Source organism: Hyalella azteca, unplaced genomic scaffold (genome assembly GCF_000764305.2).
Source record: "Hyalella azteca isolate HAZT.00-mixed unplaced genomic scaffold, Hazt_2.0.2 contig15264, whole genome shotgun sequence".
Classification (NCBI taxonomy): Eukaryota; Metazoa; Arthropoda; class Malacostraca; order Amphipoda; family Hyalellidae; genus Hyalella; species Hyalella azteca.
Window position 1 is genome coordinate 1 of NW_025945121.1, and position 55,084 is coordinate 55,084.

At 40.3% G+C, this 55,084-nt stretch overlaps 4 protein-coding genes across 5 annotated transcripts; 2 read left to right on the forward strand and 2 right to left on the reverse strand.

The window, feature by feature from the left end:
* The first annotated feature begins 8,637 nt into the window (after window positions 1–8,637).
* LOC108677056 (homocysteine-responsive endoplasmic reticulum-resident ubiquitin-like domain member 2 protein) lies at window positions 8,638–14,614 on the forward strand. The gene is made up of 6 exons (XM_018165208.2): window positions 8,638–8,961; window positions 9,442–9,691; window positions 10,003–10,153; window positions 10,257–10,423; window positions 11,664–11,823; window positions 12,119–14,614. The coding sequence occupies exons 1-6, from the start codon at window positions 8,731–8,733 to the stop codon at window positions 12,729–12,731; spliced, it is 1,572 nt and encodes a 523-aa protein (XP_018020697.1). The 5' UTR covers window positions 8,638–8,730; the 3' UTR covers window positions 12,732–14,614.
* Window positions 14,615–16,261: 1,647 nt separating this feature from the next.
* LOC108677065 lies at window positions 16,262–25,581 on the forward strand. The gene is made up of 4 exons (XM_018165216.2): window positions 16,262–18,424; window positions 18,688–18,855; window positions 19,100–19,170; window positions 19,330–25,581. Exons 1-4 carry the CDS (start codon window positions 16,605–16,607, stop codon window positions 21,834–21,836), a joined length of 4,566 nt encoding a protein of 1,521 aa, XP_018020705.1. The 5' UTR covers window positions 16,262–16,604; the 3' UTR covers window positions 21,837–25,581.
* A 2,260-nt stretch (window positions 25,582–27,841) lies between these two features.
* Window positions 27,842–37,049, reverse strand: LOC108677062 (ATP-dependent DNA helicase Q1). Of its 2 annotated transcripts, XM_047884351.1 has the most exons (15): window positions 36,904–37,049; window positions 36,627–36,688; window positions 35,600–35,708; window positions 34,628–34,807; window positions 34,063–34,193; window positions 33,017–33,191; window positions 32,517–32,641; window positions 32,362–32,403; window positions 31,496–31,648; window positions 31,148–31,225; window positions 30,934–31,035; window positions 30,249–30,403; window positions 29,657–29,835; window positions 29,028–29,210; window positions 27,842–28,732 (listed from the first exon to the last, which is right to left on the reverse strand). In XM_047884351.1, exons 1-15 carry the CDS (start codon window positions 36,950–36,952, stop codon window positions 28,059–28,061), a joined length of 2,397 nt encoding a protein of 798 aa, XP_047740307.1. In that variant the 5' UTR covers window positions 36,953–37,049; the 3' UTR covers window positions 27,842–28,058. The 2 variants fall into 2 exon arrangements, with proteins under 2 accessions (XP_047740307.1, XP_018020703.1); XM_018165214.1 differs by lacking the exon at window positions 32,362–32,403 and having other exon boundaries at window positions 32,475–32,641.
* A 2,089-nt stretch (window positions 37,050–39,138) lies between these two features.
* LOC108677064 (U3 small nucleolar ribonucleoprotein protein IMP4) lies at window positions 39,139–42,369 on the reverse strand. Its single transcript, XM_018165215.1, has 6 exons — window positions 42,291–42,369; window positions 41,169–41,392; window positions 40,629–40,750; window positions 40,036–40,201; window positions 39,736–39,907; window positions 39,139–39,339 (listed from the first exon to the last, which is right to left on the reverse strand). The coding sequence occupies exons 1-6, from the start codon at window positions 42,328–42,330 to the stop codon at window positions 39,167–39,169; spliced, it is 897 nt and encodes a 298-aa protein (XP_018020704.1). The 5' UTR covers window positions 42,331–42,369; the 3' UTR covers window positions 39,139–39,166.
* Window positions 42,370–55,084: the final 12,715 nt, after the last annotated feature.

Below are 55,084 nucleotides of genomic sequence, written 5' to 3' on the forward strand. Positions count from 1 at the left end.
TTATCACATTACTTTACTAGAAACTTCACCTCAGGTTCGTTGGACACTGGACCTATGGTTGAACAAGGTTGACCCACGGCGATGACGATTTTTTGCCGTTCTGCGCATCTCTAGAGTGACGTCACTGTGGGCACAAATTGTAAATAGTGTAGATCAAAACATTGTTTTTACGTCATCTTTGAGAGCATATAAAAAAATGACCTAATCAAAATGGCAAAATAAAATTTATTTACTGTATGCAACTAGTCTTATTTGTCACGTTCACTTGAACGTGAAAAGTATAATATGGGCGCTGAAGGTACTAAAGCACTGCAGAGCGTAAGCATCGGGCGCGCCACCACTGCAAGCTCACTGTTGCCGTGCACTGGTGGCGGACGGTTCTCCCATTAGGTGCTACTGCTTTTGTTTGCCTAGAATGTTCCTGTGTCTTTGATTATTATGTCATAAATTGTGTCACTAGGAGAGTGATTAGTGTCGAGTGAATGTATGAATGTGACAATGCTGTAGCACAACTTGTTAGAAATTAATTACGGATTTATTGGTTCTTGTCTAGAGTTAGAGACGCACTCTGCCGCCAGAGTGAGGGTGCCGTTTGGTGATTTGGTCTAAAGTCTAAGGCTGATTCAAGTAATATGTGATTATATTGTTTCTGCAATTGTAGCGTCATCAACGACGAGAGCTCGTGTTTTGTGTTGATGATGTGATGTATGATGGAAGTTTGCCCGAGAAGCGGTCGTTAAAATATTCTTTGTGACAGTGAATGTGCCCTGTCACTTTGACAATTGTTGTTTGCAAGGTATGGGAGTCTGTTGTGAGGGATCGAGTGATCCTGCACCGCTAACCTCTTGTCTACTCTGAACGAATGGACTCCCCTGCTGGACGATTGGGAGTCAGCAGATGCAGTGTACCTCGATTTTGCCAAGGCATTTGGCAGTGTCACACATGAGCGGCTGTTGCGTAAATTGTAGTCTTTGGGAATTGACAGCAATGTACTCAAATGAAGCAGAGATTTTCTAGTAGGGAGACGACAACGTGTCAGTATTAATGGGTCCGTATCAGACTGGGCTTCAGCGCAGCGGCGTGCCACAAGGAAACGTTCTAGGGCCTGTTTTATTCGTTGCGTTTATAAACGATCTGCCAGAAGCTGTGTCTAGCGTGTGCTCGATGAATGCTGACGACACAAAAATTTATAATACAGTGAAGAATACGTCGCAAAAAGTACGGTTGCAAGGTGATCTTGGCAGGTTGGTTGACTGAGCTGATAAGTGGCAGCTTCATTTTAACGCTGACAAATGTAAAGTAATCCACCTTGGGAAGAATAATGAACAGCAAAATTATAGAATGACATGACACGGTTGCAACGACAGAGTGATGATGTCGAAGTCGGCATTGGAAGAAGATTTTTGAGTTTATATCGACAATGAGTTGAAATTTTCTAAGCATATTGAAGGTCAAGGTAATAAAGCCAGTAAACGACTTGGACTGATCAGACGCCCTTTCGAGTTTCTAGATGCAGAAGCGATGAAGCAATTATTGTCGTGCGCCTGAACCTAGAGTTTTGAAACGTCGTGTAGTCACCAATACTTGAAAAGGACAAAAATTTAGTCGAGAGTGTTCAAAGGCGTGCAACAAGGATAATTCCAGGCTTGAAAGGCATGTCCTATGAGGTAAGATTAAAGATTAAGAAGTTTCCAAGCCTCAGTTATCGACGTCTGCGTGGTGACCTCATTGAATTATACAAGTATACTCATGGTTTGTACAAGGTCCCAGAAGGATTACTAAAATTTGAAACGAGAACCAACACCAGGGGCCACAGCTATAAACTAAAAAAACTGCGGTGCAACTTATCCACGCGACAACATTTCTTCTCGCTTGGAGTCACTGACATGTGGAACAGCCTTCCTGAAGATATTGTTGACTCCCCGAGTATGAACGCGTTCAAGAACAGACTAGACAAGGCCATGCATGAATATTATTTCTCAGGTATCGTAAATATGTACTGTTTTTAGTCGGGTTTGATTGTAGTGCACTTTGCTGAGTCGTCAAGAAAACGTGAGTAACCAGTACTACTATATCGAGGAATTTCAGGAAAGTTGTGATAGTGTAAACACAAATTACGCGGAGGCTTGTTTTTGGCGCAAGTCAGAGAGAGGCTGGTAATACCCGAGATTACTAGCTTAGTTACCTATCATATGTAGTTGATTTTTTGTGCTCTGAGATATATGCTCGAATTAGTTGGAATCGCTGCTTCGCTGGCAGTTGTGGATGTCATCGCCCTTCTATGTATACACTAGACGTCCGTGATATGCAAATATTTGCATTTTGAGCAGCTATGTGTAGCTTATGTTTTAGAAACAATGTGCGGGGATTTATTCAAACGTCCTCATTCCCGATTTCAAAACACAATTCATGAATCCTAAAATTAAACTAGTAGATTGCGAAATGCTCATCCTCCGAGCTCATTTTATATTCAAGCAGTTTTCAATTTTTTTTTATTTTATGCTTTTGTACATTCCGTATATTATGTTCTATGTAATTTATTAGTTAACATGCCCATTTAAACGCTTTTAGAATTACAAAATTTATGCAATATTCTACTTGAATTCTGAATGTGCAGGATTTCATCATTGGAAGGGACAGTAATTAATTAAAGCAAGATCGTCTTTTTTTGGTCCTTATCGTCTATTTTTTATCGCAACGCTACACTCGGCGAAGTCTAAGGATTTGATATACGTCAGAGGAGGGTGGCAGGTGATTGTTGCGCATCATCTTATGACCTTTAACATCCTATCATGTACTCTATATACCATGGAAGTATAAAGTCCTCAAATTGTTTCTAAGTTTCTTTAGCCATTAACTAAATTACTAATACTCTTCCCTAATTACCATTACCACAAGTACCTTAGCTCTTACCTAAATTGATCTTAACAAGTTATTACTTCACACACTTACTCCTTTTCGGTTTTTATTTGCCTTGCATCTGACATAGTATTATCCTTTGACAGCTGTGCTTATGCCTCAGATTTCGGAACCGCGTGTGGCGGACGGTTGGTGGAGTGCCACCACCGAGCGTCGAGCCGTTGTCCTAGCCATCCATTCTATTGACTTGTTTCTTTAATTTCATCCGTTTAATAGAACTCTTGAATTATAGAGTCGTACATCCACCACTCACCAAAATTTTCGAAAACTACCCAGAAGAGCCATGCATAACAGGAAGGACAGGCAGTACTAGGAGGATAATATGTTTGGGAAAAGTTAGAGGACGGGTGAAACCCAGAACCTTCATCTACCTATATTAGATGTGAAATATACGACCGAAGATAATTTAATCTATCCATTACATCCCATACGGAGGTATTACTCCAAAATTAAACTAAGGGCTCAGATACAACCTATACAGATAAATGAGATAATGCGTAATAAATAAATGTAAATTAATTGCTGCTAAGAATCATTTTCACATGAATAATAAAACGGTAGAATAATCGTCTTCGTAACGATTTATGAGCCTGTAGTTGTCGAAGATGCAGAGGTCGGGTATGGCGTGCTTCACTCTACACTGCCGAGCACGTGCCAGACACGGTCCAGTCCAATATTTGTTAATACATTGTTTTGGAAGCATTCATACCAGACGCGCAAGGCACCTGTCATGCCAGGCACGGGCAGCCACAATAACGGCAAAAGATATTTTGACCGGGGCGTGACTGAAGAATTGCCAACTATTACTTTGCCGAGGATACCAGATTGCCAGCTCAATATGCCAGATATATACCAGATAGCAATGCTCCATGACTTGCATGACACGTGAAACGAAAGAAACTGACTGGACTGAACACCTGAATGCACCTGGCGTATGGAGTGGTGTGAAGTTGTGAACCAAGCCTATCAGGTCATAGGGCTGATACTGCTGGATTGGTTACCGGTCCAAGTGTGATCATGGTAAATAGCGCGTCCTGGGGGCGCAGCCGTAGGCCACAAATTTTACTCATATATAAGCCCTGGAGCCAACGCCTAGCTTCACCATGCATTAACTTTACTCAGCCTCAGAACTACAAGCCGCAGACTAAGCTTGAACTCCGTAATCCAGACAAGCGACACACTGCCGAAAGATAATAGCACCGTAGGTCTTCAGCCAATGCTTAAGCATGCTCGCTCATAAGCAGGCAGTTCCCCATCCGGCTGTACCTCTTCTGGCCTAACCTATTCACGTTGTCCCGACTCACATCCTTCTTGCAGCCAATGACTGGCTCTACTCGCACACTTGGACCGCCTATCTAACTTCTTGCAGCCAATGAGGTTAGGTTAGGTCCGCTCAGGTTTGTTTTGGGTGGAGAAAGGTTGCAGCTCGTATAGGTTGGGCCTGAAGAGGTTAGGCCAGAGAAGGTTTGGCCAGATGCAGTATGGCCATGTTCACCTTTGGCAAGCTTATTTGTAGCTGTGGACATCAGGCGCTATGGCTTTGAGCACTTGACTTCAAAGGCCGTTATGCACTCTAGCGTTCTTACCTATGGAAAGGAATTTAAACGAAGTGTGAAGTATGGCAAAGCTGGCCTCCGGCATGCGCCCCCACACGTACCCTGACCCTGGCCAACCGAACCTAATTGGATCCAACTTAACTTCATTGGCTGCAGTAAGATGGAGAGACAAGGTGAGGTAAATGTGGAGTGGATGTAGGGCCATGCTGGGGTCGTAAATCCGTTAGGACAATACTTGACACGGATGTGGCTTGGTGGACAAAAAAACGACGGTTTGTTATTGCAGTTTTTATTTGCTATCGTTAGTGACTGAAGGTGGAAATAAGATTTAATATTATTTAATAGGTCGAGAAAGACAAAGACTCTCATTGTTCAGGCTTAATTAATAACTTTGTAGGCTTGTAGCTGAGCGTTATTAATTGGCTACTCAATGGCACATGATTACAGCTGGAATGACATGATGGTTTATGCCAGCATGGTTAATAGCGCAGTATTTCATTGGTTACTTACGCAAGGTGATTTTGGCAGGCAAGAAGGAGAGAAGCGAACTTTGATGATAACTAAATTTAACCAATTCAGCTTTAGGGAGAGTTAGACCACAAATACCTATTATTTTTCCTTGCTTATATTATTCCTTACTTATGCTTGCATTCGCCAACACTGGGTTGGGCTTCAATTACGATTATGATGCCAACGCTGAATTGGGCTTTGATTACGATTATAGTGCCATCGCGCTTGAAATATGATTACGATACCTGGAATCGTGAGATTAACGATTACGTTCAGAGGACAATATCTTAAAATTACCCAATATGTTTCAAATCAAAAGAGACGTAATGAAACACAAGTTGGCAGTAAGGCCGTGTAGAAGAGGAGGTAGGCGGAGGACAAAGTAGTATCCCGTAAAACTTTTCTCTATTACTGAGGTGAAGAAGACATGACGGCATCTTGGCTATGTCGCTGCATGGAAAATGAGGCAACTGACAAAAAATACCAAATCCATACATCTAGTTTTGCAACAAATTATTCCCTCTCAAACGAATTGTTGACTTACGGACATGGGACATCCGGCGTTATGGTCTTATGCACTTACCCCAGAGGTCCTAGCACGTGCTAATTCAGGTAAAAGAAAATAAATTAAAGTGCGAAAATGGGCAGTGCATCCTAATGATCCTATATATAAGGTATGCACCGTCTCCAAGATCATATATAATCTCAACCTAATTTTTTATACATCTATGTTTTGGCGGTTATTCCCTTTATCTTTAAACTGACCGACGAAAAGCATAATTATAAATGAAACTTTTTGCTAAATATCATTAGTCACAGTCCAATATGCGAAGATGATTCTCATAGACAAAGTTCTGTCTTTGAGATGAATCATCACACCAATATGCGAAGATGATTCATCTCAAAGACAGAACTTTGTCTTATATCTCACCAAAAGTTATAATTAGTTTATGTGTGAAAATACAATAAATTTTCAAATAGTGGTCAGCGACTTTGATGCATATACTGTTGAAGGTTTTCTACAACAATTTTTTACAAAATCTGTAACCAATCACAAGTCACAAAGGCATTTGCCGTGAGCCAATAGCAAGCAAGAAAATCACAAACTCAACCTATCAAGGAAAATTCTTAGACTTCCTTAAAAATTGTAGTTTCGCCATGTTAGAGATCGTCATGGGTAACAGTATTTTTTGAACTTCAAAGGCCTGTAGCAGAAAAATTTGATATATGATAACTGTAATTACGTCTTGAGACTGTGATTGGACTTAGCTATGAGTTTATGACTGTCGTACAGTCCTACCCAATCTCAGCTCATTTGAGAAATTGTTCCTGTCGAAGACGAACAAAACATCTCAGAAGTCTCAGTTTTTATATTGCAGTCAACTCGCCCATTATTATACGAAGGGAAATAATAGACTGCAGAAGATCAGTACATTATGTTGCAATACCTAGTTGCATATAGGTAGACCAGTCAGCCACAGATAGTGCCACAAGCCCACAACACAAGTGACATCAGATCAGGCTGCGGCTGGGTCTGTCGTCGCGGGACGCGGCTGGCGTCTTCAAAGAGCCTAGGAGGCTAGGAGCTGGAGCCTGGAGGGTGGGGTATAGTGGCAAAGCAGAGAGTTTTTTAGACTCTCCCTCAAGTTCATTTTTTAGTCCTATATGTAGACCAGTAAAGTATCCTGGATACCAGCATTATCATACATAAGAAATTGGTTTAAATCATGAGTAAATGAGGAAATTAAAAATGAACTGATTCTAAAAAATCTGTGGTTTGTCACTATGGGGTGGGGGCTACCGGCTAAGACTTGGAAGATGCTTCAGTTTTGAACTTCTGAATTTTAATACCACACTTCTTAAGTTCTTCTAACCAATTGTAAAACATAATGATTGATGACTGTAAATTTGGAAGCTTTGATGATACTGAATAAACACCACCTTGGCCATTCTTGAAGGCAAAAACTGCCCTACTTAGCCATCCATATACTGTTATTGCTAGTAGTAGGCTAATTGCAATATAAAAAATGACATTTCAAAAAGACAAAAAAGCTGAAAAAATCATGAAAAAAATAAAAAAAATAATTGATTTTTTTATTTTTTCTATATTTTTTTAAATGAAAAAATCACCAACCCTGGATTTTAGGCAACCTGAATTATGTGCCGTCAAACAGGGTAATAAGGGATGGGCAGGGTAATAAGGGACAGTCCTCCAAAGTTCAACATTTTTCCTATCTATGTAGCATAAAGCAAGTTACAAAAATTATACATATACTACCTCTAAAAATTCCTTGAAAAAATGTTTTAAAAGTGAGATTTTGGAAAAGTATATACCTCTGCTAAGGTCTAGCAAAAAAAATATTTGCCATATTAAAAAATTTTACTTGCATAAAAAGTTGCACACTGGTGTTGGCTTAAAAACGTGATTGACGGAATTTGTGTAGCTCATTCCAAAAAGAAATGGCAGCCATTTTTGCATGACGGGGCAATAAGGGACACCCCTAAAAATGCATTTTCTGTAAAACCTTGGTTTTCAAAGGCTCCAGTTAACAAAAAAATCAATTAATTACAAAAGATTTTGATTACATTTAACTTGCTCAGCAAAAAAAAATTTCACTTAACAAAATATTAGTGCATCATTGGTTATCACAAAATTGTGCATAGAATGTCATAGATAGAATTATGCACCATGCAACATAGAATGAAAAGTAATAACCATAAGTATTATTTATTTCTCCAAAAAATATTATGGTTGTCACTAAAATATTCCTTTCTGATTCAGCCTTCAGGTATGATTCTTATGATCTTTTTTTTTTTTTTGTTACAGTGAATGAATTCACTTGACTCTATTAAAATGGTGTGAAATTACAAGCCATCCTGTAAGCTTACAGATACAGAAGAAGTGATACATGGCTGCTGATATGAAGCTTGCAGTGTATAAGGTCGTTTTAAATGCACAATGGCAGGTCTTGGATATGGTAATATCATATCAATTACACGGTATTGAATGGATAAGGTAATATCATATCAATAAAAAAATGAGTAAAAATCACAGAAAATGTCATTTATTCTACATCTACATCATCTATAAAGGAAAAGGAGGAAAATTCAGAGTACTGTTAGTAATGGATGAGCACACTCTGCATACTTCAAATGTTTAAAAATTTTATTTTATTTAAAGTGTCTCTTATTACCCAATTCCAGTTGTTAATTGGAGGCCATTATTTTGCATCTGGCACCTTACGAATAGCATATGGAATTTTTTGGAGATGCCATACAATAGCCCTTGCAAAAACCTTCAAAATGTGCGCGAAACTTGTTTATGAAATGTTTTATGGTAAGAAGTTATTAATGAAAAACGCTCATAACTGTCCCTTATTAGTTATTACCCCATTTGACGGTACCACTACGTCCTGGAGAAATACATTTTGTGGTATGCATATGTACCACTTCGGAGTCACGTGTTAAAAAATTTCTCACAGGCAAGATATATTATATAGCAATAATATTCTGAAAAGGTTCTGAATTAGTATTTGTCATTGGTTTTGTATACAATTCAAAATATAAATTTTGTATATCTACATTTGCTCCTCAACATTTTAAATACAAGCTTATTTAGGAATTTCTATTTATGGATCTTTTTTTCTTTGCAGTATCTAACTCGGAAACTCCTTAAATTGCATATTTGGTAACTAAAATCAGTAGTTGTATTATGGAAGACATAAATCTAAATTGAGAACTAAGCATGTCAGATGCTACAACCCCAGTTGATAAGGTGACTGGAGAACCAAGCAAGAATGCTCTCTCTCCTGAAGCCACAGCACGAGCAGCTGAGGTGTCAGCAGTTCCTAGTGGGCTCTGCATTGTTGTTAAAGCAGCTAGTCAGAGCGTCCCTGACATGGTGGTGGACTGTTTGCCAGACTGGACTGTGAAAGACCTCAAGCATTTCCTCAGTGAGGAACATTCACTCAAGCCGGTAAGTAGGTAAATTATCTTAAAGGGTTTAGCAATTATTTCTTTACATCTATTGCAAGAAATTCTTTCAATATTTCATGTACTGAATGATTTCAGTTCATGCCTTAGTGACAAAATTTGAGGCTGTAATTATTTGGCTTCAATTTTCCAATTTGGTAATTTCATACACATCATTTTCATTTTGTAATTTAATTTGACATTTTTGCATTAGCATTCATATTTATGCAGTGCAAGTTCAGTATGTATTTATTTATGTAAATGTTCAAATTTAGTTGGATTTCAATTTATTTCAGTTCTCTCCAATTCTCTGTTTCTTGAACAAAATATCACAGTTCTCAGCTACAAAAGAGAAAAATAGCAATCTTATCTAATAGCAATTTCCAAGAAAGCCCTTAGAAAGCTGCCCTGAATTTTATAAACGTGCATGGATGAAGCCAGCCACAAATTATATTATTTTGTTGAAAAAATGTTTGTATTTCAGGCAGTGAAAGAGCAACGATTGATATACAGTGGACATCTTATGAACGATGACAGCTTATTGACAAGCTTGTTGAAGCACTCGAGCAGCACTGATGGTCGCTTTGTACTGCATCTTGTGTGCACGCCGTCCAGACAGCCTATGACCAGCAACACTCCAGGCACTTCCAATGTGGCTCACCCGCACACTTCTGCCAGCCAACCAAGTGGCTCCAGCAATACTAATAATAATTTTTATTCAACCGGAAATGCTGGTAATTCTACATTATTTATTTGTCTAATTCATTTTCTTGTCTGCGTTTGAAAAAGTTGAATTAGTTTGCCAAAAATTAACCCAAAATGAACAGGAAACTTCAATAATGAATGAATTTATGTTTAAATTTTTTTTTCCAATGATTTAGTGACACAAGAACCCAAACTTTGATGACTGACATCTAGAATCTCCTTTCAGTACTGGGATAAATTACACTTTTATTACGTATTGAATTAAATTCCAACAGAGAATTCATGGCTATATATAATAGATGTGCAAATGATGAAGTAAGATGTGTATCTGGCTGGTCAGGTGGTGTGCGCCAGCGCTTGAATGCTGGCCCGGCTGGTGATGACTGGATGCAGAATATGTTCAGTGCAAACCTGCCTGCTGACGACCTGAGGGCTCACGCTGACGCCTACAAGCAGTACTACGAGAACTACATGCGATCATATATGGCGTAGTAAGTTGGTCATTATAATATGAATGCAATGTTTATGTAGACAAAATATATATTTGTTTCTTTAGCCCCTTTAGCAGACAAGCACTAAACCTGAAACTAACAGTCTGCAGAGTGTCGGCAGTGCAGATGGCAGCAACGAGTCGGCCATACTTGCAGCTTGGCGGCAACAGCTGCTAGCCACACAGCAGCTTCCTGCCGCCACCAGCAATGACACTCCAGACCAGCAGCCGCCTGCTGAAGCCCAACCTTTGCAAGCCCCTCAGGCGATTGGTGAGATCTGCAAGCGTTTGATGTCTCGGTTATAAGATTATCATTACTAAGATTTGTTGGTTCAGAGCTGAGAAGAGAGTTGTGGCCTTGAGGTGTTAGAGCGCTGCCGACACAAAGTGCATGTGGTAGGTCCAACACCCGTTTGTTACGGGTGACAATTGAGGTGAAGAGAAACGTAGCTCTCATATGGATGTACTTGCAAGGCACTCTTTGAAAATAATATTAAAAGTGCCTGTAAAATAACTATTGAGTAATAAGTGCTGAGGAAACGGAACAGAATGCAGAGACGGGTAGTGAATAATTTGACTGGATCAGAGAGCTATCACAAATAATGTACAATTGATCCAAGACGTTAATTCCATAGTTCCTTAGCATTAACCATAAAGCAGCAGGGCATGAAAGCTTAGTTAAATACATAATTGAATGCAAGCATATCAATGACGGAAGAATGCATGACATTCAAGTACACCAAGCTGAACTAACACTGAACATGATCGCAGTCGTAGCATTAACATATATTTCATTGAATATGTGCAGAGATATAAACAACTAATATAATATTGAGATAATCCAAATAAAAATCGTTGAAATCATAGTGACTTTTAACGAAATGTAAGTTGTAACACATATATAAATAACAACCAATGATCGTGCAAGTTGTACTTCTCTGAATTAAAATTGAGCATTGCGTACAAGTGAAATGGTTGCAGGAAAAATTCACAAAATAAATGCAAGCCTAAACTCTACGGATAACATCACAGATGAAACATTAAAACATACATAGACCTAATATCTTAAGACTAACATATCCCAACAAGCGGAGAATGAATGAACACTAATGAACTTTCTCATGAAGAATTATAGATTGAAATTTCTTCTGTGCTTGAAAGTTAGGAGATCAATGTGTTATAGTGAATAAAAATTTATAAATTGAATCAATAAATAACAGAATGCAATGAAAATACTATAGATAACTTCTTGGCCACTGTAGAGAACAACGCTGTGCAAGATTATTACTTCTTTGTTATTTGAATTTAATTGAAATTGTAACATATATATCTCGTGAATCACAACTGAAACCAAACTTCAACATTCTTTAGTCTGATACCAGGCATTTGACCTGCCCTTATTTCTTGGGGCTACCAAGTTGATTTCAGTGCAATTGACAATCATTATTATGTTAATATCAGTGCAATTGGCCGCGAGTATAACTTAACCATATTATGCTCCTACATTGCAGTGGACGAGCTTCCCATCGCAGATGAAGATGCTGTGGCCCACGATTGGTTGGACTCGCTTTACGTCCTTGTTCGTTTTGGCATTCTAGTGTTCTTCGTTTATATTTATTCGTCAATCTACCGTTTTTTCATCATCATTGCTTTCTGCGTACTGCTGTACTTGTGAGTATTGCTTATTTCTCTGCATTATTGAGAGCCCATTCTTCTCATAACTTATCAAATGAATGCGAGACGATGTAAGGGATTGAAGGGAGTAGAGCAATTTAATCTTATAATCTTGACTACTTCTGTTTCACGCATTCATCGGCAATATATTGGGAAATATGGCCTAAAAGATCCTATTATTGATATGATATGATTAGGGATTTTCGTCATTAATTTGGTCTCGTCATTGTCTAGCGTCATAAAGCTCTAATTATGACTGATGCTGGTTTAATCAACGCTCATTGTTGTTCAGGTACCGAGTTGGTTGGTTTCGCGCCCTTGGCTTACCTGCTGAAGAGGCTCAAGTCCGCGAGGCTCGGCAGCAGCAGCAGGCACAGCAACGTCAACCTCAGCAACAACAGCCGCGTGCCCCTCCTGCTGAGGAGCAGCAGCCGCCTGCAGCCCCCGCTGCTCGTGCCACGAACGCCGCTGCGAATGAAATTATTGACCCAAATCCACCAGTTTCGGGCGATGCCAGTTCATCTTCTGCTGCCACTACTCCTGATGTTCCAGCTCCAGGCACTTCCAACGACACAAATGCAACGAGCAATGATGCAACCTCTGCAGCATCTGGTGCCAGCGCTGGAACAAACAATGCTCCTCATAACGAGGACGTCAGATTGCCTGAGACTGCACCTGTCGTTACTGGACCTGAACCTGCTGCGCCGGCCGTGTCCTTCTTGACGCTCTCGTGGACCTTCTTCTCAGCTCTGCTCACGTCACTCGTGCCTGACCAGCAAGAGACTGCACCTGTCGTTACTGGACCTGAACCTGCTGCGCCGGCCGTGTCCTTCTTGACGCTCTCGTGGACCTTCTTCTCAGCTCTGCTCACGTCCCTCGTGCCTGACCAGCAGCAAATATTGTAACGCGCCCCCCACGCACCTAATATTATGTGATCCTTGCACATATATGCAACTTCATAAAATTGAAATAAGACGGAGTTGCACCTGTGTATGTCGTAGATTTTTGTGTGACAAGTTAGTTGTCTACTAAAAAATAGGCAATCAATGCAATTCACGAGGCATCGTTGTAGTCGTCTAAATTATGTCGTTTAAGGTCTGTTGGTGTAAATATTTACTATATATATAGATGTTTGTTTATTATATAAATATATAACATGGGCCGCCGTGCTCCAATAATATATTGATATCTACTTGATCACCCTGTTCTGGCTTGGTAACCTTATGTTTCTTTCCTTAAATCTTGATTTAAAATGTAATGGATGTTTTATATGTATCTTATTAATGTGTTTATTTGGAAATTATGTTGGTTTAAAGTGTGAGGTCGAACAGGTGAAACAGCTGTGAAATGGCAAAAGTTATAGTTTATAGAATCGTAATTTAATCTGAACCCGATTAGTTGCGTTTGCTGATAACCTTGATATCAGAAATTTCTTTGGTTATGTAAACTCGTATATACTTGAACGCAAATGTTTTGTTTTTGTTTTGCATACACTTGAAAGGTTCACAGTTACCATTCGTTCTCTTTTAAATTATTTGCCTGAACATGGTGTTGAAGGAGTTTCTTTGTTATTTCATTTAATTTGAGCTTTTATTTTAAATGGGACTATTTTTCTAATAAAAATATCCCGTTAGTCATCGGGTCATCGATTGACAGGTAGACAAGTTCTTTTTTGTTTGGTTTCTTGTCTCTCATTTTGCTTCAACATAACGCCTCGATTTACTGTATGGAACTTTTGAAGGTATATAAGTTACGCTGAGAAATGCGAATCTGGAGAAACGTAAGACGAACGCCTACATAAATACGTTCTTGAGCCGTTACTTTGCTATTGAGTATTTAATGCTGTACTTGCTTGGTAATGCGCTGCTGGCAAAGCTAAGCAAATATCGCTGTGAATGCAATCGCATCGACTGGAGATCAGTATAATCTATAGTTCAGGATCTCCTGCAACGGAATTACTGCCTGGTTCAGGCAAGATGTGCATCATGCAAGACCTTAATGCCATGTACTGTGCATCAGCAATGAATTCATCCCGTGGACCGAGACAAGATTCAGAATTACTTTTATTTGTGTTGCTTCGTTGAAAACGAAATTCTAGTCTACATTCATAGTAAGGAAACTAGTTTATATTGATATTATTAGAGAAGGATGATTCTTGTATTACATGAAGGAAACGCAGATATAAAAGGCGATTTTGCTCTTTGATTTTGTGTTACTGTATATTTTTAACTTATACTACTGTTCTGGATTGTATATTTTTCACTTTGCTACTTTCTGGGCTCACGGCACTCGAGTTTCTCGTTGAGTTATTGGCGCATCGTCGGATGTTCGTTAATATTGACTTGCTTTGTTACACAGAAAATGCCTTTCTGGTGCCTGCGGAACTGCAATTAAGATCCTGTGCTCTGTCAATCTTTGAATTTTGATCAAATTTTGCCTCGTTATAGAAGCAAGTTTTAACTACATTCCGTGGGTAAGATAAAGCAAAATCATTTTGGCAACAGATATCCCGGGAAATCGAGGCTTCCAATGAGCTCTAGTTACAGCTGTCGTTCCACCAAATGATAATCCACAGTTACTGTCGGTTTTATAATATAGTGTGAGGTGGCAGGTGTATGCCACTCCGCGTGTTCTTGCACCGAGCTGCTCACGGATTTTGCAACACATCAGTTCTAAATTTCCTTAAACCCCGAAAACCTTCCAACATTTTGTACCCTATCCTAGATTTTTTTGGATTGCTTGATAAAAGTTTAATTTCTATATTAGCTAAATACAGTCGTTGTTTTCAGTTTTGTTTCTTTCACAGATAATGTCTATGGTGCAATAAATTTCTTAAGCTAAGCTTTAGTTCTGGGAATTGGGAATCTTATGCAAAAAATACATCGGACTGAATCGAGTACGAAATTAATGAAGGAAAGCGATTTACTAGTCAATTTTGATGATTGTCAATTACTTGCACCAATCGAGACGTCGGCGATTACTTAGACGAAAACTAGTTTCTTTTGCAGCCGTTACCGAGTGAGAGCAAAAAGAGATTTTGCGTATGTATTTGAATGTGAACATTTTTTTCGTGTCCGGTTCCAATTAATTGTTATAATACCAATTACCTTTCCCCATCTATATTTTCCTGGTTAGTGGGTGCAATGACCAATATTCTTGTCTTGTTTGCACATTAACATTAATTGTATTTCTTCTCGTTTCATTTAAATTTCTTCCTGATAAATTATAGAGCTTTTATGTACGCTCGCTATAAATTGATAAATACAATTTGCTTTCCTGCTGCGACAAGCCGGGCAACCCTCTGGTCACGTTCAGTGCAGAAAGTCATTTCATGCAGGGACTTATGAAGTTGACTTTACGATGATCAACCTTAGCTTCGTTGTTATTCAAGACCAATTCATGTTATCTCATGGCTTCTGGCCATCATAACATATAGCATAGTGATGTCGGCGCTGATGAGTAGGCCTAATGTGACCTGTCGCCGATTCTTGTACTTTTCGTGACTTGTTCACAGAAGTTCTAAAATCGTGTCATTTTGCCGGAACTTTTCAGGACTGACGATAGTTTGAAATAGTTCAAATGACTACTAGATTTCCACCGGGTCCGATATGGTGCTAGACATTTAAAGTGCCATCAATATATTATATGCTATCTCTGATGTGGTGCTATCAATCTCTGAAAACGAGCACTTAAGTTATCAAAGAATTGCAAGTTTCGCTTACAAATGAGTTCAACATCATTAAAAGTTTTGCAAGACCAGTAGTTTCATAACAGCTTCATGAAATGAGACATGTGAAATAAAAGGAGAATGGACTGCTGAGAAGCAAATTGTAATCGTCATCTGCTAATTAGCTTTGTTTCCATTTAGGTCCTGTTAATTGTATTGTTTTTCATCAAGTGTAAGCATTTTTCTCATCGTGCAAAATTGCGACTAATTATAAACAACAGAACCGTTTTAATTTCAAAATTTGTTTCATCTTTATTTTCGTTGTATTTTTTAACTTACATAATACGTATGTTAGTAAAAAATTAAAGAAAAAACGAAAAAATATGGATTTTCCGTACTTATCGACTTATTGAAGTTGAAAATATTGGCACAAAATGCCTTGTATCACAAGTAAAGATCGTCTCGTGAGCACGAGCTTCGTAAAGACGGAAAGAAATACAAAAAGATAAGGCTGTGCCTGGATGCCTGTAAAACTTGCCTACTCGCTCGAGGACAATTTTTTTGCGTAAATAAGATTTCACATATAAGACTTTAGTACGTCTGATTTTTGTGAATATAAAAAGAATTTTCAAATTCAATACTTTTCATTTGTTTAAAAAGCTGAGAAGTTACACAAATAATGAAATAAAAATTGAAGAAAATAAAGGAATGGCGATGCACGAAGCAAACGTGACCACACTCAGTCCAGCGCTCATCAAACAGCAAACAACTTTTTCAGTAAAATACAAAAATACTGGACCCAAAAAATACTTGTACATAATTAAACGAAAATAAACATATCAGTTGCAAGCAGCGGCAATGCGAGTACGTAATTTGATGTTTTGCTTTTTTTAGTGATTCGATGATAACAACGTGAACGCGAGCCTGTCTTCTTTCCTCTTTCAGTCTGATCGATTTCTACCTGGCTTGCCATTGGTGGCAAGAGCTACTGCGTTTCTCTCATTGGTGCAATGCGTCTGCGAAAACAAAACCATTTTGTAAACAAACAGTTCAGCTGACAGACGCCGGAGAACCGATCAATGGCATCTTTAAGTATTTTTCTCGTGTGTTAATGGAAGTGTATCCTAGTGACGAATATATTACGCCTATGACTGACACCACCGTTGGGGGTGATGCTACTGCTGAGCCGCCTCAAGACCCCAATGAGGGGCAAAATTTTTCGCAGCTTGGAAACAGTGCAAGTAAAGAGAGTGAACTTGTTAACTCAACAGAGGAAAATAATTTTCGCTTTCGGCACGCCAATGACCATGTGGATGAAACTGTTGAAGACGAGATGAAACAACAGGTTTCACAAAATAATGACATAGTGATGCCTGAAAAAGTTGTTCCTTCTCCACTGCAAGAATCTAATCAAGCAGTAGCGGAAACAATTTCCAACACAAGTTTAGTTGCAAGGTTTTCAGAAGAACCAGGTGATCATTTGGCACACTCACCAACTGCTAGAATTGAACATAACAATGATGAATCTCATTGTACCCCACAATCTCACTGTGAGTCTCCACAACATCCTTCAAATTTGCAACATGACCATGATCTTCATCAAGATCAACCAAAGGTGCTGGTTGATTCAAGTGTTCCTCAGCAGGGATTACAAGACAATTCTTCTCTTTCATTATTGGGAAGTGAAGAATGTCAGCCTCAAGAAAATCAAAGTCACTCAGATCAAGTGATGCAGAATGACTTGATACATTCTCAAAAAATGCCATCACATCAGCAAATGAACTTGAATCAAGATGAGCAAGCTAGTTCAATGGGTAATGCTTTTACCCCAACAAATATGCAAAATCCACATTCATATACTCAAGATATGGCTCCACATCCAACAGAAAACTCTTCACCTCACTCCATGTTCTCTGATACATTAGCTTCTCTTGCAGGTAACACTCCTGCAATAGCAGGAAATCCTTCAACTTGCAATGAACACCTTGAAATGTCAGATCATCACAACCATTCCTTAGCTCATTTAAATTTGCCCCCTCCAGTGTTGCCCAATCCAGGAAGTATGCCCTCAATGATTTCTCCATCACCAACCACCAATCCTCTTGCTAATGCTATCAGAGATTACTGTGACACGCTATCCAACATGCGTCCACAGAACTGTGATCCAATACCTTCTCAAAATTCTTCTTATCAAGATAATGGTCACTGCTCAACATCATCTGACATGCACCAAACACATTCACGTCCAAATTCTGTGTATGATTTTGACCCAAGTGCAACTGGTAGCAATAATTTATCAATGGTTAATATGGACAATAATAGTATGATGAATTCACAAAATCAGTCTCAGCTGCAACAGGCCCTGCACCATGAAAGGCAGAATCAGGATGTGATTGGCAAGTCCATTTTTCCTATGATACCTCTAGATCGTTGTGAAAGCTTCAGCAGCAAGAGAGACGATGTTCTATCTCATCTGAACTCAATCAACCAAATGCAGCAACACAATGATCAAGTTAATAATGGCATGAACAGTGCTCTTAATACCATGTCTGGTAATGATTCACTAAACCAATCATATGACAGCTCGCTCTCTGTATCATCTTCTGAATTTCCCAACACTGCAACTTGTTATGATCCACTGTTGATGAGAAGAGGGAGAGGCAGGCCAAGAGGAAGCAAAAATGGCACTGGCATGGGACGTGGCAAGAGCTCTTATGGGCGAGGAAGCTTCAGGTTCAACAGTGCAGATGACAGGCCCTGCAGCGCATATGATCTGCGACACATACCTGATCCGTTCGGCACAGCAAGAAGAGGGCGACCAAGAAGTAGATTCATTGTTGATCTTGGAGAACAAAATCATGAAGCTTGGACTAAAGCCCGTCTTGATTTGAATGTGTCTGATGCAGAACTGACAACACTGCTCCTCAGTTTGTGAGTAACATTCTATAAATGACTTCTGGAAAATAATCATTCCAAAATTTTTCTTTCTGGGAGTGTTGTAAATAATTTTCAGATATTCACAGTGTTTCATTTTGAAATAATTGAATACAGAATCTTAAGAAATATTTTTTGTTGTTTCTCCATATTGGAATGGAGTGTTGTAGAATCTCTAATATTAAACATTACTCATGCCATTTCATTACAGGAATCCCTTCAACTTAGATTACATACATTAATTTCACTCACCATTTCAGGCTGGAGTCTCGCAGAGACTTGGAAGACACGGCAGATTCTGATACAATGTTGGGGCTCATCAACTCTGAGTACAGCAAGTGGAAGGATAAGTTTGCTTCTCAAGTGTCAATGCTGAGTCACTTTGCCTCCATACATAATACTAACTGCTGCACCTGCCTGGGCATCAAGTAATTAAAGCGCTCATAGACTCCTATATAGTGGAAGTTTGAAATTAATTATAATCTAGTTGCTTATAAGTAATATATTTGTAAATGACTGGTGAGGTTATTGTCTAAAATTTTTGGGGGACAAGTATGAATATTAGAATATTACATAAAACTTTGAAAATAGTCAATTAGGTAGCTTATAAATAGGTAGACAGATAAATCTACCTATTATACATGCTTATTTCACATATTTTTTGCTTTCCAGAAAGAAGAAGCTCACTCCTGTTGGGACAGGGAAGCGCGGTCGGCCTAGAAAGTATCCTCCACCTGTTGGCTGTGAGTCATTCATTCTGAATATTTTCTTTCTGAAATATTTCTAATTTTTCCGAAAATTTAGTTGAGTCTTTAGGGTTAAGGTTAAGTGAATTAATGTTTACCAAACGTGAGTATTAATTTACTTTTTTACAAACGTATACGGTATATTTACTTTTGCAGATGGCCCTGGCATGCAGCGACCTGACACCATAGACGAGGATGGAAACATTTTTGAACCTCAGTGCATTTTAAAGGATGGCACAATTGTCAAAGCAGAGCCTCATGACGAAAAACCAAAGATGCATAACGGCGAAGGAGGATCTGACCTCAGTAATCCTGGCTCTGCAAATGGTTCCATGATGAACTCAATGAATTCACTGCCGCCTCGTGCTATGCTCACTCATGAAGAGATGCAGAAGAGAAGAGAGTATTACAGCAACCACAAAAACAAAATAAAATACGTCTGCCATTTCTGTCAAGTACACTTCTATCATAAGCCAAACTTTGACTATCACATCAGTAAGCTTGAAAGAGAAGGCAAATGCCGTATTTATGATAAGGTGAATAACCTATACTTGTGCGAGTCATGCGGTGAGGGATTCTCGTGGCGAGAGAAATTGGAAAAACACCTTCGCCTTGCGGAGCAACATGGCACTCACAACCAAAAGGAACTTCTTGTGTACGGTGATTTCCAGTGCAGTATGTGTGGCAAAACCTTTAACAAACGCAACACGTATTTGCAACACATAAAATGGCATGAAGACAGAGAAGATGTTCCTTGTGTTATTTGCGCCACGTTGTTCAAGCAGACGGAGCTAAGAAGGCATCTCATGGAAGTTCACAACAATGATAGCTTGCCATGTTGCTACTGTGGAAAGCTCTTCACATCTCGCAAATATCTTGAGAAGCACGAACTTATTCATCAGTCTGGCAATTTTCCTTGTCCTGAGTGCGGCAAGTGTTTCAGCCAAAAAATGGCCATGCAGCACCATCTCCGTTCACATTCTTTGGACAAAGAATATTCATGCGAAACTTGTGGTCAGATGTTCACTCAACGACTTGGTTTATGTCATCATTTGAGGAAACAGTTTGGTCCTGGGGAGTTTAACGAAGAATGTTCTGTTTGCTCTACTTATTTCTGCAATGAATATGATCTCCAAATCCACAAAAGAAAGGTTCACAACATGACAGAGCATATGGAAGAGTTACCTCCTGAGAGCTACTTGCCCATCAACATGCGTAACCACATGTCACCTACTGATCGTAATAAGCACTACAGCGAGGCTAACAACATGGTGAAGAACATGTTAGGAGGATCCCTTGGCAACAACTTGGATAATTCAATGAGCATGACAATGAAATCGGAGAGTGAGGAACCTATGGATGATTCGCAAGTTCCGAGCAGAAGCATTCAACACTCTGGCGATCCCATGAGGGACCCTGACAGGAACAGCGCCATGAACGACCTAATGCGCAACACCCAATTGCGGGAAAACTTGATGAGAGATAACCGCGACACTCTCATGAGGGACAGCATCATGAGAGACAACTTACTGCGCGACAACAGAGACTCTATCATGAGAGATGAAGATATGGCAGGCAACATGATGCGCGGGAACAGTCTGCGCGACGCATCAGGTCACAACGAAAACCCTGTCCGAGATAACGTCTTCTCGAGGAATGAAGTCATGAGGAATAATCTCATGCGTGATGAAGACATGAGAAGCTCTGCTCACAGGAACGGGCCAATGCAGGACGAATCAATGAGGAGCATCGGTGGCCGCGATGACAGGATTCGTGACGAGAATATGAGCGATGATCCGATGCGCTCTGATGGAATCAGAGACAACAATTTACGGGAGAATCTTCGGGATGGATTAATTCGTGATAACCCACTTAGGGAACTGGCTATGCGCAGTGAAAGCTCCCTGAGGGAAGATCCAATGAGAGAGAATATCCCTTTGCTCATGAACGAACACATGCGGCATATGGTCGAGAGGCGCGAGCTTGATCCTGAAGAGTTGCGCCTCAACCCAAGTCTGCACAATATGCATCATCAAAGCAATGAGGATCAATTGCATGTTCCTCAAGATCTTACGAGGATGACGTCGCAGTCGCTCTTGATGAATGACAACAGGAATGGGAACAATGGGATCCCCAACCCTCAGCAGCACATGGCAGACATGCGACCTTCAGAGGACAGTCCCAGCAGGCTTTCGGACACGCCGGGGGCGGGCAGTGGCAGCAGTCACATGAGTGACCAGCTCGGCCGTATGGCAGTTGAAAACTTCAACCGCATGACCAGCACACCCGGCGGATATTTGGCTGAACACTTGCGTCGTATGGCTGAGAATCAGAGCCGCAGCGGCATGGCGTCGGTGATGTCTGACACGGCTGCGGCCATGATGAGCCATTACGACGACAGAGACTACTCGAGAATAGATAACTTGCGCTCCATGAGCCGTGCAAGTCCTGCCGACCCCATGGCCAGGCTGGGCGACAACTTGTCCCACATGGGCGTGATCAGGCCCGCCCAGACACCGTCCAGCACGCCTCAGTGGCCTCCTCACATGCAGAATCATTCACCTCTGGACGGTATGAACCAAAGTCCTCAGTCGACGCAGCACACTCTATATCCTCTCCCTTTCTGGCCCTATGACCCGTCCCTGCGCCACTACAACCATTAACGGCCACAGCGGACTTTCTTTTAGTGGACTGATATTGTCTACTGATTGGTGCGCAAGTGTTATATTGAATTCAATCGTGAAAGTTTCTTCTTATGAATTTTGCTGAGTAAGCTGAAGAACATAGCTTTGCCTAATCCTCGCGTCACCATTGCCAATAGTGATCAACATGATTGATCTCAAGTGGTTGAACTGTTACGACGCTGTTAAAATTCAATGTTTTTTTCATTTGTTACGGCGACGAACGATGAATGCTCTATTACGTAACCTATAATTGAGTGTTTGTGTTGTCAAGTTTAGTGCCCTTCTACAACGAATGTCAAACCTGCCCACGCAAGTGTGTTCTGACATCATATATATTTTCGTCGTTTTAATTTATGGAATTTAGCGCTGTTTTAATGTAGGCCTAAATTAAGGCACCCTGAGGAGGGAAGCAGTGCAATATCTCACTGCTGCCGATAGCGACGCTATGAATCAAGGTTCCTAACAGAATAGATTGTGTGTCTAGGGTAAATTGATGGACGTGAATGCTTCCCAGGAGCAATGTGGGGTCCCACTGACGTCAGAGTTGCTATTCAATGCATAGAATTCTTTGTCCGAGTGCAATATTTTACAGTAAGGAAATTTTAACAAATTTTAGGGCATTAGAATGAAATCCCAGTTTGAAGATCGTTAATATGTATGAAATAATGAACCATCTAGTCGTGTCTAATCAAGGTTTTGTTACGTGCCAGAAATCAGTAATTTTATAAAGTTCTTTTAAATTAATTTTTACTACAACTAAGAGACCCCAATTGTTCCTGTGAAGACCTGCTGCGATGTTCGCGTAACATGCGTTGCACTGTCGAATAGACGATGTTTATAAATATATACATACATATTCTGCTTATTATATATAATAAGAGGCTTAGCATACCTATTATTGTAGTGTGGTGAACCTAAGGGCAGGATGCTGTAGCAAACTTGTGCCATTGTTTTTATTATGTGTACTCGGAGTTACACGCGGCGATCTTCACGTGGCTTTCTTTTTAATCAGAATTCAATTGTTGCAGTAATTCCGTTCGCGTCATCGTTCGTATAAGAGCCCTCGTCGACCAACCCAAACAATAGGCATAAAATATTTACTTTTTACTCAGAATTCAATTGTTACAAAGACCTTAAGTAATTCTGTTCGCGTCATCGTTCGTGTAAGAGCCCTCATCGACTAACCCGAATAATCGGTTTAAAATTCGTTTTGCATGTCAACACGTTTTCTTGCGCGCGTCTCGCTTGATGACGTTCCCTGAAATTATTTGCTGTCCATGGAGACTTCAGAGCTGGGGTGTAAGAGGCAGGAATTGTGGTCTCAAAGAAGACGTTTAATTTTAACTCTCGCTTGACATGGGCTTCTTCGTTCCAGTCTTGCATCAAGGCTCTTGTAATTTTTTATTGTAATTAACGCCTCACATCGGCTTCAAGTTTGTGTTTTTAATTGAGATGTTTCAAAAAATGTATTTGAAATTTATGCATCATGAATTTAGTCAGGAAATGTTTTGGTGTGTTCTAAATGTTATGAAGGCTTGATTTTTATAGGGTCTGTCAATGGCCTATAAATGTACAGTCTGGACCTTGACAGTTCACGTGCACTTGGTTCTTGAAGTTGAAGGTAATTCAGGGTGTATTGATGGCGGTGTGTGTGCTGTGTAGAGATGGGTTGTATCGATGGCGATGTGTGTGTGTGCTGTGTAGAGACAGCCGGTATGTGTACTATTTAGAGACAGGTTGTATTGAATGGTGTAAGAAGGCTTCTTTTCATGCATGCGAGTAACTCGGTAAGGTTTTGGTGATGTTAGATGTGCCATCCATCTAAATTAGCTTCCCGTACGTTGTGTACATTGCGCGCTTCTTTACTATACTTAAGAAATATTGTTGGATGTTTCTCTTGTTACTAAGTTTCTATCTTCTTTTGATTTGCTCTTTTCATTTTGTTAAGTTTTACTGAAGTTGCTGCAGTTGTTATTTAACTTGGCAAGTAATTTTAGTCAGGCGTTGACGACATGAGTGTCGTGTAACTTATAATAATTAATACGTCGTGGTATTCTTTGGTGCTGTGTTCTTTATTTTAATGAACACGTCTTGCATCTACTTCAGTTATCGTAGTAGTTAAGCCAGCAGTTAATCTCTTGTTATCGGCAACGCTGAGTCCAGTGATTGCATTATTTCGGTATGATCGTCTTGGTTGCCAGAGATCTGAGCCAATTAGTTATTCTCCTTTGTTTGAGGGTTTTGTCGACAAAGAACAGTTATCGAATACAAGTCCATGGAATAATTTTGAAACTTTAACCGATGTTTGGTTCGCCAAAGCAGCCGTGCCAATCGTTGGGAGGATGCTAGGTTCTGGGCTCCTTGTGATTGAGACCACCTAGAGTACACGGAGATGCCTGTGGTCACGCAATACCGTTTAATTCCCGTGTGCATTTCACTGCAATATTATTTTTACGATTCGAACCGACATTTGCCTGTAAATATCTGTTTATTCATATCATGCGTGTGAGGTTCTTAATAATAACAGTTATTCATGTTATTAAGCTATCTACGCAGCCCTACCCATTGGCGAGTTCAAGAGAACCCGACTCGTTCATTGACCAAAAACTCTGAGCAATGCACGAGTCGGCAACACAACGCGCAGTCACTCTTGTTCTTCGTAGTTCCGAGTTTTGCGTTCTAAGTTACTGCAAAAAAAAACCATCACAAATGTTTTTATAAAACATTCGCCGTTAAAGGGCTGCTGAGCTCGCAATGTAACTCCGACTTGTCTGCAGCAGATAGCGTATCTGGTGCCCTCGTATGTGACGCTACAGCAAGCATAGCTCGCATGGACTGATTAGTATCATTCGATTACGATAAAATTATATTGACTAAATTATTACTTGAAATAAATAACTGTTCTTGAATTTGACCGCGAGGTAAGATTTAAGCGCCTTCATCAAGATTGTACAGCTAGCTTAATGTAATAATAGCATAGAATTTACCCTTGCCGTCTATTGCAGCAATTATGTCGTGTTTTTCTGCCACCGAGCGTTCTCAAGAATGAGGAATGCGCCAGGGACTTTTACTGTAATGGTAACGTTTCTCTCAACTCGCTATAACTGCAGTGTTCCTATATTTTGTCGAACCATTATCACAGTTCAATTTGCAATACAGAGAAAAGCACTGCTCGCTCGTTCGCATTAAGCTCGTCCAAAAGTTACAATTGCTCCAGCTGGTACACTTGCTATCTCTGACTGTACATTGGACGCATTGTAGAACGCTTCTCAACTTGCTCCGGAGATTACAAGTTAGGGCTGGGAGGGCTGGAGGGCTGGGAGGCTGGTACACTTGCTATCTCTGACTGTACATTGGACGCATTGTAGAACGCTTCTCAACTTGCTCCGGAGATGACAAGTGACCGTATGCCCACTGACAGTCAGACATCTTGATGACATTGTATATTATCAGTTATTTTCATGCCTGGTCGCAAATGAGAACTCAGGTCTCTTGACTCTATGTTTCAACGCTCGAGTTTAGAAAGTTGATTGATAGAAACCCAAAAATTTTGGCTTTTAAGTGTTGATTGTAGTGTTCGAGTATCATGTATAGCATTGCTCGTTTCAACTAGCGACATGATAAGCTAAGAGGTATTGTGAACGTCAATATTAACAAATAGCTACCTGTATTGCGTACATGTATTGTACAGCGGTACTTCAGGAATAAATGTGAGAAATATAAACTTGGTTTGTGATGCCAACAAATATTTATTTCGTAACAAATGAAACATAGGAAATTTAGCAAATGACGAAAAAAAACCTAGATTGGCAATTCATTATGTAGGTAATTTTGATGAGGTCGTAAAAAGTTGAATTAAAGCCGAAGAGAATTCTTGCTACAGAGTTACTCGAGTCATGCTCGGAGATATGAATTTATTAAGCATTTTAAAGTTAGGTCTGCTTAGGAACACCGATACCTGCATTCTGGTCGGGCAGGAAATTGCCTTTTATTTAGTCAAGGGAAATTAAATTTAGTTGGCATCGTACGTATGCTTGTGACTTACAGGCAAGATTGAAAAATACATAAGTAATACGGTAGGTAGGCGAGTTGATCATTAAAATTGGCGCTGAAATAACGCAGATAATGTTCCGTGGTGAGGTGGTACATAAAGGAGACATTCTCAAGGAACTGCTGCGGGGCGCAGGCGTGTGATGGAAGCACGTGACCACAACATCGCTCGCAGAACGTGCAATGTTAGTGCAAAAACAGCGTTTTCAGTCGGCCTAATTAAGAAAAGCTGTTCCTGAGCATGCAGTGGAACAGTGACGATGAGTTACATGAAGGAAACGGCGGTGCTAATAAAAAATATTGTTCAATTAAGTACTCAACTGATGAGCACATTTTTTTGTTGTTGTGTACAATACAACTGATAAGCAAATTTTGTTAGCTGTTGTGTACAACACAACTGATAAGCACATTTTGTTAGCTGTTGTGTACAACACAACTGATAGCCACGACGCGCGCGGTGGCGGTGGCCGTGAGCCCCAGCAGCGGCACGCCAGGGAACGTCTGCCGGAGCACTCCCAAGAATTTGTAGTCTGCGCAATTTATTTGCATTATTGATCATGATGTTCCATGTTCACATGAAAATAATGAGGTATTCTAACTCAAAGTATTAACCATTTACTTGAGTATATCATATCAAAGACTTCAACATGAATATATATATCCAATATTCACATGAAAATACTACGGTTTTCCAGCTCAAAATATCAACAATTTACTTGAGTAAATCATATCAAAGACTTGAACATGAATATATGTATATATATATCTAACATTCACATGAAAATAATAAGCTATTCCAGCTCAAAATATCAACAATTTACATGAGTAAATCGGACTTTGACATGAATATATATATCCAACATTGACATAAAAAGAATAAGATTAATGAAGAAGTAATGTCTGACCAGGCCGGAAGTCGTGCCCCCACTGAGAGCAGCAGTGCACCTCATCGATGGCGACCCTGGCAAGCCTGCTCGCCTGATGCGCCTTCTGCAGCCTCGCCATGAGCCGCTTGCTCTTGGCCAGCTTCTCTGGCGTCACGTAGAGCAGCTTGCACGGCCACGCGGCGTCCGTCAGGCCCTGGGCGAGATAAACTGTTAATTACATGATGTCATCTTACATTTCTTACGTAATTCTGTAGCAAGACTGATGTTGTAATCTGGTTCGTAAGTTCAGAGCAGCTTGCACGGCCACGCGGCGTCCGTCAGGCCCTGGGCGAGATAAACTGTTAACTACATGATGTCATCTTACATTTGTTGCTTAATTATAATGCAAAACTGATGTTGTAATCTGGTTCGTAAGTTCAGAGCAGCTTGCACGGCCACGCTGCGTCCGTTAGGCCCTAGGCGAGATAAACAGTTCTTTACATGTCATTACATTTCTTACGTAATTTTGTAGCAAGACTGATGTTGTTATCTGGACCTATGCTTTCAGAAAAAGTTAAGAGATCGTAAGTTCATAAGCCAATCATTGACGGGCTTTCAAGCCAAATCCACCAATTATAGACAAGAAAATAGAGCGTAAGTACTTACGTTCATTTAGCGAGTTTTGAAAGTATGGCCCCTGGTTCGTAAGTTCAAAGAGTCTAAGCTTGCTTGAGCAGTGCTTTGAAAATTACCTGCGCTTCAAGGTGCATAGTAAAGAGCTAGTACAGCACCTGGATTTACCACGGGCAGCCTGTACAACTTTATTATTTTCATAGGGATGAGATCGGCCAAGAAAAACACTGGAAATGTTGGTAGAACTACATGGGATTTCACCTGGCAAACCAGGTTATTGACAGGACATGTCCTCACGTCTCACCGTCATGACGCAGGCAGGACATGTCCTCACGCCTCACCGTCATGACGCAGGCAGGACATGTCCTCACGTTTGAGGACGTGGCCTGTCTCTTATACACATCTAGATGTGTATAAGAGACATTTTGTTAGCTGTTGTGTACAACACAACTGATAAGCACATTTTGTTAGCTGTTGTGTACAACACAACTGATGAACACATTTTGTTAGCTGTTGCGTACAACACAACTGATAAGCACATTTGTTGTAGCTTCCAACGGTCGTTTAAAAGTTACAATTGATATGATTGTGCATGTCTGCAGTAAAGTTAGTCGCACACTTCAATGGCGAGACAAAACATGGATATTTCAATTTATTTCAGAGGCGGAGACAAGGAAGACCTATCAATGTGCTTGATATCTGGCAACTTGGTGTGGTTATTGAACTCAGACGCGCTTTTCCTATCAAGTTTAGACGTGTTCGCGGGATTTGAGTCTAATTTAAGAACCTTATTTGAACTTTCCTGAAAATCTTCAGCTAAGCGAATTTTTTTAGCAGTATCGGAATCTTTATTTTTTCTGTCTCGAGATGAATCGAGGGAGGAACGAGAACGCTTCAACGACGAAGGTTTTCCGGGACTCTTATCGCTTGCAGACGTTGGTACAATCCTCGAGTCAGATCTCGTAGCGTGATCAGCGAACACTTGTGAATCACAAATAACCTCGTCATCAGAGTCAGACTCAATCTTGTAACTTGGCTTAGCTTCCATTTCCGAAGACATAGATTTCGAATTTGCTTTACTGGTCAGCTTTTTAAGATTAGTTGACGTTGGCTTAGCGCTAGGACTTAGAGTTGATTTTTTGACAGGAGATTCATGAACCCGGGACTGTTGAAGGCTGGATGACTTTGAGTTTAAACGATCAGACTTTCCAGCAGGTTTGCGATCTGGAGGCTGGTCAGGGGTATGTGACGGAGCAACGGACAATGATTTCCTGGCCCCAGCAACGATTAATGGACTAGGAGGCAGACCGGCCTCGGCCTTCGGACCTGGAAGGCGGTAAAGGTAACACTGTGGTTCGCAAGAATGTGATCTACAGTTACGTTACTAATGGCTTTGTACGCATTCCTTACAGCCACGACAGATGTGTGAAGTACACGAAATACAATGATACACTTAGCTAAATATTCACAAACTAGCTAATTTATAAAATAATGAAATGTCAGTTCAATATTCACAAACTAGCTAATTAATGAATTAATGGAATTATATCACAATAGAGGCAGTCAAGAAACACACCGCAATGCAGCGTTTTACACAAGTAGGCACAAAAGAAGGTACTACCTAGCACGATGTAGCTGAGGGTGGAGTAAGGGGTGAAGTGGAAGTCTTCCTTAAGGCACATGTCCAGCAAGAGATGCACGACGACGGTCTCTGCAAACGTGCGCGTCAGCTTGCTATTGGTGGCAGACTTCACCCTCAGGTTGGTGGCGCCCTTGCCCAGCCAAGCGTCGAGCAGTTTTTGACCTAAGAGATTTATAACATTATGAACAACTCGAATAGCTGACTTCTTTATAGTAAGGTATTTCATGATGATGCTCGTAATAAAAAGAGTGCAGTGCGGCACGGTTTTGTAGGTGCAGATGCTGTTAGCAAATGACGAGCTCCACTTGAAGCTAAGTTCTGGGAAATTATTCGACATAGCAAATAAATAAAAATCACCTTAGTCTGCGAACGAATAATATCTTACAAACGTCACATATAGTTTGCTGTACAAGCCATACAAATTTCGAGCTTAAATAAAGTGTTCGTATATGTGACGACAGTGGTTAAAAACTTGAGCGTTCTACAGCAAAATTGTGAGAAAAAAACTCACAATTTTCAGTAAAATTGTTAGTTTTGCAATGACCTCATCACGAAGGAGCAGAGTTAAAGGTTCTCAACAAATTACAACTTATTGCTAGATGTCTGACCTGTGAGTCTTTGGTCGCTGGCAGCAGCATGCGTGATGATGGCGCTGAGCTGCTGCAGGTGCTCGGTGAGATCCACCTGCTTGGTCTCCCTAGGACGGCGGCAGTGATCGCACTGACCATCGCACTGCGCAGCGTTCCATCGCTCACCGAAGTGTTCCGACAGCAACATGCGACGACACCTGCGGCACATTGTTCGTCAGGGCAAGATATAATAGCAGTACATTAGATATATACTATATATCTAATGAGATACTATATATCTGCCTAGATATACTAGGCAGGCAAGATATAGCAGTACATTCGTCAGGACGATGGCAGGCAAGATATAGCAGTACACTCGTCAGGACGATGGCAGGCAAGATATAGCAGTACACTCGTCAGGACGATGGCAGGCAAGATATATAACATTTAGGCCAACTTTCGTCAGAGTGTAGCAGCACAGAATCAACACAAAACACGCGCATTTTAGGATGTCTTGGAATGAACAAAATGCAACTTGGGCTCGCTTCTAATTTTTTGACAAAATTTTGTTTCATAAGAGCATTAAAACAATAAGATAATTTCAAAAGGGCCCCAGAGCGCCGTTGTCCACCTGGCAGCATCGATGCAGTAAGCCAGCACGTCATAGAACTTCTCAAGTCCCGTCTGCTCGGTGAAGACCATCGTGCTCTGCTTGAACATGTCACCGAACCTCCAGAAGAGCAGGCAGTCCGCCGGCGCTCCGTCTCGGCCCGCCCGCCCGCTTTCCTGCACAGTCTCGGTCGTGTCAGCAGAGAACGTTTATAACTTCTTCAGTTTAAGATCAAAAGCCTACGACGTCGCGAGACATATCATCAGTTTTTTACTACTAATATCTACTGACTCTAGAAACTCATCTTTCTTGATATGCTAGTAATATCATAGACGATAAAATAATAATTGTAATTTGTTGAGTTTAAAAATTGGGGGGTGAGTGTTGGATGAAATAAATAAGTCTTCCGCCTCCCCTCACCCCCAAAAAGTTACAAATTAAATGAAAAAAGGGAGCTCTAAAGTAGGGTAGCTATATAAAGCCGAAAGTTAGATATAATATGGATCCAATATTGATTTATCGTTTTATGTACATTCCTTGACTTTTCCACAACATTTTCTGAAACAAAATGAGCTTGTATTAGTTTACTACGCGTTTGAATTTTCAGAAAGATTGGTACATTAATAAACGACTTTCTCTAACCCAGACACTCCCTCCCCTTTAACCAATTAAATACCGGACATGGTTTCCCGCATTGTTCTCTAACCTGGTAGAAGTTCTCCATGGACTTGGAAACGCTGTTGTGAATGACGAAGCGAACGTCAGGCTTGTCGATGCCCATGCCGAAAGCTATGGTCGCCACGACCGCCTGTAAGAGGAGACTCGACTTAATGGCATTACATTGAAGTTATATTGATGAACGATTAAATAATTAAAACATTAATGCTTGAGGGAAAGTCTGTAGTTGGTAGAAGCTGTACCTGATATTCGTTGCTGGTCCACTTGCGGTGAACTTTGCTACGCACGTCTGCCTCCATCTGGCCGTGGTATGGCGCCACCTGCGGCGCATGCGAGCCTTATGGCAACTCAATGCATGCATACACACTTCATTTCTTAGTAAAATTTGTTGAAAAGTGAAAACTTATTAAACTACACGAGCAAAAACCAAAAATAAGGATTCATTTGATGGAAAAAAAACTTTTTAAGGGAATAAATACGTATAACTTCACATCAAAATGAAGGAATAAATTCAGTGTTGATAAATGACAATCAAGTTCTAGTCCTGGCACATGTATGGACCTCATGGCCTTGCTGCACGAGAAGCAGACCTTAAGACCGAGCGCCCTGAGGTCGGCGACGAGGTCTAGCGTCTCTTTGATGGTCGTCGTGTAGATGATGCCGGACTGGCTCCTGTAGCGCGTCTGTAGCAGCTCCGCGATCTCCTGGACGCTATCCTTCACCACGGCGCTCTTCTCGCGGACCTCAATAATACCAGAATAATGGACAGGTTAATTATAATATAACATAACAGTCGTATAACAGTATTAATCATAACATAACAGTAATTATAACATAATATAACCTAACATAACATAGTGATGTCGGCGCTGAAGAGTAGGCCTGATGTGGTCTGTCGCCGATTCTTTTACGTTTCGTGACTTGTTCACAGAAGTAGTGTCGTTATGACTGAATTACTATACCAATCATGCAAGTAGAAACTAAATTCTGATGGCAATAAAGTCACGCACTTAATAAGGAAGCTCGGTCAACGTCATAAACTCTGCACAAAATTAAAAACATTTTGGCCGTCAAAAATGACGATAGACTCCATCACTGACTTATTTATTAAACTACTTTAATAAACCATTTACAAGGGACATACAAACTTCTATTCCTTATGGTCGACCAGCAAGTTCCTGTCCTTAAAATAGGAGCGAGATCACGGGTCTTGCATGAACAATTAGGCAGCTGCCATCAGTCACCACGCGACAATGACAATGAAAACACCATATAATAAAGGCAATTCACAAGAAGACAACAAAGCCACCTCACAACAAACACACACCAGTCACCTCGCAACAAAGACCCACCAGTCAACTCACAACAAAGGCACCTCATAATATAGGTTGGGTCTGTTGAAGGACGCCTTCAGCACCAGACACCTCACAACAAAGGCACCTCACAACAAAGGCACCTCATAATAAAGGTTGGGTCTGTTGAAGGACGCCTTCAGCACCAGACACCTCACAACAAAGGCACCTCACAACAAAGGCACCTCACAACAAAGACACCTCACAACAAAGGCACCTCATAATAAAGGTTGGGTCTGTTAAAGGACGCCTTCAGCACCAGACAGTCTGGGATGTTCAGGATCTTGAGGACGTCCGCCACGACGCGCGCGGTGGCGGTGGCCGTGAGCCCCAGCAGCGGCACGCCAGGGAACGTCTGCCGGAGCACTCCCAAGAATTTGTAGTCTGCGCAATTTATTTGCATTATTGATCATGATGTTCCATGTTCACATGAAAATAATGAGGTATTCTAACTCAAAGTATTAACCATTTACTTGAGTATATCATATCAAAGACTTCAACATGAATATATATATCCAATATTCACATGAAAATACTACGGTTTTCCAGCTCAAAATATCAACAATTTACTTGAGTAAATCATATCAAAGACTTGAACATGAATATATGTATATATATATCTAACATTCACATGAAAATAATAAGCTATTCCAGCTCAAAATATCAACAATTTACATGAGTAAATCGGACTTTGACATGAATATATATATCCAACATTGACATAAAAAGAATAATATTAATAAAGAAGTAATGTCTGACCAGGCCGGAAGTCGTGCCCCCACTGAGAGCAGCAGTGCACCTCATCGATGGCGACCCTGGCAAGCCTGCTCGCCTGATGCGCCTTCTGCAGCCTCGCCATGAGCCGCTTGCTCTTAGCCAGCTTCTCTGGCGTCACGTAGAGCAGCTTGCACGGCCACGCGGCGTCCGTCAGGCCCTGGGCGAGATAAACTGTTAATTACATGATGTCATCTTACATTTCTTACGTAATTCTGTAGCAAGACTGATGTTGTAATCTGGTTCGTAAGTTCAGAGCAGCTTGCACGGCCACGCGGCGTCCGTCAGGCCCTGGGCGAGATAAACTGTTAACTACATGATGTCATCTTACATTTGTTGCTTAATTATAATGCAAAACTGATGTTGTAATCTGGTTCGTAAGTTCAGAGCAGCTTGCACGGCCACGCTGCGTCCGTTAGGCCCTAGGCGAGATAAACAGTTCTTTACATGTCATTACATTTCTTACGTAATTTTGTAGCAAGACTGATGTTGTTATCTGGACCTATGCTTTCAGAAAAAGTTAAGAGATCGTAAGTTCATAAGCCAATCATTGACGGGCTTTCAAGCCAAATCCACCAATTATAGACAAGAAAATAGAGCGTAAGTACTTACGTTCATTTAGCGAGTTTTGAAAGTATGGCCCCTGGTTCGTAAGTTCAAAGAGTCTAAGCTTGCTTGAGCAGTGCTTTGAAAATTACCTGCGCTTCAAGGTGCATAGTAAAGAGCTAGTACAGCACCTGGATTTACCACGGGCAGCCTGTACAACTTTATTATTTTCATAGGGATGAGATCGGCCAAGAAAAACACTGGAAATGTTGGTAGAACTACATGGGATTTCACCTGGCAAACCAGGTTATTGACAGGACATGTCCTCACGTCTCACCGTCATGACGCAGGCAGGACATGTCCTCACGCCTCACCGTCATGACGCAGGCAGGACATGTCCTCACGTCTCACCGTCATGACGCAGGCAGGACATGTCCTCACGCCTCACCGTCATGACGCAGGCAGGACATGTCCTCACGCCTCACCGTCATGACGCAGGCCACGTCTTCCTTTGAGGACGTGGCGGTGAGGGAGGCCGCCTTGATGCCGCGCCTCTGCAGGCCCAGCAGCTGGTCCTCAATGAGGGACACGAGAGGGCTCACCACCAACGTCACGCCTGGTGAGGCCAATTGATAATTAATCTAAACTCATCAAAAATAAGTCAATAAAAAACAAAATTGTGAATTAAAATAGATTATCATGGAAATTCAAGCTAAGCAACTCACAGGACGAATTAAAATAGATTATCATGGAAATTCAAGCTAAGCAACTCACAGGAATTACCTAGCAGAATTTTTACGTTGGTACATACCCTAACAAAATTTAGAGTCGCCCAGCTTCTGGTACCCCAAATCAGAAGCTGACGCGTCTGTAAATTTTCACTGAGTAACAACATTTAGAGTCGCCCCAGCTTCTGGTAATCCAAATCAGAAGCTGCCGCGTCTGTAAATTTTCACTGGGTAACAAAATTTAGAGTCGCCCCAGCTTCTGGCACCCAAAATCAGAAGCTGGGGCGACTCTAAATTTTGTTAGGGTAAGAACAAGAGCCACCTTTGGACAGCAGCGCCGGCAGCTGGTAGCAGAGGCTCTTGCCGCCGCCAGTTGGCATGATGAGGATGCAGTTGGTGCCCGACAGCGTCGCGTTCATCGTCGGCAGCTGGTGCGGTCGCAGCTCTGAGATCCCGAAGCTGGTGCTCAGCTGGCGACGCAACTCTGAGCTCCAGGGATACTCTGAGGACACGTGGACACAACTACTACAGACCAGCAACACGTGCCGGGCTCCAGGTATACTCTGAGGACACGTGAATACTACAGACCAGCAACACGTGCCGGGCTCCAGGGATACTCTGAGGACACGTGGACACAACTACTACAGACCAGCAACACGTGCCGGGCTCCAGGTATACTCTGAGGACACGTGAACACGACTACTACAGACCAGCAACATGCCGGGCTACAGGTATACTCTGAGGACACGTGGACACGACTACTACAGACCAGCAACATGCCGGGCTCCAGGGATACTCTGAGGACACGTGGACACAACTACTACAGACTAGCAACACGTGCCGGGATCACTAACCTCGATTACCCTATGTTGAACCTGACAAACGTACCTTACACTGTTAGAAAAAACGGTCCCACCGGCGTTCTAGTGGCCGGTCAACCCGTGAAAATAAACTGTTTCGCTGTTTTTATCAAATGTTTTACGGATTTTTAGTGTTAAATTAAAATAAAAACGGCGGCACGGTGTTTCTCTTCACCTGCCGACCGACCACTGAAACGCCGGTAATACCGTTATATAAAGGTCATTTTTCTAACAGTGTAGTACCGGTATTGACACTTAAACGGCTAATAGGTACGTAAATACCGGCACTCGTGGATTAATTTAGGTTCTCCTAAGTAAATCCTGATACTTTTCAATTAATCCTAATATTCGTATGCTAATCCCAACATCTGTAGGCTAATCCTGACAAGCGCGAAATGATCTAGGCACTCAAGTGTAAACTTCAATTCACTCACTTTCTTGCTGCCAATCTTGCTGGGCGAGTTCAGCAGACTGCTGCTGCTGCAGAGCGTCCTGCAGCTTCGCCTTACGTCGCTGCAGCACAGTCCTGCGGTCCTGCAGCACCTGCTCATCAACGAAAGCTCTCAGTATCCAAACTAACTTCCTGCAACATTGCGACTTTGGTCGACGCGAAGCGAATTTTTAGACGCAACATTGCCAGGCTCACATTCACCTGTAAGCGGGGGATTCGCGAGAAAATTTTGTGCGCGAGGAAAAATTATTTGAGATAATGTAAATCTGGACTACATGTTTTTGTTGGTAAATTTTTTTGGCACACGTTACCATCACAGCAAAATTTTCGATAACGGGAGCAAAACATACAATACAGAATTTTGAAATGAAATGCGAGTGCGTCGGTATATGTATGTACGCCCGAATTTCTTAAATAGACTTGTTCTTTCCTTCCCAAAGTTCACTTCCGTGCTAGAATTGTCACTGGGTTATTCTCACGTTCTTCCACATCAGCAAGTGAGCCTCGTAACCCACGAGAAATCGCAGTTTGTTTGATGCATCTAATAATTGGAAATAGACCTGCAAATGTGCACTAGACAGTGCTAAGCACATGTTCTTCACTCACAAGCCATTTATACTTATTCAGCGGGTTTTTAGAAAGGTCGGACCAATAAGGCTTAACCTTTGCATTATTGATACCCTCATAATTGCATCTAGTCATTACTTATGTTAGACTATTCACTTAAAATATTCGATATTAAATTTTATTATATTAAAATTTTCATTTTGATCCACATCAACCCCCACATGTTTACAAACCCTTGTAAGCAAACTCAATGTAAACGTCAAGAGTTTTTCGTAACGATTGCTAGACATAGAGAATAGTGCTGCACTAGCAGATGTTATGTTACGAAATTATCATTATGATATGAAGAACACACCAGCAAACTTGAGGGAAATAACTTAAAATAGCCTCTGATTAGTCTTTGTGGGTGCACCTGAGTTTTAATTTCACTCCAAGCGACGTACCTGAATCTCTTTGTCGATTTTCTTCAAAGCAGCATCGATTGACTTGACGGCCGTTTTGGGATCTGCAATAAAATTTGTGTTAGATTGGTGATGCTTGAACGCAATAGTATGTGCGCATGTGTCCTATCAGGGATGTGTCGCCCGCTAGGTGAAACATAACACAAAGTTGCATGGCGAACCAGAAATTTGCCTATAACCAATTGAAGGTATATTCAAATTCTAATTTCGATACAGATTTTATCAGTAAATAAAGATTAGTACCAGCGTGAAACCTCACCTGAATATCCCTGCTCCTCTGCAATGATTATGCAATCGTTGTTAGCCATTATGCTGATGTCCGGTTCAGTAACCGTTCTGAGGGGGGCCAGCCTTAGTCAACTTATATCATGATACGCTGCTTTAATACAATATAATCATTACAAAGAAAACTGCTATGATTAGAGGTCCGTTTCACAAGTAGTGAGCAGTCTTGTATCGGGGAGTCATTTAAAATAGTTATCTCCCTGCCTGACCGCTGACACCCATCGCCGGTGCAGCACTAGCACTTCATATTGTGACAGCCTACCCATCGTCTAAGGCAAGCGGACCAAGCCAAAACCTACCAATCTCTACTGCTACGTCGTCGGAGAACTCCGACCTGAGCCGCTGCCTGGGATTCAGGCCACCGTTGCGGGTCAGGCCAAGCAGCAGAGGCTCTGCCGGTGACAAGGCGGAGCGTTTCCTTTCTATACTCCAGTGCAACACCTGGACCCACAAGCGCCGTCAGGCCAGCGCCGACTGTATCTGCCCCGCCTGCAGTCAGGCTACCACCACTCCTGCCCGGCCACTCCTCGCAACTTCGACTCGCATTTGCGCCAACACGCGCTCCTCTCATCATACTTCAATTTAACAGCAATGGGATGCAGTTCAGTGCAGTGAAACTCTCCTCCTTCGTCATCAAACATGAAGTCGCTGTTTCTTGCTTCCAAGAGACAGAACTGGCAGCCAACTACCGTTCTTCAGCCTTCCCTGGATGCGCTGACGTGCGCCGGGATCGTCTACGGGTGGCGGCGGCTGCTTGGCCATGCTAGTTAGTTACGATGTCCTATACACTCTGCAGATCACCTCAACGATGACGTCTCAATGGAGGCAAAGGTGATAAACGTTCCTTTCAATGGCTCTTCATCCTGCCACCTCAAGCACCCGTCATATTACCTGAACCAATAACCAAATTTTTCGCCATCACGGGCAGTTGATTTATCGCGGGCGACTTCCAAGCTTATCACGCACAATGATCTTTCTTCACAGACGACCAGAGAGATGCTGTAACAGTTTTCGTGTCATCAAAGAGTTTATCAATGTCTCCAACTTCGACATCCTCACTCTCTGACCAGCCCTGTGTCCTAAGGTCCCGCCTCTTCACCGGGCATGACCGTCGACAGAGCACACCTCCTTGACACGTCCTAGTCTTCTAACATCTCACTGAATTCTTTTGTCTACTGCTACCCAACACTACCTCAGCTCCTCGATCCACTCGCTCATTTCTTCTTCTTCGCCCTAGCCCAAGAACCATATAGGCTTAAAGTGATCCATTTGGGGCAACTGGGCTTCGAAGTTTTAACTACCTCTCACCTTTTTAATTTGACGGATTTTCATAAATCTTTTCCTTTACGAAGCCCGGATGACCAAGTGACCAAGGCACACCATACCGAATCATTTCTCTTTCCCCAGCAGTTGAAATCCTAGTGTGACTCATACTCCCGTATCTCGTAGCCCATTCGCCACCTCCCGTCACATTATGGCTTCAAACTGTCACTCAACTGCCACAGCTCTCCTTCCACTTGCGCACCGGATCGCGTGGCAGGCCTACAGACGATTTAGAACACGGCCACCTAACTCACATATGCGCAATTCCTGGCCAGCACCCCTCTGGTTCCATAGTTTCTGCGTGTCCCGGAGACAGGCCCGTGAAGACTACCCTTCGGTTCAGACTTTCTGTCTGCATCTTCTCCACGACCATCAGAGTCTACCCTCTGGGGGACAACCCGTGAAAGCAGTGGCCATCGTGGCCACCCTCCCGTCTTTCGATCATCTCCCACTTTTCTGGAGACCCTTTCTAGACCGCGACCTGTGCTGGTCAGCGGTCGCGCAAGCGTCGGCGCAAAAATCGTCCCGCCAGCAACGATACAACTATACAAGTCATCAAACTATATGCTGGGGAACCTCAGGGAGCGCAAAATTTCCCTAGACGCGGGACCAAATCCCGCACCTCCCTGGAGGCAAGAGCTTTATTTTTGACACTACCTCTCAAGTAGAATTGGTTGAAGAGAGTTTTATCATTCATTAAATTATGAATAAATTTTGATTTGTTATGAGGAAAAACGTCAGCAAGTATATATAGTTTGTAGTCAACGCCTCTTGACCAATGGAATGATGCGGCTACAGTCGAGACAGCCTCTTAGTCAGTCGTGTGATGCTATACTGCAGCTATAATACGGAAACACTCAAGCGGTTCAAGAAATAAAACTCGAGATCTCGTAAGCGATTTATTACAGACACGATCACTTGGCCATGTCTGTTTCTCTGTCCACTCTGGCGACGTCATCGTCAGTCTTCCAAGGCATGTCCTTGGAGAGCAGCAGCCTCTTGTGGGCCGTGTTGAGGTACGGCCGCAACACGAACTCCACGTCTGCCGCTTTCTCCTCGTCAACTGTGCCTCGGATGATTTTATGACCTGCACAAACAGCGTTCGTCAAGCATGCAAATGTTAAACAGTAATTTAGGTTTCAATATGATGATGTATGTTGCTGAATTTTATGACCTGCACAAACAGCGTTCGTCAAGCATGCAAAAGTTAAACAGTGATTTAGGTTTTAATATGATGGTGTATGTTACTGAATTTTATGACCTGCACAAACAGCGTTCGTCAAGCATGCAAAAGTTAGAAAGAAATTTAGATTTCAATATGATGGTTTACGTTACTGAATTACTATCGAAATAATACAATTTTATTATTTACAAACATATTAATTCATTATTTCAAAGTCTCTATTTCCAGAGCAGAAAAGAATACTCGTCAAGGTAACACATCTCAATAGCAAGAAGACATTAAAGAATAAGCGTCACTCACATAGCATAGTAAACTGCGGGCCCACTTCGGTGAGGCTGTCGAACATGCCTTTCTCGCCCTTATTGGCCACGTGATGTCTGAAGATGATGAAGTCTGAATGGTTGATGAACGATAGACTGCGAACTGACTCCAGCTTCGGTACCGGGAATAAATACTTCAAGGTACTTTGAATCTGAAAAAGTACAAAAATTTAGTTTCAATTATTTTATGATTGTATAGAATTTACTTAAATTTAATAATATTCTTATAATATTTCAGGTTTACAAACAAGACATGGACAATGGGCGGACGGTTTCTAACCCTCTTGGCAAGGCGCGTGTTGAAGTTGTGGAAGATGAGGTGGGGGTAGGCCTCGGACATGGTGCCGCAGTCGGGGATGTCGTGGCGGAGCTTCACGTCCATCAGAGTGTAGTACGCAGTCGGGCCGTTGGGCAAGTGGCTTACCACCATGTGGTCAGGCCGGCCTCTGCACCACACAAAACACAATTTTTTCTTTGATAATAAGTCTCTTGACTTATATAGGTCGGACTTGTATATATAATACACAATCTATCAGTGATATTCAATGATACTGATAACATAATAAGACTAATTTTACATGGTGGCTGTGAACATTACCGTGATGCAACCATCACTTTCATTCTGTGTTGCTGAACTGCCACTGCGCCAACAACATTTGGGACCAAATACAGAATATCCTCCAACTTTTTTATTGAAAATTTATTTGTTTCACATAATGCCCAAGAGACCCTTGAAGCTGTATAAACAATTATATCAGTGTTCTAGCTACAAAATTTTTTACATAAAATCCTCTATTGATTTGGGATGTTTTTCAAGCAAGTATTTGTGAAAAATTTAGGATGTAAATGTGAACTGGAGCGAAAATAACTTACCTGGTCTCGTGCAGGATAACAACATCAGTGAAGCCGTTGCTCTTCGCACTTGATAATAAAGATTTAACATCAAAACTACCGCGATTCATTCTTTCACTGTTGGGGATGATGAGCTTCATTTCCTGAAAAATGAAACTTATTTGAATGTTTGTATAAAATATTAGCAGGTAATCTACATGCAACCATTTTCTGCCTGGCAATGCAGTAGGTGGACATATAAACACATACAATGGAGAACGCTGGAAAATATGAGTTGTGCACACAAATGGAACAAACTTACGTTGAACAGAGCATTTCAGACTCAAAAAATATTGGAAAATGTTATAATTAAATATATACAATACTTCTGACAAAAGTTCTGTATTGGCATGTTAAATGGTAGAGCGAAATTACATTTTTAATAAGTAGTTTGCACCTATATAGGCCAGTCTAGTCAAGAAAAGTACAAGAATCGGCGACAGGCCTATCCAGGCCTAGGTATTCTCAAATGCCGAAGATACTATATCCATTATATAGTTCTATACTACTATATTTACATACTTTAGCAAACATTTTGAGTCTAGATGAAGGATTGTGTGAGGTTGTGATGAATATTTTAGGATCGTCGACGCCAGCGTGTCTGTACTCGTCATCAATGTCTGAGGGCGCCCCGCCGTGATCCACACCCATGAGGCCGGCTAGCGCGGGGCCTTCATCATCCCACTGTGCTGACTGCATCACCTTTGCTGCCAGATTGCGCACGTCTCCTGGCAGCATCTTCTCAGCTGCAAAATAAAAACTATAAGTATGAGGGGAAATAAATAATAACTATAAGTATGAGGAAAAAAATTCTGCTCCACATGACAACAAGTTGATGAATGTTGTGATATTTTGAATTAATATCTGTAAAAATAAAAAACTGGGCTATAATAGGTCAACTAACAAGTCGCACACAATTTGTCATCACTTTGAGATTATTTTCAGGGTAATTTTGAATTTAAATTCTTAAGTAGTATCTTATTGAGCTATTATGTATAATTTGAATTGTGGATCAATCACACATTATTGGAATTGAGAGATCAAATTCTCATAATTCAAATCTTTCATGACTGATAATGAATGCAGTTACATTTTCAATGTCATTAATACATTACGATAAATCTTTTTTGAAATCTGCTTTCTGATGTACTGAAGTCAGTAGAAATGATATTTCACTCAATGAAAAAGGAAAGTTGCTAATAAAATCTATTCTCCAGTCTTTGATCAAATGCGTATTAAAAAAAACAACTTCTCCCAAACTAAACCAGTTAACACATTTATACATGCATGCTACCCACATAATGGCTTCACACAAAAAAAACAAGTTTTCTCATAAGCTACCACTGAAGGGTTTACACTTCATAATGTGTATTGAAGAACAACTTCTGCCAAATTATACCAATAAATACATATAGATATACATGCATGCTATCCACATAATGGCTTCACACGAACAAACTAAATATTCTCATAAGCTACCACTGAAGGGTTTACACTTCATAATGTGCATTGAAGAACAACTTCTGCCAAATTATACCAATAAATACATATAGATATACATGCATGCTATCCACATAATGGCTTCACACGAATAAACCACATTTTCTCATAAGCTACCTGAAGAGTTTACACTTCATAACTCACTGTCAAGATAGTGTGCCACTCTCTCCTTGCGAGCATGCATCTGAGCCAGCCTGTGCTCCTGACTCTTGCGGTAGAGATACTCGCGACAAATCTAACATTATAAACTTACCATGATTTTATGGTTGAAGAACAAATTTAGGAAAGAGCAATCAAATTGAGATCAATCTTCAGGATCAGAATTGGAATGTTTGCAATGAGCTATTTTATTTGTGCTTTACTTTGATCTAAAAATAAAAAAAATTCACATTTACCTTCCTGTAACAAAATTTATGATGCAATGATTAATAAATTAGGAATCAAGAACATTGCAAACTTGGGTAACAGAAAAATGTACCTATAGATGGAATAATATTAAAAACAGATATATATATAGAAGTACTGGTACATTAGTCCTTATCAGAGCTGGGCAGTGCTACTTTGAAATGTAGCAGCTGCTACCACTACAACTGCTTAAATATAGCGACGCTACCACTACTGAAAATGTAGCGGCCACTACATGTAGCACGCTACCGCCTACCTTTGGCAACAACTAACATGTTGACACTAGTAACAGGCTGAGGTTGACAACATTACACCGAAATCTTTCGTACAGTTTTATACTGTAATTTATATTATGTATGTATCATGCTGGCTTTTAAATTATAATCAATACTATTAAGTAAAATCTAAAGGCTTCATCCATAAATGTAGCGGTAGCGCTGTAGCGGCAAAACCTCATATTGCTACTTAAGTATGTAGCTGGCGCTACTGCTACAATTGTTTTAATGTAGCGCCTAACTGCTACTGAAAATGTAGCGGCCGCTAGTACATGTAGCATGCTACTACCCACCTCTGGTCCTTATATGGTACACCAGTGTTCATGTTGAAAAATCACTGCACTGTAGGATTGATGGTGTTCTTTGAAAATCAATTGAAAAATCATAGTAAATGGAGATTGTCATTAAAGTGGTTGCAGAAAGCAAAAGCCAAAAAGTGAGTTTACATTCCAAATTGGTTAGAGTATTTGCTACAAAACTGCACAGAACTTAAACCAAAATGAATGTAAAACTTGCACCAACACTGGTATACCGAATTACTTGACAAATGAGAACACAACAGTAATCTTAAAGTAACTGCATAGCATAAAAATGTCAGGAACAACAAAACTTCAGCTGAACCCAGCCAAAAGACTGTAGTTGGAAGCAGGTACCTCAGTCTCAGTAGTACCCTGCATTGAGTTTGTTGTATGAATGTTCTATGGTGGTGTCAATGTTTTGTTTACTGTATGATACTACACCCTCATATACATGTCTGTCACTTGCACTTCTGTCACACACTTATAGCTGGTTTTAGCCTCCAGTTCACTTATAGGGCTCTTATTATAGAAGTTGAGTACAAAACATTGGAAACTTAACTGCATTCAAAGATTTATTTTTTTTCATCATGATCTACTGTTTTCAAGCAACATAGGCTTGCTCCTCAAGAATGGAGGTTGATGTACCTATTGCAACACAGACCTACAGAGTAACTCTCTAACTCACTGTATAAACTGAGTGGGTCATCTGTAGACCAAGCTTCAAAGTCTGTCTTGTAAACAATTCCCACCAGTTCTAGAAGTGCTCCTAATATTATATGATACATGAAACATTTGTATGGGCAATGTGATCTTTTCCTGTATTTGCAAGGCACAAAGAGTGCAAGCTATTTGATACAAGCAATTTCTAACTGTCCATTTCATATAATACAGTGAGAGGGTACTTTTTTGGCATTCAATCAAACAATGTCTTAGTCTGCGACTGGGTAATAGATCTCATTTTGACCTACTTTAGGCTTTGTTTTTTAGCAAATGAGTGCTGACAAAGTACACCAGTTGAAGCACTCTGCATTATCCATCAACTGTGCTCATTGCTCTCTTAGTATCCTGGGGCAATACTTTCAAAATTTGCTAAGTGAACGTAAGTACGTACGCTCTATTTTCTTGTCTATGATTGGTGGATTTAGCTTGCGTGGCCATCAATGATTGGCTGATGAACTTACGATCTCTTAACTTTTTTTGAAGGTATAGGCCCTGGCCCTGACTGCACTTCATGCTGCGCCACCTGTGTGTATCAGCAGCAAAATCATTGTGTGCAGGAGTGTATTTCCTCAAGATAAATTCCTCACTAGTGTCAAGGTGGTTTTAGCAACCCTTAACCACCGGCATAGCTGCAAACTGAACCTCTGGGTATTATTTAAAGCTCCTAGGAACACAGTATTTACAAACATTATAATGGTATAAACAATGTTATACCATTGTAACTGAATATCATTCATACAAACATTGATATATATTGCATACATCATAATATACCTATTGCAAACAAGCTTACAGCAGTACGTTGTCAAATGAAGTGCATGACTTTCATGCATACAAACATAATATAATGCTTAATGGCATTAAACATGTTTAGGACAAGATTGTGATTCAAAGTGGTTGGTTGGTTTGGTTTCGTGGCCACATGTTTACTAGCACTTCAGCTAATTAGCTATCTTGCACCAAAAATCAAGATAAATATCACCAAAAAGGTGGGAGGTCTCAGTTATCAGAAGTTTCTCAAATGAAAAATAAATCATCACCACAAGGAGTGGAAGGTCTCAATTGTCCAGCCCGCTGAAGCTGGCTCGAAGGAAGCAGCGTTAGCATCTCAAAGAGACGAAGTGACAAGGAGGGACAGGTGAAAAGCAACAGAAACTAACATCAAACGGGGTAATAAGGGACGGGCGAGGTAAATAGGGACGCATGTCCCACATTTTGTAGAAATGTTGTAGCAGCTAAACTAATCAAAATGTTGCAAAACTAAAAATTGTGGCGTAAACTTCAACATTTTTACTATCTATAAAGTATAAAGCTTGTCAAGAAATCAAACATTTACTATCACTAAAAAATCGTTGAAAAAAAGTGTGAAAAGTGCGATTTTGGACAAGTACCTCTGCTAAGGTCTGGAGCATAAAAAATATTTGCCGTATTAAAAAATTGTACTTACATAAAAGTTGAACCTAGGTGTCAGCTTGAAAACTTAATTTACAGAATTTGCCTATCTCATTAAAAAAAATGGCAGCCATTTCCATGCAACGGGGTAAAAAGGGACCCCCCCAGGGTAATTAGGGACACCCTTAAAAATGCATTTACAGTAGAACCTCAGTTAGCAAAGGCTCCAGTTAACAAAAAAATTGATTAACAACAAAGAATTTTGATTACATTTACCTCGCTTGGCAAAAAAATAATTTATCAAAAAATTAGTGCATAATCGGTTGTCACAAAATTGTACATAGAATGCAATATATAGAATTTTGCACCGGGCATCATAGAAGGAAAAGTAATTGACCTAAACTATGATCTATTTCTTCAAAACATATGATGGTTGTCACTAAAACACTATTTTCTGTTTCAGTAAACTTACAGACACAGAAGAAATGCTATAAGGCTGCTGATATGAAGCTTGCAGTGGACAAGGTTCTTGCTAATGCTCAATGGCATGTCCATGGATACAGTAATATCACATTAATAATACGGTAATTAATGAATATGGTAATATCATATCAATAAAGGAAAAACAAGTAAAATCACAGAAAATTTCATATATTCTACATTTACATCATCTACAAAGGGAGAGGAGGACTTCAGAGTACTAATAGTAATAGATGAGTACACTCTGCTTGCTTCAAATGTTTAAAATTGAGTTTTATTGAAAGTGTCCCTTTTTACCCCATTTCCAGATTAATTCAGGAGCCTTTTATATTGCATCTAGCACCTTACAAATAGCATATGGAATTTTTTTTTGGAAATGCCATACGATAGCCCTTGCAGAGCCCTTTAAAATGAGCCCAAACTTGTTTATGAAATGTTTCACGGTAAGAAGCTATTAACAAAGAACGCTCAAAACTGTCCCTTTTTACCCCGTTTGACGGTATCTATTATGCATAAAGCAAGTTAAGAAATCATACATTTAATATCTCTAAAACAATTGCTGATAAAAAGTGTGAAAAGTGAGATTTTGGAAAAGCACCTCTGCTAAAGTCTGTAGCAAAAAAAAAAAAATTTGCCAGATTGAAAATTTTACTTACATTAAAGTTGCACACGGGTGTTGGCTTAAAAACATGACTGACAGAATTTGTCTATCTCATTTAAAAAAAATGGCCGCCATTTCTACATGACAGGGTAATAAGGGATCTTTTTCCTTATTACCAGGGTCTTTTCCCTTATTACTACCCCAGGTTAATAAGGGGCACCCCTATAAACTCATTTACAGTAGAACCTCAGCAGAGGCTCCAGCTAACCAAAAAATCAATTAACAATAAAAAAATTTGATTACATTTACCTTGCTATAAGCGCTATAGGTGGCTATATAAGGTTCAGGTGGCTATAAGCGCATATGCTAGGGTGCTCAAATGTGGCTCTCACAGAAATCGGAACTACGCTCTACTACACTTAGTTACGATTGTAGCGCGTAGATCAATATGGTGCATCGGCCATATCGATTGTAAATCGTGATTTATGGAGAAGCATAATTGGCGACTGGCATCCAGCCAGGTCCCATACAGTGGCAATAGTCGTCAGAATCTTGACGACTTTTGCTAAAGTTATCGACCAACTTGTTTACTTTACAACGACTTTCAAGCTAAAATAATAGGTCATTTAGCTTTTTCAACGACTGTCAACTAGAGAGGCTTATCCACGATAAACTTATGATGACTGCCAACTACTGAGACCCGACACGATACGACTGACAACTATATAGTGAGACTTGACAGTCGACACAATAACGACTGCCAATTAGTGAGACCCAACACAATAAACTAATGATCCAACAGTGCATTACGAGCGGATGTAAAATGTTCAGCTCCGGGACAACACAACCATCATATGTATTGAAGCTTGCAAAAATAATGGGACAGATTACGCTGGTGATTTTTTTTACTAAAAAGTTAGAACCAAACTTTCTTGATGAAATTTTCTGCATGTTATATTTCTATTTCTACCTTGACATTTAAGAGCATGTCGGTGTGCAATACATTACGGTGTTTTTATGCATGATACTCATGCATTTTAAGCAATTACGTACATCTGATAATTTTTATGCAAAATATTATGATGTTTGTGTGCATGAAATTCATGCATTTCAACTTACTATGTACACCTGAAAGCCTGCATGCAATATATTATGATGCCTGTATTCATGATACTCGTGCACTTCAACAATACGTACATCTGAAAGTTTGTAAGCAATGAAATGCGAGCTTGATGAATTTTCATAAGACCTAATGGTGATGTTTAACTTGTAACTTTTTTTCTAGTTTACCTTTATTCCCGAGTTATATGGAAATTTGAGCCAAAATTTGCAGTGACCAAGAAATTTCTCTCAAACTACGGAACAGATTTGAACAAAACTTTGAATATTCATTCCTAGCCTTCCAACAGTGATATTTAGCTTGTGACAAATTTTGTGTTTTACCTTTGTTTCCAAGTTTTTTTTCGATTTTATCTTCATTTGTGAGGTTCACCGCAATTCAGTCCAAAATTTGCAGTGAACAAGAAATTTCTTCTAAACTACTGAATAGATTTCAATGAGGCTTTGAATACACAATCCTAACCTCCCAGCTTGTGAAAAATTTATCAATTTTGCTTTCGTTTGCAAGTTATACGGATATATGGAGAAATGACCAGCATTTTTTAGGCCAATTTTTTAAATTTGCATCAACAGCAAGCCATATACATAAAACTGTATAACTGGCAAACGAAGGAAAAATAAAAAATATTGTCACAAGCTAAACATCACCATTAGGAGGTCAGGATTTCATATTCAAATTTTCATCGAAATCAGTTCAGTAGTTCTGAATTAATTTCTTGGTCAGTGCAAATTTCAGCCCCAATTGCTTTATAACTCACGAATGAAGGTGAAATAGAAATTTTTTTTACAAGCTTTGCACATTACCATTAGGTCAACATTACCGTTAGGTCCTGATGAATAAGTTGGATACTGGTTTGGATATTACAAGTTTCTTTCAAATCTGTACAGTAGTTAGAACAAATATAACTCACTGCAGTGAGTGACAGAAAGCGCATTTTCTCATTGACAAAAACGTAGTCACGGACAGACAGACAGACTGATATGATGAGCACAATATGGCATTTTTTCCATATATGAGAAAATGCGCTAAAAATGTCTTGTTCACTGCAAATTTTGGCACGTATTGCCATATTACTCATGAATGAAGGTGAAATGAAAAAAATTCACGTGCTAAACATCACCACTAGGTCCTAATGAATACGTGTACCAAGTTTCATTGAGCTACGGTCATTACTTTGGAAGATATTCCTTGCTCTCTGAATTTAGATATTTGCAGTGAGACCGGCCGCATGTCCGGTCTCAAATTTGTCCGAGACATTTGTAACACACACATATTCCATTAATGATGTTCATATCACTGTAAAAATTCATGCAAGTATCATTATGTTGCAAGTCAGATCACACGCTTTAATATGAATCAAAGGGAAATTTGTTTTTACAATTTTCTTTTGCTATTAAATGCCTTATAAATGACATGCGAAATTTTATTTTTCCGCGAGTTACAGGCTTGAATGGGCGGCTCAATGGCAAGTGGTTCTTACTTAAATAAATGAACTGTGTAAGCCCAAGATTCAGTTATCATGGATATTGAGGTTAATTTCACGTAACTAAGACACTTCTGAATACAAACGGTAAAAACCTAATGGCCCTATAATTAGTGAACGAGATTATTATGCACAAAAAATGTACAACATAGATGCGAGAAAAAGGTTTGAGTGCAATTTTTTATCAGAATAATTTCTGAAGGTTTGATATAATTTTTGGTGACGAGTCTAATGATCAGTCTTGAGAATGCAGAGGTAGTCAGAAATAAATGCTATAATCTAAACATGTGCTAAAGGCTTAAGTGAGTTCTTGTTCATGATTTAATTATGATAAGCTACATAGTTGAAAGAATGCTCATCCACATGCCTTGGGAAAAGACCCCTATCGTAAAATTAAATACCATAAATAAAGCGGGTATATTTTATTTTTCATTTACTGCATCCGAATCTTGATACTCTTTTAAAATTTCCCATTCTAGATGATGCTACAATGTCAACATGTAGACTGCAAATTTGAAAAAATAGCAAGTCACATCACTTCATGGAATGGAATAGAATCGGAGTGTCAGCACTGAAGAAATAGGCCCATGGCCTGTTGCCATGGCCTGTTGTACTTTTCATGACTTGATTCACAAGGTTGATTTTTAAATTTAGATAATTTTATTTGTTGAAGTTCAGTCTGTGATGAATGATTCAGGAATGTGTTATGCTTAAATTTGCAGTACGCGCGTAAACAGCAGAGGTGCACTTCCGTAGTTTTAATTTGTTCACTTTGTAACGGGCATTGGATATTCCTGAGATATGAAATTCATGGATCACATTTGTGAGTAGCTTGCATTCGTCGAATGCAAGTCACAATATATTAAATAGAGTTGAGGTTTGGTAATTCTGGTGATGGAGTATTTAAAACTGAGTATACAGTTCTGGGAAGAGTAAGGTGTGACCTCCGTATTTTAGGGAAGGCTTGCATTTGTTTACGCACAATATTTACGGATCCTGAGGTAAAGCGGTGAGTTCATTAGTAAAGAAACCTAAGAAGGCACTGCTGATTTGTAAAAGTTAAACCATTAACCCTTAACGGCCGTAGTGAACGAATTCGTTCAGTCTATTTCAAAGCTATAATATAGAGAAAATATTAGCCTGTGGATTCTCAGTCCAAAGTGAACGCATTGGTACAGTCCAGATCAACATGCCAGACACCGCCACATTGCTCAATTAGGGGAATTGTGCTCAATGGGCAACCTGATGTCATGGAGGTTGTAGAGTGACAGACAACCTTTCATCTTGTCAACTTTTGTCCATCATGGACTCCAGGAGAGATTAGTTATCCCAACAAAAAAAAATACCAGCGAGATGAGCATGATTCATATGTGTGATAAAAGGTCTAGCTAAATTGTTTGGCGCTTATATTTATATTGTGGACGCCCTTTTTTAGTTAGTACAAATTAGTTCAGTTCAGATAGCACCATTCATTACCAGCCACAAATAGGCAAAATCGTTCAGTTCGTATTATCAAGGTAATCGGTGTTTTTTACACCTAAATACAGATAAATACAACTATATTACTGTTTTAGGCGTAACATCCATATAGACATAGCATTTTAAACTCTGTTTTGGGGTTGGCAGTCCTTCTCATAATTATTTTTTTAGATATGGATACAGGGTTCTTTTATGGATCTTCTGCCAAGAAAGCATCTATTGCTGAAAGGGTGGACATGCATTTGCAAAACAAGTTCAGAGAAATCCCAATGCTACAAAACCTCTGCATTGACGAGCAACAGGTGCCATTCAAGGGGACAAGTTCTCTGAAACAATATATGCCTAAAAAGCCCCATAAATGGCGCTACAAAATATTTTGTTTGGCCAGTGATGACGGCGTAATCTATGACTTTCTACCACATGTTGGAAGAGTAAACCTGGTAAACAAACCAGGCATTCCCGATCTCAAAGCAAGTGGTAATATTGTTCTTCATCTTTGCCAAAGCATTCCCAACAATGAGAACCATTTATTATTTTTTCATAATTGGTTTATTCTGGGGCCTTTTTTTGCCTCCAGTGCAGAAAGCAAAATCTTTTGCTGTGGAACAGTTCGGGCAAATCGCATGCTTGGAATGAAAATTTCTAAAAAAGAAGATAGAGAATTGATTAAGAGAGGAAGAGGAGCATTTGAAGAGAAGAGACTGATCAGCAAAACATGCGATATTTCATATGTACGGTGGTGTGACAATCGTGTTGTGAACATGCTGTCATCGTTTGCCCGCTCAAATCCTACTTCTGAAGTTGATAGATTTGACCAAAAACAGAAGAATGTCATCAAAGTCACTATTCCAAACATTGTTCAAATCTACAATCAGTCAATGGGTGGAGTAGACAAGGCAGATCAGCTGATTGCCATCACCAGAACCCCATTGAAGTCAAAGAAATACTACATGAAGATGGTGTTCCACATGTTTGACATGGCTGTTGTCAACAGCTGGCTTTTATATAAGCGAGACACAATCTTGTTAGACATGCCACATAAAAGTGTCCTTGCACTATCAGACTTCAAGTTTCATGTAGCATTTGCTCTCATGGAAGCAGGCAAATTAATCAATAAAAGAGGAAGGCCTTCAGCTTGTGAAACTCCTGAGAGTAAGAGGCAAAAAACTATGCATGTAACAGTTGTCCCTCAGAATTCTGTTCAATATGATCAAGTTGGCCACTGGCCCTCTGTTGCAGAAGCTTGTCGCATTTGCCGTTTTGAAGGTTGTGCAAATAGCATGAATGTTGCATGCACAAAATGCAATGTGCATCTCTGTTTCAATAACAAGACAAATCATTTTGTTGCATTCCACAATCGCTAGAATGTCACATCAGCTGATCTACATTATATTTGCTCATATTTTTCCTGCAGCTTTATGTTATACTTATAAGGAGCATAATTATTTAGGATATTGCCTCAGTGCTGGCTGTGAAATTTGTAACAAGTGCCATTTTATTATTTTTTACTGTGTGAATAAAAGAGGATTTACAAGTTGATAAGACGCTACTATGATAAAAAACTTCTAAATAATCATGTATTTTTGCAGTCAAATATGAGCATATGAGAATAAATTGGTTCTAATTCAACAGTAGGTAAAGCTCCTTTTCTGGTAACATATGTATTTTCAATGTTTTCTTTGGTGCATGTGAGGTCCTGACTGTACTAATTCGTACACTATTAATATTTTTTTAGTGAAAGTGAATTCTCTTAGTTTGATCATCTATTCCTCTTATTATGAGTCAGTAAAGCCCAAAAATCAACTTCAATATTTTTGTTACAAAACAATTCATTGCGCCGGCCGTTAAGGGTTAATGCATTATCTGTGAGGTTTGTTGCACATAAAGAATATAATGTACAATATTGTACATAGACTTAAGGTTATCTCATTATTAACAACTAGTGTTTTCATTGTTAAGTTATCGAACTACTGAAGAAGCCTATTGACTAACGATAGCATAATTCCTATTGACTGGCATGCGGTTGTTCAACGACCAGATGACCTTGAGATAAATTTTACAACAACTCTTGTGCCACAGTGTGGCACAAGAGTCGCTAGCTCTGGTTTGCCACTATGTGCCACAGTGTGGCAGCCACACTATGAGACCTGGGCCAGCTGGGCATCCAGACGGTCCAGTGGCTGAGTGGCATCCACCTCAGCATCTTTGGTGCATGAAATCGACGTCCTACGATGATATGCAGCGTCAGCGCCTGCTCATCTATAACGTCAGCGCCCGCACGTCATACTATATATATACTTTACTCAATTAAGCTAATTTAGGTCTCTAATTGCTAGTTTTTATGATTGTATATGAAATTGTTTGGCGAAAATAGCATGCATGCAGAATTTCAGATCTCTAGAGCAATCAGAAGTGGGCTAATTTTCGTTGTCAATGTTAACAACAAACAAACAAACACGAAGCTGAGTTAAGAAAAACTTGTTAAAAAGACAAATAAAAATATCTATCAAGCATGAGATATTCAAATAATTCTATTACAAACCTAATGTAGGTACTATACAATTGAAACATTTTGTCCACTTTTGATCCTCCTTTTCATTTAAAGTCAGTCTCCTGGCAGGCTGGTAGAGCACTGTATCCAAGGAAAGCTTTTCACCTTGTGTGAGATTTCATTTGTTTATATTTTTTGGGGTTTGTAAAGTCGAAATTATGTTAGATATTTTGATAGCCCAATATTTCTTTGTTCGCTCGGAATTTTGGTGTCAATGCATTTTCGTAGCCAGTTTACCGCCCGTAGCTCTTATTTCCAGCCGAAATCGATTTTCATGATGGCAAAATTTTAACGTTGCAAGTGACATTAATAAACTCGATGGTCAACTTTTGGGAGGCTTGAAATTTTGAGGGAAATAAAGTAAATAATTAGTGTAAATCAGTGTTGTATCATTGACGACTGACTAATTATTATAACAAGATCTTTTGGAGTCAGATCACAGCAGAAGAGTTTAACTCCTTGTGAACACCGGAATTGCGAACTGAGGTCGGGTAGATCCTGCATAGCAATTCAAGATTCAACACCTTGGGTGGAAAGCTTTTTTATAAGTGAACTTCCATTCTTAGAATTCCAGCCTGAAAGTCTTATAGGACTCACAAATGAACTTGAGGGAGAGCCTAAAAAACTCTGTGCTTTGCCACTATGCAGGCTACGTACATGATTACATGATTAACATCAATGCCAAAATTGACTGCAGTGTGGAATTCTAGAGGGATATTAAATTAACCAGTACACATAGCATATTGGAAAGCAGGACCTGAAAGCTTGGAAAGGCCAGGAACTTTCCACTTTCAGTCCATCATATCATATATAGGTACACAGAGCTGGGGACTTAGAAAGCCCAATTTGATCTATTGATGACTAGATCTTCGAGTCGAAATGAACGTTCACTCTTCACTGAGTGATCTCGGGAACGCAGCCCGGCAGCCGTGCACCACAAATTTTGTACACCAATAAGCCCTGAATCGAACGCCTTGGATCTTTCTGGACATCCACCAATCAGCCGTAAATGGAATCTGCTATCCGTAACCGATCATTGACATCCTTCTGCTTTTAATATTTTGAGCTCCACACCCCCCAGACACGAGGTCGAATACATAGTGGCAAAGCAGAGAGTTTTTTAGACTCTCCCTTAAGTTCATACCAGCATTATCATACTTAAGAAATTGGTTTAAATCTTGAGTAAATGAGGAAATTAAAAATGAACTAATTCTAAAAAAGCTCTGGTTTGCCACTATGCCCATAGTGGCAAAGCAGAGAGTTTTTTAGACTCTCCCTTAAGTTCATTTTTGAGTCCTATAAGTAGACCAGTAAAGTATCCTGGATAGTGGATACCAGCATTATCATACTTAAGAAATTGGTTTAAATCTTGAGTAAATGAGGAAATTGAAAATGAACTAATTCTAAAAAAGCTCTGGTTTGCCACTATGGTCGAATAGCCTAGGGTTGAATGGCCGTCCACCACTGAACGTTGCGTCGAAGCATCACTTCATACCCTGGCCACCGCTCGAATTGGAACTTGCGCACAACAGCCTGTGACCACTTGGCTTTGCACACCTCCGGCCTCGCATAAAACCTGCCGTGCACCACCTGGCCGTCGGTCGAAAGAGCCGTGCGACTCACGGTGCGAGTGAGTGAGTGCGACTGGCTGAGTCAGGTTAGGTTAGGTTAGGTTGGGTTAGCAGTCGGCTGGAGCGTTCAACCGAGGGCTGGTTCGACGCAATGCCTAGATACGGACGGCTTGGTGGCGGATATCACATTCGCTGCAAGGCTCCGGCGCGCTACGTCCGAGTCCCAGTGGTGTACAATTTTTTCGCGGTACGGCGGACGATGCTAGGCCATTCGATCGCCGGAAGTTTCTCCTGAGGGCTGATTGGTCTAATTCAATTGATTCCTTCTGTCTGGTGGCTTTCGGCTGCCTTTATGATTTTCCAGAAGTGTTGAACTTGAAGGCTACGTTCCGGAGGGCAGGAGTCATGATAGACTTGATAGTCCATTACATCCAGGGCAGTGGTGGTCTTCGGCAGGCTTCCCAAGTTCCCAGTGATCTCGAGGCAATCCCAAGTTCCCATTCCCAACAGCAGTTCACAGGATCACAGCCTCACGCTCACAGGCACAGCGACAATGAAAATG

What these genes read in the sequence shown, in the direction of transcription:
- LOC108677062 (XM_047884351.1), bottom strand. Translation starts at nt 36,952, where the DNA reads ATGGCTAACAACGATTGCATAATCATTGCAGAGGAGCAGGGATATTCA. An exon ending in GCAAGATTGGCAGCAAGAAA is followed by an intron (nt 34,808 to 35,599) that starts GTGAGTGAATTG and finishes ACGTGTCCTCAG; the next exon opens with AGTATCCCTGGAGCTCAGAG. An exon ending in ACGTGGCCTGCGTCATGACG is followed by an intron (nt 33,192 to 34,062) that starts GTGAGGCGTGAG and finishes TATCTCGCCCAG; the next exon opens with GGCCTGACGGACGCCGCGTG.
- LOC108677056 (XM_018165208.2), top strand. Translation starts at nt 8,731, where the DNA reads ATGTCAGATGCTACAACCCCAGTTGATAAGGTGACTGGAGAACCAAGC. An exon ending in TTATTCAACCGGAAATGCTG is followed by an intron (nt 9,692 to 10,002) that starts GTAATTCTACAT and finishes CTGGCTGGTCAG; the next exon opens with GTGGTGTGCGCCAGCGCTTG. An exon ending in ATGCGATCATATATGGCGTA is followed by an intron (nt 10,154 to 10,256) that starts GTAAGTTGGTCA and finishes TGAAACTAACAG; the next exon opens with TCTGCAGAGTGTCGGCAGTG.
- LOC108677064 (XM_018165215.1), bottom strand. Translation starts at nt 42,330, where the DNA reads ATGCATGCTCGCAAGGAGAGAGTGGCACACTATCTTGACA. An exon ending in AGTGGCACACTATCTTGACA is followed by an intron (nt 41,393 to 42,290) that starts GTGAGTTATGAA and finishes TTTATTTTGCAG; the next exon opens with CTGAGAAGATGCTGCCAGGA. An exon ending in GTTATCCTGCACGAGACCAG is followed by an intron (nt 40,202 to 40,628) that starts GTAAGTTATTTT and finishes TGTGTGGTGCAG; the next exon opens with AGGCCGGCCTGACCACATGG.
- LOC108677065 (XM_018165216.2), top strand. Translation starts at nt 16,605, where the DNA reads ATGGAAGTGTATCCTAGTGACGAATATATTACGCCTATGACTGACACC. An exon ending in ACAACACTGCTCCTCAGTTT is followed by an intron (nt 18,425 to 18,687) that starts GTGAGTAACATT and finishes TCACCATTTCAG; the next exon opens with GCTGGAGTCTCGCAGAGACT. An exon ending in GTATCCTCCACCTGTTGGCT is followed by an intron (nt 19,171 to 19,329) that starts GTGAGTCATTCA and finishes TTACTTTTGCAG; the next exon opens with ATGGCCCTGGCATGCAGCGA.